General features: G+C 41.5%; 4 protein-coding genes across 4 annotated transcripts in view; 2 read left to right on the forward strand and 2 right to left on the reverse strand.

Moving 5' to 3' along the window:
• Nucleotides 1-13345: 13345 nt before the first annotated feature.
• LOC121450009 (40S ribosomal protein SA-like) lies at nucleotides 13346-14098 on the forward strand. Its single transcript, XM_041654670.1, has one exon. It carries the CDS (start codon nucleotides 13346-13348, stop codon nucleotides 14096-14098), a length of 753 nt encoding a protein of 250 aa, XP_041510604.1.
• Nucleotides 14099-20925: 6827 nt separating this feature from the next.
• LOC121449916 (pregnancy-specific glycoprotein 22-like) lies at nucleotides 20926-28421 on the reverse strand. The gene is made up of 5 exons (XM_041654577.1): nucleotides 28361-28421; nucleotides 26575-26934; nucleotides 23745-24104; nucleotides 22206-22565; nucleotides 20926-21206 (listed from the first exon to the last, which is right to left on the reverse strand). Exons 1-5 carry the CDS (start codon nucleotides 28419-28421, stop codon nucleotides 20926-20928), a joined length of 1422 nt encoding a protein of 473 aa, XP_041510511.1.
• Nucleotides 28422-46003: 17582 nt separating this feature from the next.
• LOC121449917 (carcinoembryonic antigen-related cell adhesion molecule 5-like) lies at nucleotides 46004-50935 on the forward strand. The gene is made up of 4 exons (XM_041654578.1): nucleotides 46004-46208; nucleotides 46638-46997; nucleotides 49254-49418; nucleotides 50661-50935. The coding sequence occupies exons 1-4, from the start codon at nucleotides 46004-46006 to the stop codon at nucleotides 50933-50935; spliced, it is 1005 nt and encodes a 334-aa protein (XP_041510512.1).
• Nucleotides 50936-71438: 20503 nt separating this feature from the next.
• Nucleotides 71439-72089, reverse strand: part of LOC121449918 (pregnancy-specific glycoprotein 22-like) — a 10886-nt gene continuing 10235 nt past the window's right edge. Inside the window, exon 6 of the mRNA XM_041654580.1 lies at nucleotides 71439-71477. Coding sequence (XP_041510514.1) covers nucleotides 71439-71477 — 39 coding nt within the window. The remainder of the gene's footprint in view (nucleotides 71478-72089) is intronic.

Genomic DNA, 72089 nt, shown 5'->3' on the forward strand with positions numbered 1-72089 from the left:
ATAGGTTTGTCATTTAATATCCGGATCTTTGATTCGATTCCATTGGTCAATGTTTCTGTTTTTATGCTATTACCAGTTTTCATTACTGTAGCTCTGAAATAGAGTTTGAAGTCAGGGATGGTAACACCACCAGAAATTCCTTTATTGTATAGGATCGCTTTGGCTCTCCTGAGTTTTTTGTTTTTCCATATAAATTTGCTTATTTTTCTCACAAGGTCTGTGAAGAATTTTGTTGGGATTTTGATAGGGATGCATTGAATCTATAGATTGCCTTTGGTAGAAGTGCCATTTTTAATATGTTGATTCTACCCATCCAAGAACATGGGAGATCCTTCCATGTTCTGGTGTCTTCTTTCATTTCTTTCTTCAAAGCCTTAAAGTTCTTGTTAAATAGATCTTTCACTTCCTTGGTTATTGTAACCCCAAGATACTTTATGCTATTTGAGGCTATCGTGAAAGGTGAAGTTTCTCTGATTTCCCTTCTGCTTCTCTATCCTTTGTGTATAGGTGGGCTACTGATTTTTTGAGTTGATCTTGTATCCTGCTACATCACTGAAGGTATTTATCACCTGGAAGAGTTTTTGGGGTCACTGATGTACACAATCATGTTATCTGCAAATTACAAAAGTTTGACTTCTTCCTTTCCAATTCTAATCTCATTGATCTCCTTATGTTGTCTCCAAGGAAAAACATATAGTTATCCTCTTGGCTAAGGGAAGTAGACCAAATTGCCGGGGAGAAAATTGGGATCTTGGGGGTGGGGTGGGATGGGGGTAAGGGGAGATGGGGAGAGAAAAGGTAAAAGGGAAGGAGGGGGGACTTGGAGAAACAGGAGAATTGGGATAAAGGAAAGGTGGATAGGGGAGCACGGAACCACAATTCTTAGTTAAGGGAGCCACTTTAGGGTGGGCAAGAGACTTGACCCTAGAGGGGCTCCCAAGTGCCCAAGATGAGGTTCCCAGTTAGTTCCTTGGGCAGCTGAGGATTGGGAACCTGAAATGACCCTATCCTAGAGCAATACTGGCGAATATCTTGCATATCATCATAGAACCTTCATCTGGTGATGGATAGAGATAGAGACAGAGACCCACACAGGAGCACTGGACTGAGCTCCCAAGGTCCCAATGAGGAGCAGAAGGAGGGAGAACACGAGCAAAGAAGTTGGGACCACGAGGCGTGCACCCACCCACTGAGACAGTGGAGCTGATCTACTGGGAGCTCACCAAGGGCAGCTGGACTGTGACCGAAAAATCATGGGATAAAACGGGACTCTCTGAACATGGCGAACAATGAGGGCTGATGAGACGCCAAGGACAATGGCACGGGGTTTTTATCCTACTTAATATGCTGGCTTTGTGGGAGCTTAGCCAGTTTGGATGTTCACCTTCCTAGATATGGACGGAGGGGGGAGGACCTAGGACTTACCACAGGGCAGGGAACCCGGACTGCTCTGTGGACTGGAGAGGGAGGGGAAGAAGAATGGGGGGAGGGGGAGAAGGGTGGGAGGAGGGGGAGGGAAATGGGAGGCTGGGAGGAGGTGGAAACTTGTTTTTTGTTTATGTTTTTTTTAAAAAAATAATAATAATAAAAAAGAGTTTGGCAACGACTCTTCTGTTTCTATTATGTGAAATCCCTTTAGGAGTATAGGTATCAGTTTTTCTTGGAATTTCTGGTAAATTTCTGCATTAAAACCATCTGGTCCTGAGCTTTATAGGTTGGGAGGTTTTTTTTTTTATGACAGCTTCTATTTCCTCACGAGTTATAGGTCTATTTAAATTGTTCACCTGGTCTTGATTTAATTTTGGTAAATGGTATTTATCTCAAAACAGGTCCATTTCTTTCACATTTTCCAACTTTGTGACATATAGGCCTTTGAACAAGACATAATGATTCTCTGAATTTTCTCAGAGGCTGTTGTTATGTCCCCCTTTTCATTTTCTTATTAATTTGCACATTCTCTCTCTCTGCCTATTGATTAGTTTGGATAGGGGCTTGTCAATCTTGTTGATTTTATCAAAAAACCAGCTCTTTGTTTCATTGATTCTTTGGATTGTTTTCTGTGTTTCTATTTTGTTGATTTCAGCCCTCAGTTTGATCATTTCCAGTCTTCTACTCCTCTTGGGTGAGTCTGCTTCTTTTTTTCTAGAGCTTTCAGGTGTGCTGTTAAGTCTCTAATGTTAGCTTTCTATGTTTTTTTTTAATGTGGGTACTTACTGCTATGTACTTTCCTCTTAGCACTGCTTTCATAGTGTTCCATAGGTTTGGGTATGTTGTGTTTTCATTTTCATTGAATTCAAGGAAGACTTTAATTTCTTTATTTTTTCCCTTACCCAGGGGTGGTTCAGTAGTTGACTGTTCAGTTTCTATGGGTTTGTAGGCTTTCTGGGGGTAGTTTTGTTGTTGAATTCTAATTTTATTCCATGGTGACCCAATAAGACACAGGTGGTTACTAAAATTTTTTTGTATCTTTGGAAGTTTGCTTTGTACTGAGTATGTGATCAATTTTTTAGAAGGTTCCATGAGATGCTGAGAAAAAGGTATATTCTTTCCTATTTGAGTGGAATGTTCTATAGATGTCTTTTAAGTCCATTTGATTCATTACCTCCATTAGTTCTCTTATTTCTCTGTTAAGTTTCTTACTGCTTGACTTGTCCATTGGTGAGAGAGGAGTGTTGAAGCCTCCTACTATTAGCGTGTGGGGTTTAATGTCTGCCTTGAGTTCTAGTAATGTTTCTTTTACACATGTGGGTGCTTTTATATTAGGGGCATAGATATTCAGGATTGAGACTTCCTCCTGATGAATTGTTTCTGTTATGAGTATGAACTGTCCTTCTCCATCTCTTCTGGTTCATTTAAGTTCAAAGTCAATTTTGTTAGATATTAGTATAGCCACACCTGTTTGTTTCTAAGGTCCATTTGATTGAAAAACCTTTTCCAAATCCTTTACTCTGAGGTAGTGTCTGTCTTTGAGTTTGAGGTGTGTTTCTTGTAAGCAGCAGATTGTTGGATCCTGTTTTTGCATCCATTCTCTTAACCTGTGCCTTTTTATAGGTGATTTGAGACCATTGGTATTAAGTGATATTAATGACCAGTGGTTGTTAACTCCAGTTATTTTTGTCACTTTTGGGGTATTTATTCTTTTAGTAGGTCATTTAAAGTTTTCAACCAACATTATACAAAACGTTATTAAGCTGTAAGGATTTAGATCAGTATGTTCCTATAAAAATGTTTTCCAGAAAAGTTGATGAGGAAATATATTCCATTTGTAAGAATAGTAGCAAACTCCTGTCTACAGTAAGCACATTTTGCTAAGTCACTTTATCATTTTCATTCCAAAGTGTAGCTGGAGAAAGATTTTCATCCAATTATTGAATCTAAAACTGCCAGGGCTAAGGGAGGTGTTGCCTTGACAAAGGTTGTCTTTGAACTACTCTGTGCTTCATTGTCCTTCAACCACACTGTCAAATTTCTTCGTATTTAGAATTCACATTCTAGTGAGTAGCAGTTAAGTACACTAATTGATTACACTGTAATTTCTGGCTAGACTCATATGAATAAAGAACTATTACTGATGGCTCATTCGCAGAGTTATTCCCTTTTGTGTAGTTGGCTCAGAGATTTCCTCCAGATTTCTCGATCATCATGATCACAGCTCTCCCACTGGCTATAAAATACCGCAGCAGCTTGTAGGTAATTATCAGACAAGTGAACTGTAAAATATTCATTTTCTACTTCAATAGCTACATAAATCTCTTGGGAAGAGGATGAAAATATTGCTTATGCACATCAGGGTCAGTAGAGTAATAGCAAGTTTGCTGATAAGCAGGGGTCCACTACAGAGCTAATACTTAATTCAGTGCCTTGCCAGAGACAGAGCAAGCAGCTCTGAAGTGCCTGAAGCTACAAGTCTCTTTTTGTACTGAACCCGAGGCATCAACATCAGTGGCCCAGTCATGTTGCACAAAGGATGGAGCTTCCTCTTTATTTAATCAGGTTCATCTCAGCATAACATGCCAAATAGCCAATTAACACTTAGCTACTATAACCAACATGCTAAACACTAAATTGCTAATGAAATGAGAATGAAGGAAAGTAACTGTGCAAAGGATGCTGGGAATACAGGTTGACTGAATTTTTAATAGTGTCTGTATTTTTTTTTTGTTCCTCATTTTTGTTTCTCTGCCAACTTTCACTTGAATGCCAAACTGGTTTAATTTGAAGTTGTCAGATGTAGACTCCATTCTGAATAGATAAGCCATGGCAAAAGTAGCACATGATTTAATTTTATATGTGTGTAGTTTCTATAGCAAATAAAGGCAATTGTAAATTGCTAAAAGGCAATTTGCCCTGCTTTTGTTTCAGTTTCACTCTTTTTTGTAATATGAAGAAAGATCTTAACTTTGTACATTTCTTGACACATTTAATAATTAGAAAATCCAAACCATGACAAAACAAACAGAAATCAAATGGAGAAACTACCAGATAAGATAAGTAGGAAAGATACATGGTCAATATCAAGTAGATTGAAAGGTCTATTAATGGGTTATAAAATGACAGAAAAAAGATACATGTTAAAACAGAACCTCTAATAAAACTTGAGTGAGGAGAACAACCTTTCAGACCGGTGAGTGGGTGCCATCCAGGGTGGAGCAGAACAAACGGAGAAGGAGCACTGGCCCTTCCAGCTTTGCTGCAGGGTCTTCTTTGTTCCACACATCTCTGCCCCCAGCCCCAAGCCTGCCTAGTGTCTGTGAGGTCCTTGGCCCAGGAACAGTTCCTGTTCCTTCACTGAGGCTGCCCACCCAAAGGGGTGAGTGTGCACCCGCCCAGCCGGAGGGGAGTTCACGTAATCTCCAGCTCCTGCTGCGGGAGCTTCTTGGTTCCACACAACCCTTAAGTAATTAATATCACTTAATATCAATGGACTCAATTCACATATAAAAAGGCACAGGTTAAGAAAATACAGGATACAAAAACAGGATCCAACATTCTGCTGTTTACAAGAAACACACCTCAAACATAAAGACAGACATCTACCCAGAGTAAAGGGTTGGGAAAAGATTATTCAATCAAATGGACCTAAGAAACAAGCAGGTGTGGCTATCCTAATATCTAACAAAATTGTCTTTAAACTAAAATCAATCAGAAGGGATGGAGATGGACACTTTATACTCATAACAGGAACAATCCATCAGGATGAAGTCTTAATCCTGAATATCTATGCCCCTAATATAAAAGCACTCACTTATGTAAAAGAAACATTACTAGAACTCAAGGCAGACATCAAACCCCACACACTAATAGTAGGAGGCTTCAACACTCCTCTCTCACCAATGGACAGGTCAATCAGACAGAAACTTAACAGAGAAATTAGAGAACTAATGGAGGTAATGAATCAAATGGACTTAACAGACATCTATAGAACATTCCACTCAAATAGGAAAGAATATATCTTCTTCTCAGCATCTTACGGAACCTTCTCGAAAATTGCCCACATACTCGGTAACAAAGCAAGCTTCCACAGATACAAAAATTAGTAACCAGTATATGCTCAACTATGTTCATAGCAGCATTGTTTGTAATAGCCAGAGCCTGGAAACAACCGAGATGCCCTTCAATGGAAGAATGGATGAAGAAAGTATGGAATATATACATATTAGTGTACTAGTCAGCAGAAAAAAACAATGACTTCTTGAATTTTGCATACAAACAGACAGAAATAGAAAACACTATCCTGAGTGAGGTAACCCAGACCCAAAAAGAGGAACATGGGATGTACTCACTCATATTTGGTTTCTAGCCATAAATAAAGGACATTGAGCCTATAATTCGTGATCCTAGAGAAGCTAAATAAGAAGGTGAACCCAAAGAAAAACATATAGGCATCTCCCTGAATTTTAACCTTCATCAGGCGATGAAAGGAGACAGAGACACAGACCCACACTGGAGCACCGGACAGAAATCTTAAGGTCCAAATCAGGAGCAGAAGGAGAGAGAGCACGAGCAAGGAACTCAGGACTGCGAGGGGTGCACCCACACACTGAGACACTGGGGATATTCTATCGGGAACTCACCAAGGCCAGCTGGCCTGGCTCTGAAAAAGCATGGAATAAAACTGGACTAGCTGAACATAGTGGAAAGTGAGGACTATTGAAGTCAAGAACAATGGCAATGGGTTTTTGATCACACTGCATGTACTGGTTTTGTGGAAGCCTAGGCAGTTTGGATGCTCACCTTCCTAGACCTGGATGGAGGTGGGTGGTCCTTGGACTTCCCACAGGGCAGGGAATCCTGATTGCTCTTTGGGCTGATGAGGGAGGGGGACTTGATCGGGGGAGAGGGAGGGAAATGGGAGGCGGTGGCGTGGAGGAGGCAGCAATCTTTAATAAATAAATAAATAAAAGAAATTAATAACCAGCTGTGTCTTATAGGATCACCATGGAATAAAGTAAGAATTTAAGAATAATTCTACCCCCAGGAAGCCTAGAAATTCATCGAAGCTGAACAATCAACTACTGAACCACCCCTGGGTCAAGGTAGAAATAAAAAAAGAAATTAAAGTCATTCTTGAATTCAACAAAAATAAAGACACAACATATTCAAACCTATGGGACACTATGAAAGCAGTGCTAAGAGGAAAGTTCATAGCTCTTAGTGCCCACAAAAAAAACCAAAATAAACAGAGAAAGCTCATATTGGAAATTTGACAGCACAGCTGAAAGCTCTAGAGAAAAAAGAAGCAGACTCACCCAGGAGGAGTAGAGGACTGGAAATAATCAAACTGAGGGCTGAAATCAACAAAATAGAAACACAGAAAACAATCCAAAGAATCAATAAAACAAAGCGCTGGTTCTTTGAGAAAGTGAACAAGATTGACAAACCTTTATCCAAACTAATCAATAGGTAGAGAGAGAACATGCAAATTAACATGATCAGAAATGAAAAGGGGACATAACAAGAGACAGCGAGGAAATTCAGAGAATCATTAGTTCTTACTACTAAAGCTTATACGTCACTAAGTTGGAAAATGTAAAAGAAATGGACTTGTTTTTAGATAAATACCAGTTATTTTTATTGGTTTGCTTGTTTGTTTTGTTATTTGCTTTGTTTTGTCTGTGGATGTTGGGGATTCAAATTCAATGTCTTCATGCTTACATATTACCTACTGAAACTTCTCCGTTGCTCCCTACCTTATTTTTTGAAATACGATCTCTCACTGGAACTTGCTAGTTCAGCTCTGTTGGCTAGTCATAAACTCCTAGTGACAATCCTGCCCCTCCCCAGTGCTAGGATTATAGGAGCAAATCACTGGAACTTATTTTCTGTATACATTGTAGATCTAAACTCAGACTTCAATGCTTTAGACTAACCCATTTTCCCTGACTCTTCCCATAAATGTTTAAGGATTACTGGTTTCATAAAGGAGAATTGCATTATTTATTCATTCAGAAACCTGAGATTTTGCCTTAGGATCTGGCACCAAAATTACTGTGGAATACCTGCTTTCGAAATCCATGTATTCTAATAAAGAAAAAGCATAAGGGAGAGATGGTGTGGAAAAATCCAAAATATTATATTTTTTAGTCCAGATGAGTTTCCCGAAACGAGCCACTCAGCCATAACCTTGTCAGTGAACCCTTTCATTTAGAAATCCAGGTAGAAAATGGCCTCCATCATCGTTCTCGATACCTCCATGGGATCCTCCTTACTGAATTCCTCACATAGTATACAGATAGATAAATTCAGAGAAGTACTGGTATTTTCATTGCATGATATGAGGTTTGAGGATGTCGATTTTCCACTTACATAAAGCAGAGACATATGTATTTAAGGCAACAAAGGCAGGACACCAATGTACTGTTTACATGCCAGATTTGATTAGTTTCAGCAATTTTTCCATATTGTACAACTGAAGATAATGCAGCAAAAAATGTCAGTGAGATTGTTTTTCAACCTTTATTTTTCTTTCAGTCACTGGAATAGATAACTATCAACGTAATGGGAATCTTTAATGTTTCATACTTTTATGAATCTTTGTTTTGTAGGTACAATACTGTATTAATAGTTGAATAATATTTTTATTGGTACTTTCCTACTTTGGTAGCTTCTATATTTTATGTAATATTCATATTTTTCTCAACAAAGAGTAATAGAATTTTACCTATTTTTCTTAAAAAAAAAAAGCCCAGGACCAGATGGTTTCAATGCAGAATTCTACCAGAACTTCCAAGAAGAGCTAATACCTATACTCCTTAATGTGTTTCACAAAATGAAACAGAAGAGTTATTGCCAAACTCTTTTTATGAAGCTACAGTTACCCTGATATCAAAACAACACAAAGACTCAACCAAGAATGAGAATTACACACCAATCTCATTCATGAACATCGACGCAAAAATTCTCAATAAAATACTGGCAAACTGAATCCAAGAACACATCAAAAAATTATTCATTATGATCAAGAAGGCTTCATCCCAGAGATGCAGGGCTGGTTCAACATATGACAATCTATCAATGCAATCCATCATATAAATAAACTGAAAGAAAAAACCATATGATCATTTCATTAGATGTGGAAAAAGCATTTGACAAAATTCAATACCCCTTTATGATAAAGGTCTTGGAGAGATTAGGGATACAAGGTTCATGCCTAAATATGATAAAAGGTATATACAGCAAGCTGACAGCTAACATCAAATTAATTGGAGAGAAACTTAAAGCATTTGCATAAAATCAAAAACAAGGCAAGTCTGTCTACTCTCTCCATACCTCTTCAACATAGTTCTTGAAGTCTAGCAATAGCAATAAGACAACGTAAGTAGATCAGGGGGATTTGAATCAGAAAGGAAGACGTCAAACTCTTGTTATTTGCAGATGATATGATAGTGTACATAAGTGACCCCAAAAACTCTACCAAAGAATTCCTACAGCTGATAAACACCTTTTGTAATGTGGCAGTATACAAGATCAACTCCAAAAAATCAGTAGCCCTCCTATACACAAAGAACAAAGAAGCAGAGAGGGAAATCAGAGAAACTTCAACTTTCATGATAGCCACAAATAGCATAAAGTATTTTGGGGTAACTCTAACCAAGGAAGTGAAAGATCTATTTAACAAGAACTTTAAGTCTTTGAACAAAGAAATTGAAGAGGACACCAGAAAATGGAAGGATCTCCCATGCTCTTGGATTGGTAGGACCAATATAGTAAAAATGGCAATTGTAGCAAAAGCAATCTATAGATTCAATGCAATCCCCATCAAAATCCCAACAAAAATCTTCACAGACCCTGAGAGAACAATAATCAATTTTATACGGAAAAACAAAAAACTCAGGATAGTCCAAACAATCCTATACAATAAAAGTACTTCTGGTGGCATTACCAACCCTGACCTCAAATTCTATTATAGAGCTACAGTAATGAAAACAGCTTGGTATTGGCTTAAATATAGAGATGTTGACCAATGGAATCAAATCAATGACCTGGATATTAATCCACACACCTATGAACACCTGATTTTTGACAAAGGAGCTAAAATTATACAATGGAAGAAAGAAAGCATCTTTAACAAATGGTGCTGGCATAACTGCATGTCAACCTGTAGAAGAATGAAAATAGACCCTTATCTATCACCATGCACAAAACTCAAGTCCAAATGGATTAAAGACCTCAATATTAATCTGACCACACTGAACCTGATAGAAGAGATAGTGGGAAGTAGTCTGCAATACATGGTACACAGGAGATCAGTTCATACGTATAAACCCAGTAGCACAGATAATAAGAGCAACAATGAATAAATGGGATCTCTTAAAACTGAGAAGCTTCTGTAAAGCAAAGGACACTGTCATTAAGACAAAAAGCAACCTACTGAATGGCCTGATCTCCAAAATATATAAAGAATCAAGAAACTACACATTAAATTTCTGAATAACCCAATTAAAAATGGGGTACTGAACTGAACAGAGAATTCTCAACAGAAGTTCAAATGGCCAAAATATACTTAAGGTCATGTTCGACTTCCTTAGCGATCAGGGAAATGCAAATCAAAACAACTTTGAGATACCATTTTACACTTGTCATAATGGCTAAAATCAAAAATACCAATGGTAACCTATGCTGTAGATGATGTGGGGTAAGGGGAATACTCATCCATTGTTTGTGGGAATGCAAACTTGTGCAACCACTTTTATAAATCAGTGTGGTGTTTTCTTAGGAAACTGGGCGTTAACCTACCTCAGGATCTAGCAATACCACTCTTGGAAATATACCCAAGAGATGCGAAATCATACTACAAAAGCATTTGTTTAATTATGTTCATAGCAGCAGTATTTGTAATAGCCAAGAACCTGGAAACAACATAGGTGCCCCTCAACTGAAGAATGGATAAATAAGGTGTGGCACATATACTTATTAGAGTTCTACTCAGTGGTAAAAAAAAAAAGACATTTTGAATTTTGCATGCAAATGGATGGAAATAGAAAACACTTTACTGAGTGAGTTGACCTAGACCCAAAATGAGGAATATGGTATGTATTTACTCATTAGTAGATTCTAGCCATAAACAAAGGACATTGAGCCTATAGTTCATGAGCCTAGAGAAGCTAAATAATGAGGTGAACTGAAATAAAAGCATATATTTATTTTCTTGGATATTGGAAGTAGACAAGATCGCTGGGCAAAAGTTGGGAGCATGGGTGTGGGGGTAGGTTGGGGAGAAGGGGAGATGGGGAGAGAAAAGGGAGAAGAGGAGGATTGGGGAGAGTTTTGGGGAATGGGATGTTTGAGATGGAGGAAGGGTGGATATGGGATCAGAGAAGAAGATATCTTAATTAAGGGAGCCATTTTAGGGATGGCAAGAAACTTGACTCTAGAGGTGTCCCCAGGTGTCCAAGAAGATGTCCCCAGCTAAGTCCTTGGGCAGGTGAGTAGAGGGTGCCTGAATTGGCATTCCCCCATAGCCACACTGATGTATATCTTGCATATCACCATAGAACCTTTATCTGGTGATGGATGGAGATAGTGACAGAGACCCACATTGGAGCTCCCAAGGTCCAGATGTGAAGCAGAAGGAGGGAGAACATGAGCTAGGAAGTTAGCACTGCAAGGGGTGTGTCCACCCACTGAGACGGTGCTCCTGATCTAACGGGAGCTCACCAAGGCCAGCTGGACTGGGACTAATGAGCATGTGATCAGACTAGACTCTCTGAAATTGTCTGACAATGAGGGCTGACTGAGAAGCCAATGATAATGGCACTGGGTTTTGTTTTTTTTTTTTAAAATTTATTTATTAAAGATTTCTGCATCCTCCCCGCCACCGCCTCCCATTTCCTTCCTCCTTCCCCGATCAAGTCCCCCTCCCTCATCAGCTCGAAGAGCAATCAGGGTTCCCGTACGTGTGGGAAGTCCACGGACCACCAACCTCCATCCAGGTCTAGTAAGGTGAGCATCCAAACTGCCTAGGCTCCCCCAAAGCCAGTACGTGCAGTAGGATCAAAAACCCATTGCCATTGTTCTTGAGTTCTCAGCAGTCCTCATTGTCAGCTATGTTCAGCGAGTCTAGTTTTATCCCAGGCTTTTTCAGACCTAGGCCAACTGGCCTTGGTGAGTTCCCGATAGAATATCCCCAGTGTCTCAGTGTGTGGGTGCACCCCTCGCAGTCCTGAGTTCCTTGCTCGTGCTCTTTCTCCTTCTGCTCCTGATTTGGACCTTGAGATTTCTGTCCGTTGCTCCAATGTGGGTCTCTGTCTCTGTTTCCTTTCATCACCTGATGAAGGTTAATATTCAGGAGGATGCGTATATGTTTGTCTTTGGGTTCACCTTCTTATTTAGCTTCTCTAGGATCACGAATTATAGGCTCAATGTCCTTTATTTATGGCTAGAAACCAAATACGAGTGAGTACATCCCATGTTCCTCTTTTTGGGTCTGGCTTACCTCACTCAGGATAGTGTTTTCTATTTCCATCCATTTGTATGCAAAATTCAAGAAGTCCTTGTTTTTTACTGCTGAGTAGTACTCTAATATGTATATATTCCATACTTTCTTCATCCATTCTTCCATTGAAGGGCATCTCGGTTGTTTCCAGGTTCTGGCTATTACAAACAATGGCACTGGGTTTTGATTCTACTGCATGGACTGGCTTTTTGGGAGCCTAGTCTGTTTGGATGCATACCTTCCTAGGCCTGGATGGAGCGGGGAGGACCTTTGACTTCCCACAACTCAGGGCACCCTGACTTCTTTTAGGACTGGAGACTGAGGTGGGAGCAGGAGGGGTAAGTAGGAGGGAAATGGGAGGAGGGTAGGAAGTGGATATTTTTACTAAATAAATAAAAAATACTAAAAAAGATGAGGTATTGTTTGATTCTGCTTTGTATGTTGTGAATACAATTGGTTAATGGGTAAATAATCTGCCTTGGCCTGTGATAGAATAGACTATAGCTCGATGGGAAAAACTAAACTGAATGCTGGGAGATAGAAGGCAGAGTCAGTATAAGCCATGTAGCCCCACAGGAGACAGATACCAGATGGAGCTTTTCTCAGTAAGCCACAGCCTTGTGGCAATACACAGATTAGTATAATTGGGCTATATTAATATGTAAGAGTTAGCCAATAAGAAGTTAGAACTAATAGCCCAAACATTGATTTAAATAATATAATTTCTGTGTGATTGTTTTGGCAATCTGTTTGGCTAGGAAATGGAAAAGCAGTCTCTGTTACAACAAATCAACTTATATCATCCTGTAGAAAATGCAAATTCACATGGATCAAAGACCTCAACATAAATTCAGATAAATTGAATCTGACAGAAGAGAAAATGTGAATTAGTCTTGCAGGCATTGGAAAAGGAAACTACATAATGAATGTAACACCAGTAGCAGAGACACTGAGATCAAAAATCAATAAATGGGACTGTTTGAAACTGAACACCTTCTTTAAGGCTGTTAATATGGCAAAACAGCATCATACATAATGGTATATCATCACCAAATCCACATTTTACAGAGGACTGATCTCCAAAATATTTAAATATCTCAAGAAGGTAGACATCAAACTACCAAATTATCCAATTAATAATGTTGTACAGATTTAAAAAGAATTCTCAACAGAAGAATCTGAAATGAGTGAGATACACTTAAAGAGTTATCCAATATCCTTAGCTATCAGGAAAATACAAATCAAAATGACTCTGAGGTAGGCTCTTACACCTTCCAGAATGGCTAAGGTAAAAAACGCTAATGAGCTTTCCGCGCTGCCCCGGGACGGGTCCATATGGCGTTGTTCTTGGTTCCCGACGTAACTTAAAGGGAAACTTACACAATATCCGGAGCCCTTGATGTCCTGCAGATGAAGGAGGAGGATGTCCTCAAATTCCTCGCTGCAGGCACCTACTTAGGTGGCACCAACCTCGACTTTCAGATGGAGCAGTACATCTACAAAAGAAAAAGTGATGGCATCTACATCATCAATCTGAAGAGGACCTGGGAGAAGCTGCTGCTTGCAGCTCGGGCTATTGCTGCCATTGAGAACCCTGCTGATGTCAGCGACATCTCCTCCAGGAACACTGGGCAGCGAGCTGTGCTGAAATTTGCTGCCGCCACTGGAGCCACTCCGATTGCTGGCCGTTTCACCCCAGGGACCTTCACCAACCAGATCCAGGAAGCCTTCAGGGAGCCATGGCTTCTAGTGGTGACCGATCCCAGGGCTGACCACCAGACCCTCACTGAGGCGTCCTACCTGAACCTGCCCACCATTGCCCTGTGTAACACAGACTCACCTCTGCGCTATGTGGACATCGCCATCCCGTGCAACAACAAGGGAGCTCACTCAGTGGGCCTGATGTGGTGGATGCTGGCCCGGGAAGTACTCAGCATGCGTGGCACTATCTTCCGTGAGCACCCATGGGAAGTTATGCCTGATCTTTACTTCTACAGAGACCCAGAGGAGATTGAGAAGGAAGAACAGGCTGCTGCTGAGAAGGCGGTGACCAAGGAGGAGTTTCAGGGCGAATGGATTGCACCAGCTCCTGAGTTCACTGCTGCTCAGCCAGAGGTGGCTGACTGGTCTGAGGGGGTGCAGGTGCCCTCGGTGCCCATTTAGCAGTTCCCTACTGAAGACTGGAGTACCCAGCCAACCACTGAGGATTTGGTCAGCAGCTCCCACAGCGCAGGCCACCGAGTGGGTTGGAGCCACCACTGAGTGGTCCTGAGCTCCTCTGCAGTCACCTGAGCAAAGGGAAAAAAGGTGGAAGGAAAATAAAGTTCCTACAAGCTGTCAAAAAAAAAAAAGCGCTAACGACAGCTCATGTTGGAGAGGATTTGGAGTAAGGGGAACACTCCTCCACTGGTGGTACGAGTGCAATTTTTTTTAAAATTTATTTTTCCATTAAAAACTTTACACTTCCTCCCCTCCTCCCATCCCCTCCGGTTCCCCGACTCACCCTCCTTTCTCCTCCTCCTTCCTTAAGAGAGGGCAGGGAACCCTGCCCTGTGGGAAGTCCAAGGCCCTCCCCTCTACATTCAGGCCTAGGAAGCTTTGCATCCAAATAAACCGGGGTCCCAAAAAGCCAGTACATGCAGTAGAAAGAAGTCCCAGTGCGTTTATCAGTGGCTTCTCAGTCAGCCCCCATTGTCAGCCACATTCAGAGAGTTCTGTTTGATTGCTTGCTCATTCAGTCCTGGTCCAGCTGGATTTGGTGAGCTCCCATTAGATCAGGCACACTGTGTCGGTGGGTTGACCAACCCCTCTCGGTCCAGACTTCCTTGTTCATCTTCTCCCTTCTTCTGCTCTTCAACTGGACCTTGGGAGCTCAGTCTGTTGCTCTGATGAGAGTCTCTGTCTCTATCTCTTTGTCACCGGATGAAGATTCTATGGTGATATTTGAGATCAGTGTGATAGTGGGGCAAAACCAGTTCAGTCACCCTCTCCTATGCCGCCTAAGGACCTAGCTGTGGACATCCTTGTGGACATCTGTGATCCCCTCAGAGCCAAGTCTCTTGCCAACCCTAAAATGGCTCCCTTAATGTAGATATCTTCTTTCCTGCTCCTATATCTGCCCTTTCTCCATCTCTACCCTCCCATTCCCCCAAGCTCTCTCCAGTCTTGCTTTCTCCCTTCCCTCTCCCCCTCCTTCCTTCTCCCACCCCACACCCACCCCTACATTGTGGTAAATGTGGTACATTTACACTATAGAGCATTACTCAGTGATAAATAACAATGACATGAACTTTGAAGATAAATGGATGGAGCTGAAAGAAAAAAAATTCCCGAGTGAGGCCCAGAAAGACAAGAACAGTATGTACCCAATCATAAGTGGATATTAGATGCAAAGCAAAGGATAACTAAGCTATAATTCCCATCCCCAGAGAAACTAGATATCAGGAAGGACCACAAAAGGGACACACTTATTGCCCTGGGAGGGGAGATACATGAGATCTTCTGGGTAAACTGGGCATAGGCAATGGAGAGGAGGAGATGAGGAATGTGAACATGAAGGATCACGATGGTCGATTTGGGGGAAGGAGGACAAGGGAGAGCAATGAAAGTGATATCTTGATAGAGGGGACCATTATGGTGTTAGGGAGAAACCTGGTACAATAGAACCTCCCAGGAATCAAGGATGATCTCAGTAAAGGCTCCTAACAATAGTGGAGGGAGTACCTGAACTGAACTTCTATAATCAGATTGGTACCTACCCTAATTGTCATCATAGACACTTCATTCAGTAACTTACAGAAGCATAAGCAGAGATCCACAGGCAAGCCCTGGACTGAGCTCTGGGAGTCCAATTGAAGAATGGGAGAAGGGATTATATTGGCAAAGGGAGTCAAGATCATGATGGGAAAACCCAGAGAGACAGCTGACCTGAGCTTATGGCAGCTCATGGTCTAGACAAACAGCTAAGGGGCCTGCATGGGACAGACTGAGACCTTATGCATATGAATGACAGCTGTGTATTTGGTTCTATTGTGGGGTCCCTATATGTCACACCAGAACCTATCTATCCCTGTTGCATGGGCTGGCATGTTAGAATATTTCCTATGGTGGGATGTCACACTCTGCCTTAATGTAGGAGGGAGGAGCTTGGTCCTGCCTCATCTTGATATGCCTTGCTTTGTAGATTCCCATAGGAGGTCTTACCCTTTCTTAATGGAGATGAAAGTGGAGTACATGGGGGTAGACGGGGGGGGGGGGGGAGGGAAGGAATAGGAGTAGAGTAGGAAGGAGAAACTGTGGTTGGTGTATAAAATAAGTTTACAAATTTATTAAAAACATTTTTATGTGTATTATATTTTTGCTTTTAATCCAAACATTCAGGAGTCAGAGGCAGGTGGATCTTTATGAGTTTGAGGCCAGCCTCTTCAATCGAGCGATGCCCAGACTCCCAAAAAAATCACTCAGAAACTATATTGTTTAAATCACTGCTTGGCCAATAACTTAAGAATATTGCTAGCTAGCTGTTACATCTAGAATTAACCAATTCTTATTATTTTATATTGTACTACTTGGCTTGTGGCCTACAGGCAAGGTTCCAACCGGCAACTTGCATATTTTCACTCTGGCGGCTATGTGGTGTCTCTCTGACTCCGCCTGCTTTCTCTCTATATCTTTTCCAGCCTGGCTGTATTCTCTTAAACCATTGGCCGAAAACAGCTTCTTTCTTAACCAATAAAATCAACGCATATACAGAAGGCCTTAGCACATCACAAGGCTGCACAGAGAAACTGTGTCTTGAAAAACTAACAGAAAAAAGAACTAATAGAATATTCTCACCTTCAATTGTGTGTGCAACAGTGATTGTATAGTACGTTCAGCAGTATGCAGAGGGTACCAGAAGGTTAGGAAAAGAATTTCCAATCAAATGGACATTAGAAATAAGCTGGTGTAGCTATTCTAATAGCTGCCAAAATAGACTTCAAACTAAAATTAATCAAAAGAGATGAAGAAGCACATTTTATATGAGTCCATGAAGAAAACATCCATTAAGATGAAGTCTCAATTCTAAACATCTATGTCCCAAATACAAGGTTATGCACATTTGTAAAATAAACATTACTAAAGCTTAAATCACACATAAAAACCCCGCAGAAGTAGAATGGTGGGGCATTTTGGGAGTGATTTGGAAGTGTACTACAGTCAGATCTCTCTGGAATCTACAAGAGTCACCCTAAGAATCCTAGTAGTGAGGCATAAGTAAAACTGAACCAGCAATCTTCAACAACTACAGAAAACCTGTAGCAGTAAGACTGGGGCAACAATCCAGCCACGAAATAGCTGACCTACAATCTATTCTTCCTGAAATGTGTACTGGGGCAATGGGGGAACAGATTTTGTGTGATTGGTCTACAAATAACTGGTCCAAATTAAAGTTTATGCTTTGAGATCAAGTCCTGACTTGATACTGCCTTGGATGACTAGGAACCAGAGGCTGAACAGACAAGAAATTCAGGATAGAATCAAATATGACTCGGAAAACATTTCAATAAAATGATTACTAATGAAATTCTGTTATACTACTAGATCAGTGTTCAGCCTAAAATTCATCAGTGAGGCATCATCCAGCAACATATGGGAACAAATGCATAGACTTACTGCCAAACACTTGGCAGCGCCTGGGGAATCCGTAGAATAGAGGAAGGAAGAATTGAAGGAATCAGATGAATCAAGGACACCATGAAAATATGGAACAAAAAAACAATTGAGCAATGCTTATAAAGAATCACAGAGACCGAGGTGATAATCATTGATCTTACATGTTTTGAGCTAGGACCTTAGCATGTAAGTTATGGTAATGCAGATGGCTATTCTTCTGGAACTCTTTTTTTTTTTAATTGAGAAAAGGAAAAAAAAAAGTTTCCGCCTCCCCCCAGCCTCCCATTTCCCTTCCCCTCCTCACACCCTTCTCCCCCTCCCCCCACTTCTCTCCCTCTCCCTCTCCAGTCCAACGAGCAGTCAGGGTTCCCTGCCCTGTGGAAAGTCCAAGGTCCTCCCCGCTCTGTCCATGTCTAGGAAGGTGAACATCCAAACTGGCTAGGCTCCCACAAAGCCAGAACATGTAGTAGGATCAAAACCCGGTGCCATTATCCTTGGCTTCTCATCAGCCCTCATTGTTCGCCATGTTCAGAGATTCCAGTTTTAACCCATGCTTTTTCAGTCACAGTCCTGCTGGCCTTGGTGAGCTTCCAATAGATCAGCCCCACTGTCTCAGTGGGTGGGTGCGCCCCTCATGGTCTTGACTTCCTTGCTCATGTTCTCCCTCCTTCCACTCCTCATTGGGACCTTGGGAGCTCAGTCCAGTGCTCCAGTGTGGGTCTCTGTCTCTATCTCCATCCATCACCAGATGAAGGGTCTATGGTGATATGCAAGATATTCGTCAGTATTGCTATAGGATAGGGTCATTTCAGGTTCCCTATCCTCAGCTGCCCAAGGAACTAACTGGGGACATCGCCTTGGGCTCCTGGGAGCCACTCTAGGTTCAAGTCTCTTGCCAACCCTAAGGTGGCTCCCTTAACTAAGAATTGTGCTTCCCTGCTCTCCTATCCAACCTTCCTTTATCCCAATCATCCTGTTTCCCTAAGTTCCCCCCATCCTCCCCTTCTCAGTTTTCTCTCCCCATCTACTCTAACCCCCATCCCACACCACCCCCAAGATCTCAATTTTCTTCCCAGCAATTTTGTCTACTTCCCATAGCCAAGAGGATAACTATATGTTTTTCCTTGGGTTCACTTTCTTTTTTATTTAAACATATTTATTGATTTATTATGTATACAATATTCTGTCTGTGTGTATGTCTGCAGGCCAGAAGAGGGCACCAGACCTCATTACAGATGGTTGTGAGCCACCATGTGGTTGCCGGGAATTGAACTCAGGACCTTTGGAAGAGCAGGCAATGCTCTTAACCACTGAGCCATCTCTCCAGCCCAGGGTTCACTTTCTTATTTAACTTCTTTAGGTTCAGCAATTGTAGATTTCGTGACCCTTATTTATGGCTAGAAACCAATTATGAGTGAGTACATCCCATGCTCATGTTTTTGGGTCTGGGTTACCTCACTCAGGATAGTGTTTTCTATTTCCATCCATTTGCATGCAAAATTCAAGAAGTCATTGTTTTTTTTACCACAGCATAGTACTCTAATGTGTATATATTCCACACTTTCTTCATCCATTCTTCCATTGAAGGGCATCTAGGTTGTTTCCAGGTTCTGGCTATTACAAATAATACTGCTATGAACATAGTTGAACAAATGCTTTTGTCATATGATAGGGCATCTCTTGGGTATATTCCGAAGAGTGGTATTGCTGGGTCTATTGTGTTAGGAGCGGCAGGCTACTTTCCCGGCAGCCGGCCGCCCACATGGCTAGCTCTAGCTTATGCCCCGAAATAATTACACGGAAACTGTATTCTTTTAAACAGTGCCTGACCCATTAGTTTCAGTTTCTTATTGGATAGCTCTTACATATTGATCTAACCCATTTCTATTAATCTGTGTATCCCACGAGCTGGCTTACCAGGAAAGATCTTAACCTGCCTCTGTCTGGAGTGGGAGAACCATGCCGACTCCCTGACTCAGCTTCTTTCTCCCAGCATTCCGTTCTGTTTACTCCGCCTACCTAAGGGTTGGCCTATCAAATGGGTTTAGGCAGTTTCTTTATTAATAAGAAATCACTCCCACATCATGGGTCCAGGGGTAGGTTGATCCCGAATTTCCTGAGAAACCGAAACACTGATTTCCAAAGTGGTTGCACAAGATTGCATTCACACCAGCAATGGATGAGGGTACCCCTTCCTCCACAGCCTCTCCAGCAAAGCCTATCATTGGTGTTTTTGATTTTAGCCATTCTGACAGGTGTAAGATGATTTCTCAAAGTTGTTTTGATTTGCATTTCCCTGATTGCTAAGGAAGTTGAGCATGACCTTAAGTGTCTTTTGGGCATTTGAACTTCTTCTGTTGAGAATTCTCTGTTCAGATCAGTGCCCCATTTTTTAATTGGGTTAATTAGCATTTTAAAGTATAGTTTCTTGAGTTCTCTTAAAGGTAGAATAGGAAGACACCATTGACTCTTTTGCATGCCCTTGGACCCCTATCTTCCTACAGGATTGCCATTCCCAGCTCTGATATGAGGGATGGTGGCAAGTTTAGTATAACTTGATATGCAATGTTCTGTGGATATCTCTGGAAGCCTGCTCGTTATTTAAAGGCAAAGATGAGTGGCTCCGAGGTAGAGGTGAAATGAGGTCTAGGGAGAGGTGCAGAGAAGGGAACTGTGTTGGTGATGTAATATGAGAGAATAAAAAAGGAAAGAAATACATATCAACAAGAAAGAAGACTCAGGTGCAAGTTCCCACTCTGAATGCCACTTTCAGGGTGAAAACAGTGTGATCTGCCCTTAGGTGAAGCATGCTACATCTGTGCATTTAGAAACCAGCGATGTCCACAGTAAATCATGGACAGTCCATTCTCCTGTCTTTACTCTTTCTCACTTCACATGGATAAATGGTGTGCAGGCAGCACTGGATTTAGGTGAGTTAAAAAAAATGTATGTGAGCATACAAGAAGGTGTTTTTCTCAATGAAAACAATGCACCAATTTCTAAGCAGACTCCAAGCATCCAAAGTTTGAGGGCTCCTGAAATTAGTTTCCATGAGTTCTGAGGGATCACAATATATTTGACCCGTAACAAAAGTTCTTAAAGTCTTTGGATTTTTGTTTATCATATTGCTGTCTTTATTTTCCTTTTAAGACAACATCAATTTATTCCTGGTCTTTCCTTATACCCATGTATATCCCAGTATTATAGGTATGAGTCAGCATACTGGCTGTATCTGAGTAGTAACTAATCATTTTCAACACCTAGTATGTCTCCATTTTGTACCCCATTGATAAAGAAATATCTATACTCTGGTATGGGATGAGAGCAGCGGTCACTCACTTATGATGACCCCAGGAAACTGGGAGACTGGTCTTTGAACTGACTTGGTTGGAGACCTCACACTTGTATTCTCCAGCATCCTCACTCCTGACAGGATCTATTTTGAGTCCACACTTTGTAGGAGACAGAGTCATCCTCTCTGTGAGCTGAAGATTCTTCTCATTGAAGATCCAACGGATGGAGACATCAGTGTCAGGTGAAATGCAGGTGAAGATCACAGATGTACCTCCAGAGACTGTGGTGTCAGTGATTCGCACAAAGGGCTGTGTCACATTCTCTGTGAAGAAACAGAGGAGAATACCAAATGACAGTAGTCCACAGAGTAAACCAGACCCTCTTTAGTTCACACTTTCTAAAACATCCAGCGGGGAGAATTTGGAGCTGTGACTATAGACATAACTTGTGGTTTGGATTTGCCACTCAGGAACTGTTTTTCCCAGATTTAGGCACTGTTTTCTGTGTCTCAGTTTCCCTGTAATAGAACACATAGTGGCTGGTCATTGCTGTGTTCATGAGTTGAACTTAGTTATGAGCAATGATCTGAACTTGGGGTCGGGGGGCTGCTCACATTAGCAGCATCTGCTACTGTTTTCTTGCAGAAGAGAAGTCCCTAGGTTGGATCCCTCAGGGTGAGGGATCTGGAGCAGCTGCCTCCTCAGTTTCTTCCCTTTGTGCCTTGACCTTCCTGTGAAGTCTCATCAGCCCACCAGAGTAATAGGCTAATGGCCCAGACACCTTCCCACTGAATCTCAGAAGGAGTTGCACAGGTGACCTACCCAACTGCAGCTCTCATGGCAGTAAACAGCTGATTCTACACTCTATGGGACAGTCAGTAAAGCCTTGTTCCTGTTGATTGTAACAGGAAATCTAACCAAAACAGTGACATAAACTTTCCACTGTCACCTACTGTTCAGCCAGAGGCAAAGTTTTGGAGTCCAGGCTGACAGCCTCTGTGAGGACCCCATGGTTTAACTATTCAGGAACTGCCTGACCCCCTCTTTCTGAGGACATGTGCATGGTAAGAGCTGCAGTTGACATCCTGGGACTGAGTTTACATAGCACAGTTCCTCCTTTCTGTATGGAAAAGCAAGTGTGGGTTCTGATCTATTACAGTTTTTTTACCCAGTGTGTGTCCTGCAGTAGAGACCCAAACCCCACTCGGCGTGGGGACACAATGCAATGCAGGAGAGTGCAGTAACAGCCCAATCCTGACAGGTTAGTGTATGAAGTGGGATCAGACACTTTAAGCTCTTGGAGACCATAGAGAGTCACTTACTCTTTATAAAAAATTCCCCGTATTGTCTTGTAATTTTGAAATCTTTGCCCAAAACTATTAGTGTGTAGATTCCTGCATCTTTCTCAGTGAGATCCCGGAGTATCAGAGATCCATTACTGTATAAGGTTTTTCTGATTCTGTGTTCAGGCCCCCAGGAGATGGAATTTGTGGCTCTGTTGTATTTTACAATATGAAGGGTTGGAGCTCTATACGTTGCTCTGTGCCAGGAAAAGGCTTTCATTTCTTCTGGAAGATTATAAACATGGAGAACTACATCTTCCCCTTCAGCTGCATCGCGAGGCACCGGTTGGATCATGAGTTGGGAAGCAGTGAAAGGGTTGCAGAACTGAGAATGGGGAGCTGGGAGGGAAAAGAGAAAAAAGCCATCACATGGGGATCATTGTGCTTTGTGAAAAGATGGTGAACTCCATCCTGAGCAGATGGATTCATCACTTACCCTAGAGTTCCAGGTATGTGTGTTTCTCTTCCTCTTAAGGAAGGGCTGAATCATGACCTCCTTCTTTCCAACAGTGCCCCTGCATGTGTCATGTCCTCTGTGGAACAGTCTCTTTGGGTGTCTACATGGCTGCTCCCTCACTGCCCTTAGTCAGATACTGTACAGACTCATGAACACTGACATTTAAGATGATGCTTCCCCAGAACTCAACAAGCCTGGATCTTTCGCTTTCTAGGTGATTTCTTCTGTTTCTTTGAAGCAACACTCAACCCCTGACATCACCTTATAGAAGCAATTCCTGTTGTGCCATATAGCCCTTAGGTCTGGGACTATATGGGGGCTTGCAGCAGTCTGATCTTCAAGGCAGGCTACATTCTTTAAAGGCTTGACCACTAGGCTGATTTTTTTATATCAGCTTGACACCAGCTACAGTCATTTTTCAAGAAAAGAACTCAGTTGAAAATGCCACCACCAAATTGGCCTTCGGGCATAACTTTAGTACTGTTTTTAAACTTGGGCTGATGTAAGAATTTAGACCAATTCAGTCAGTTTAAGCCCTGGGCTGGGACTCCTGGGTGACATAAGAGAGCTGATTGAGCAAGCAAGAAGGGCAAGCCAATAGACAGCACTCCACTGTGGTCTCTGTACCAGGTCCTGGATTTTAGTTATGACAATCTCAGTTGTAAGCTAATAAATACCACAGCTTGACATGGGATTCTAACACCATTGTTCCCTATCAGTTTTGAAAGAATTAAGAGAAGAACAATAGAAAAATGTTCTCCTGGGTGAGTTCGCTCCAGTGTTGAAAAGATGACAGTACTCAGGGCTCCCTAGTCTAGAGCTCCAAGAGAGTGGGCTGAGGCTGACATCTTAGGCTGAGTTACTTTCCATCAAGGTCTTCCTTGATGCAGGTGGAGTCAGATGACGGAAGCTGATCTATGGCCATTTGGCTCTACCAGTGTGTCCTTCACTAAGTGCTCAAACCTCAACATGGGGACCTAGAAGAGATGCTAGGCCAGCCATGACAGTCGTGTGTGTCTAAGCCCCAGCTAAGCACCGAACAATCACAGGGAATCACTTACTGTCCACCTGGAGTTGCACTTGTGTGTATTCACTTCCCGCATCTGTTCTCAAGATTCGTAGCGTGTACAATCCAGAGTCTTTCTGAGTGACACGATTAAGCAGCAGGGATCCATCACTGTGCAATGTCTCTCTGCCACTGTATGCAGGTCCCCACACAGTTGCTTTCATATCTTGTATTAACCGGGTGGCCACAATATTCTTGAAGTTAGCACTTCCCTTGAACCAGACAAAGCCTAAAATATTCTCTGGTGGATTGTGAACGAGTAGAACAACATTTCCCCCTTCAGCCACGCATCGTGGCACTGATTCAATGGTGGGCTGGTCAGAGGTAGCAAGGCGTCCGCACTTCCAAAGGAAAGCTAGCAGGAAGATAGAGATCCATTGAAACTGGAAGTTTTGTATTTGACTACGATATGGCATTCTGTATTGAGCAGCTGTGTCCCTTGCTCAGCCTAGGTTTCTAGGTGAGTTTCTCTCTTTCCTACCCAGCTGACTGTTCACACTTACAGTGTTAGGGCGATGCATGCCCAACCTCTTCCATAGACCCGGTGTCTTCACTCTCTGGCTTTATTGCTGCTCTGTTCCTCTTGGGCCTATAGCCAACACCTGAGTTATGAATTCATTTTCCAGCTTTTTTTTAACTTCAAGTTAACTCAAACTGGGACATCATCATAAGAAGCACAAGTCGTCTTGGCTTTCTTCTGTTCATTTGTCTGAGTTTGTCAGACAATGAAGCAAATGCCTGTTTATATTGGATCATGTTAGTGACCAACACCAGCTTGAATTTTTATTCATACCATCATGCTGAGAACATCAGTACTCAGAATATTGTGGTCATGAATATGAACTTGATGGAAGAATAATGTCTCCCCCACTCTTACTGTTTAATATTCTATGAGGATATCTTAATGCTCAGCCTCTCCCCCACTCTGCATCTTCTGCCCTACAAATACCGAGGCTCCTCTCATGTCCTTGTGCCACTCAGGAGACTCCACAGTATGTCAGTCCCTCCTCGCACACACTGGTCTCATCTGTGAGAAGAAGCCCTGGCATGTGGTGACCTTTTTCAGAGGAGTACAGAGAGGACCACCATTGTCTCAGTCATCTATCTGTCTCTATGAGGAACTTCTGCTCCACCACAGCTCCCAAGCTCTGCTGTTCTTCCCCCTTCTCAGCTGAGTCTCTTCCAGAAAGGAGCTCCTCCCAGAGTCTTATGGGCTGAGGGTGGATGATGTGTTTTCAAGCACTGCCCTTGTGGTTTCAGTGCTGCCCCACGTTCCTTTCCCATTCTCTCCTCTAGAACAGAGTGAGAGTCAAGGCTACTGACCATCCCTGTGAGGAGAGATAATAGCAGCTGACTCAGGAACTGCACTCTGCTGTGTGCTGGTCTAGGCTCTGGCAGCTTGAAAAATGGAAAAATCTGCATAACTGTGTGACAAAGAAACCCAGCTGGGCATCCAATCTGCCTCGTTTTCAATTCTCTGGAAACCTGGAATTTCCTCTCGGCAGGAAGGTGATAAAACTACCCTTGAGGTACAAAGGGACCAGGTGTGTGTTGTGTGCAGAAAAAATGAATCTATTCTCCCTAGACTGACTATCACACTAGGTTCTGACCGAGGTCAAAGGTATAGGATGTGTCATTTGTAATGAGTCTCACATCTTTGGTGTGTGGGAAGAGGTGATTCTGGGAAAAATGCTGCTAGATCCTTCAACCTGTGGATGATTTTCGACATGATTCTCCCACTTCCTCTGATTGCTGAACTGTATAATGGGTTTGCCCATGTGATCGATGGTCTTTCTGAGAGACCTTGAACCTCTGTCTAGTTTCTTCCCGATGGATACCATGGGATTCCCACAGGGAACACATGAAGTGGGAAGAGAGAACATGGTCTCCTAGTAGTGTAGCAGACACATTAAATAACCAGTAGCTCTGAGAATGTTGAGACAATGATTTTCTGGTCTATAAAGATGTGTGGAACCAGGTTACTAGGGTAGTTCCTGGTTCAGGCAAATATTTTTCTGTCAGTTCATTGTGTACCCTGATGATCACCAGGGGAACTACAGCTCATGTCTGCAAAGCTGTCAGATCAGCGTAGCCTGTAGCCATTTGCCTGAAGGAGAGAATTCCCCTAGTTGAACCTAGAGGACAGGCCCTTGTAAGAAGAATCTGTGTCCTGAGTCACTCCTCTTGGGGACCACAACCTTCATGTGAAATCTCACATGCCCAACGGGACAGTTAGCCAATGGCCTGAACACCTGTTGAGCTATGTTTACCCACTGACTCTCTGAAGAAGATGGCCAAGGGATGAAACCCAGCCAAGGCTCTCAGGACAATGCACTCTCTAATCCCTCACTTCACAAGACATCGACTACCACGGAACACTTTTCCCTGCCATCTAAAAGCCAAAATCCTACACTTAGAAAATGCTCAAGGACACCTGGAGTTGAGTCTTGGACAGAGATCTTGAGCCAGGGCGTCCTGGTGCTCACATTTCTGAGGATTCTATGTTTTCCTCCACCAGGTACAATGCTAATTCCCTCAAAGTCTTTCTCAAGGAAACAAACCTGTGAGAATCCCTAGACTCTAGACAGAGGCTGTATCTTTGGCTGAGTTACCTACTATACATCCACCTGTGTCAAGTGAAGTCAAATGAAGGATCCTGATCTCTTGTCATTATTCTCCACCATTTGTTTCCCCACATTAAATGTTCAAACCCAACCATGGGGATACAATGCACAGGGAAGGCAGGTAAGCAGAGACCACTCTCCTGTATGTGTCCAGTGAAATGAACCTCACCTAGCTCACAAAGTTCTCAATGAATAACTTACCTTGCACGTAGAGGTACATGGTTATTGTTGATACAAATTTTCCACCTCTATCATAGGTTCGTAGGGTATAGAATCCTGCATCCTTCTGGGTGACCTTTTCAAGAAGCAGGGATCCATTGTGATATATTGTCTCTCTCCCGCTGTGCATAGGACCTGGCTTACTTAATTTTTCGTTCAGTACATACACTGCAATTTGTTGTTTCTTATTTCCCAGCCCTTTGAACCAGGCTACAGCTTTTATTTCCTCTGGCATATTTTGGACGAGGAAAAGGACATTATCTCCTTCAGCCACTGGAGTTGGCAGTAATTCAATGGTCACATTGGCAGTGGAAGACAGGTGCCAGGAGGTTAAAAGGGAGGCTAGAAGGGAATTGAGAGAAACCACCAATATTAAAGAAGTATGATCATTTCTCTGTTTGGTGAGTAAGTAGGACTGTGCCCACCCTATTTAGTAGACAGGAACAACATGACTTCCATTGACTCAGAGTATCTCAGTGTGCCATTAACTCTTTCAGGTATTCTCTGCTCAGGTGTCTTTTTAGTTCCCCCTCAGTGTCCATCATCTCTCTTCACGTACCGTATATTTTTTCCATTCAAAAATTTACACTTCCTTCTCTCATTCCATTCCCTTCCTGCTCCCCCACTTAACCGTCCTCCTTTCTCTTCCCTCCTTAAGAGAAGGCAGGGAACCCTGACCTGCAGGAAGTCCAAGCCCCACCGACATGCCATAGAGTATTTGTTGCGAGGAGCAATGCCTCTCTGAACTCCTCCTCTGAAGACTCCACACTTTCTGATTTTTTCTCTGATCCCTTTGTGACTCTCGTCAACCCACGGTTTCCCATTGGATATACTGACATCAGGTTTGAGAACCAGGACATTTTTATTTTTTATTTTTGTTTTATGAGACAGGTTTTATCTGTGTAGCTTTGACTGTCCTGGATCTGGCTATATAGACCAGGCTGGCTTTGAACTCACAGAGATCACCTGCTTCTGCCACCCGAGTGCTTGGATTAAGGGCTGAAGCAGAACTGCCAGTTCAGAACCAGGGACTTATAAAGACAATATTATTCTGAATTTTTTGGAAGGTTCAGTTCCTAGAAAATAATCAGAAATAAATAAAGAAAAAAATGGAAGGAAGGAAAGAGGAATGTGTCTCCATGAATTTCTCTTTATAGTTCCTATGTTTGGGACTTATGACAGTACTTATATTTCAGTGTGAAATAAATGATTTTAGATTTACTAATTTAAATATATGTGTGCATTTGTGCAGGCTGGTGTCTTCTTGTGTACATATGAAGATGTATGCCAAAAATCTGTGTGAGGCCACATGTTCCAGGGTGTATATATGTGAGTTCTAACCAGAGCTCGAGCCTATGTGGATGGAAGATAGAGCCTGCAGGAACCTGTTCTCTCTGTCTACTGTGTGGGAGCAGAGGATTAGTTTCAGGTTACCGTATCTCCACACACTGAACCATTTCACTAGCCCTCCCCTGTTTGATTTCTTTTTGGAGGGCCATACTGTCACAGTGGGAACATCTGTCTTCAGAACATTACAGCCAATGAAATTCACTGTGAATATGAAGTGCTTCAGGCTTTTCTCTTGTCATCATCACCTCCTATCCTCTGAGAGCTTCTGGATGGTGAGCCTCTGCCCCTCACTGTACCTTCTGCTCCATGAGTGCACACAGATACCTTGAGTCTCCTCTCAACATCTTGGACTCTTTAGGAGGCTCCATCCTGCTTCTAAGTTCCCCTTCCAACAGAGTCAGAGAGTAGATACCATTACCTGTGAGCAGAAGCCTCTCCCAGAGGGTACACCTCTTGTAGAGAAGCACAGAGAACTCCATCAGTCTTCTCACTCGTTGTTCTCCCTCTGAGAAAAATCTCAGCTCCAACACAGAACTCAGGCTGTGCTGTTCTTCCTCCTTCTGCTCTGAGATTCTTCTCAGACAGGAGACTGTTACAGGATCCAATGGGATATGAGTGGTGGGGTTCGAGTCCAAATCAATGCTCAATCCCGTCCACTCTCAGTGTTGCCCTGCATCTCACTCAACTTCCCTTTATGCTTCTTCTCCAAGCAACATATTGAGCAACAAGGCTGATAAGCATCCCTACGCCCTCAGGAACAATGACTCATCCCAGGGCTGATACATGCTGTGTCCTTGCCTTGGGTCTGTCAGCACCAAAGAGGGAGCTTCCATCTTGTCTATGTGTCCATATGATACAGAGACCAAGCTGAGCACCCAGCCTACCCTGTGTTCTCAATGCTCTGGGAAGATGGTATTTACTTAATTCTTGCAAGTAGTTGACAGAAATGTCTCTGAGGGCTGGAAAGAGGCAGGCTGAGTGATGACTAGGGATGAAGATCAATCCTTTATCACTAATGTCACCAATCACATTAATGATCTAGAAGAGAGGCCCAGGGACAGTTGTGTGAGGAATTTCATGTGCTCAGTGTTGGGGATGAGGTGACCTGTGTGTCTTTGAAGGGACTATGGGATCCTTCATTCTATGTTTCAGGACAACATTTTTCCATTATGTGTCGGATTTGCACGCGTCCTCTCTGATTTTCCTGGGTCACCTTTGCTCTTTCCTAGATGACCCCTTGGTTGTAATCAAGTCTTCCTCTATGAGAGAGGACAGGAGGGAGGAGACATTCACAGTACCCATGCATAAAGGTGTTGTCAGACAAAGGAAGGATACAGTAGGTCAGAAAATGGTCTAGGGAGGGAGTTCAAGGTTAGCAGGGACAGAGATGGAAGTCAGTCTGCTCAGGGAAAAAATTCTCAGAGCGTTGAGAATATGCCCTTCTAACATCCCCTGAAGATCACTGGAAGAACTGTAATTTCATGTCTAGACCTACAGCAAGCAAGGTCAAAGAACCAAGAACAAAGAACTTCCCTGATACGTTCAGCATAGGTAGTGTGCAGGGAACATCACTCTAATCTTTGTCCTGTTCAGGACTTCTAATTTCTTCTTCTGTAGGATGGGTATAGACAGGGTTTCAGATTTGTCCTGGTAAGACCAGGACTAACATTGGAAGTAGTGTGAATCCAGAGGATGGGCATTCTCAGGAGGAGCCTTGTGCTCAGGAAATTTTGAAGGAAAGTCCTAGGATACTTCTTTTGAGGTTAGAAGGACAGGACACAGTTGTGCAGTACAGTGAATGCCTTTAATCCCATCATCACTCAGGAAGTAGAAGCAGGAGAATCTCTTCCAGCTAGCCTGGTTATGGAACAAGTTCCAAAACATTTGGTGTTACACAGAGAATTCCCATCTGGTTAAAAAAAAGGAGAGGACACTTTTGTAGGGGGCTGCACCTGCGCTTTCTGGCCAATCAATGTTGTCTAAATCCTACCATCTCTTTCTAAATTTACCTTCTTGCCTAGAGGGTGCCGAGGGGGTTTGCTCTTGAGTACAAATCACTTTGATTCAAATAGTCGTTTCTTCCCTATACACTGTTCTATGGTTCTTTCTCTTGGGGTGATAAAAACACCCGGAAAAAAGCATTTTAGGAGAGAGAAAATTCCATTTCCCTGTTGGAGTTGTTTTATATTTTAACACTAAAGGAAGTCAAGGTAGAAAACATGTTGCTTGCTGGCTCATTCACTGGCTCACACTCTGGATCATGCTTAGCTCATTTCTTTTACAACCAAGGACCATCTGCCTAAGAATGATGTTGTTTCAGTGGTTTGTGCCTCCTATATCAATTAGGACAATCACTCACAGAAATATACAGCCTGACCTGATTTGGTTGAGACTGTTATTTGTTATTTGTTTGTTTTTGCATCCTGACCACAGTTTCCCCTCCTTCCTCTCCTCCCTGAAGCATGATTAATAAAATCTCAGAGACAGAAACTATGGTTCAACATGAATGTCAGAAAAGCAAAGTACCCAGCCACTGGCTCTTACCTCTATCTCAGTCCCAAACGGCAATCTTGCCCTCAGGAATCTCAGAATAAGACCGAGCCTAAGAGCTGTCTCTCACATTTTATAATCCTCTCTAGTTCTGGGATTAAGAGTATGCAGCACTACTGCCTGGTTTCTATGGCAAGCTATTGTGGCCACTGGGATTAAAGATTTTTGTCATTGCTGCTTTGTCTGTAATGCTGCCCAGTGTGGATCCTTGGGCAAGCTTTACTTATTAAAACATGAATGAAATGCCACTACATTTTCCCTTTCTGTCTAAAACAAAAAAGAGTGCTATAACCAATATAAGAAAATCTATATACAATAAGCACAATGACTACATGCATTATCTACAGGAAATAAATATGTCAACAATATCTAGTCCATTTGCACTTGACAAATTCAGAGAAATACTCCATATCTATATGATTTTGTTGAGTCCAAAGTCTTGTACCTAATTCACTTTCTATCATAACTTGGTTTCTGTGCCAGGTAAACAAGAAGAACTATAATTATATAATCTTCAAATCCCTCAGAGACCCAAGAAGGAAACAATATTATGTGCATAAATAAGAAGTGCATTGTAAGCAACTTTCAAAGTTCTAGAAAAACCAGAGCTATCTTGCTGCCTGGACAGTCACCCAAAGTTTTGTGTAATGTTGGGGCATCCATCTTCAGTCTATAGGCCCATAATATCCGGGAGACTTTTCAGAGAAGCAGGAAATTTGAAGTTCTGTTCTTCCTTGTACTGACAAAGTTCATCCGCTGCTTTCATCCTGCAGAATGTCTGGCATTTTTTTTTTTCTGTGAATCACGAACCCTGAGGGACCGTTTTGTCTTTTGGAAAGTATAGCAGTCACTTTTCTGTAGGTCTTACAAATCCAGTTCATAGATTATACCATTAAGCAATCAAGGCAAGAGCAATTTCTTTGCCCAAATTGCTATCCTAGTCACAAGTTTCTTCAATGCCCATCAAATTCTCTGAAATAATTGTTGCTGCCAAAAGGAGACTTGTCTCATTGTCATAAAAATGAAACAATGCGTTATTAAAACATTTTAAATGCCATATTCTGTATATATCTGAAGTGTTTGAAGATGATATATCTATCTAAAATATATCTTTGTTTGACCTTGAAAACATACCTAATGTGACAATTTTGATTATACTAGGTGATTAACTACTAACCCACATCTCCTTATTATCCTAACCAGTTGGTAATAATAAGTTTCAAGGACTAGAAATTTGTGTTACATTATTAATTGAGTTGTATAGGTATTATACCTTGAACAAGATTAGAAATGTATGTGTTACCTATACCCTGAGATCTCAGAGAAACTTTGGAGCACAGGCTGCAACTACACACAATGGTCCAAGAGCTGAGTGATCAGTTAGTCAGCTCGGTACCCCATTCTATAAACCCTCGGTTGCTGAACACAACCCCAGGACCATTCCCTACCTGCATCAGCTTCATTACGCAGCCAGCAGGCAAGCTTCCTGCAGTAGGTCTCTGTTTCTGTCTCCATCAGTTGCTGGATGAAGACTCTATGGTGACATTTAAGATAGTCATTGATCTGACTACAGAGCAAGACCAGTGAACTCATCCTCTCCATTATTACTTAAGGTCTTACCTCCCCTCAGGTTTCAGAACAGGATACTTACACCAAGCAAAACTGGCTAGAAGGGGTCTGAGGTTGAACAAATCAGCTCAAACATGTTTCCTCCTCATATCTGTTTATTCTTCAATAAAGAGTTCCCATTCCCCTCAAGGTTTTCAGTTTATATACATGGACAGACACAATTAGCAATCATTTAGTCAATAGCAATGATACCAATCATGGATTTCACATTCCAGGAAGACAGATAAATCTGACAAAGTGGGTGCCTGTTAGCTTACTATGTCTCAGAGGAGGCATGACTGAAGCTCCCCTGTAGTTACTGCGAGAATTAATTAAGGATTGGGACTTTAAATCAGTCAAGAATTCTACGAAGAGGAAAAATGAGGGATTTCATTTACTAACTACGTTTCCTAAGTGTAACTAGTTAAGCTAGAAGTTTGTAATTAATAAATGCAGTAAAACGAGAGATGAATACTTGGCAGTGCCATTGCACTTTCTGAGTTCTTCTGCTTCCTTCTGCTGCAGCTCAGGAAACAACTTTATGGTAACTATGGCAACCAACATGAATCATGGGAATAAAGCTATGATGCTTGATTTGCATTGGAATTTTTGCTAGCTGAATTAAAGGGAATTTCTTTGCGCTAGGTCAAGGTGAAAGCTGAAGCTATTTAGAATCCAGAGACTGACTTTTCCAGACCCTGGTTAAGTGGCAAGGTGCCTGTTGGTTGCCATGTGAAAAGGAATTTCTTTTTCTGGAGCTGGCTTAGTGATCCAAGCTTTTCTCCTATATTTCTAGGGGTAAAGGCACAAACAGTTAATTTCTTAGATTAATATCTTGTGTCAAATGAAACTGAGGTAAAAATCAGTACAGAATATTAATAGCTTATAGGGTAGAACAAAGGTCAATAGGTTAATTCTCCTGAGTCAGCTGCTAGAGAATTCAGGGCTGCCCAGGCCTGCTTATCAATAAGGGCAGCCATGCTGTCTTCTAATCAGTGCCTGTCTTTTGAGGTTCTCATGTGGTCTATTTGCAAAACTCCTCTCCTTGTCAGATGTCCTGCAATAAAGGATAATTGTGGGTAACTATTTTTATATAGATTTGACTATGAGAACAAAGGTTTCTTTGATTGGGTGAATACTTTTACTTCAAGGCTCTACAGTGCGAGAAAAGTTCATCCAGCTACCAGTACATAAAAAGTTATGCTCAATGAATGATTAATTACATTGCTGAGGATTTTTTGGAATGAAGCCCTCTATGGAAAGGGAGGTACACTATGATTTAACAAGGGTAATTTCATAAATGACAGTGACAGGTATTCAAAAGTCAGGTATTCCTGAAGCTCTACAAATGGGTTTCCTTACTGGATTCCTTCCATGAGTTAGTCTAGAGATTTTTAAGCTGTACTTTCACTATAAAGTCCTGTGGGCTTATAGCAGAGAGTCGTACATATTCTAGGCAACAGGAAATGGTCTGTATGTCATAAAAGCAAAGATTTAGCACAAAATACCTCAATACCCACTCCTACAGTGATACACTTCTTCCAACAGGGCCACACCTCCTAAGAGTATCACTCCTCTTGGATGCCATTTTATTTCAAACTACCATACTTGGTTAGAGGCACACTATGATATTTTCTATTTTTTGTGGATACTGTGAAGGGGGTTTTAGCCCTGATTTTTCCTTAGTCCATTATCATTTGTGTGAAGGAGGGCTACAGATTTTTTAGTTACTTTTGTAATCATCCACTTCCCTGTAGGTGTATATCAGCTCTAGGGGTGCCCTGGTAGAATCTTGGGCCTTGGTTATGTAAACAATAATATCATCTGCCAATAGGATACTTTGAGTTCTTCTTTTCTGGTTTATCCCCTTGATATCTTTCAATTGTCTTGTTGCTCAATCTAAAACTTCAAGTACTTTCTTAGAAAGATACAGAGAGAGTTGACAGCCTTGTCTTGTTCATGATTTTATTGGAAGTGTTTATAGGTTCTCTTCATTTAATTTGATGTTGGCTATTAGCTTGCTGTATACTGCCTTTATTATATTTAGGTATGTCCCTTATATACATATTCTCTCCAAGACATTTATCATGAAGGATTGTTATATTTGCAAAGGCCTTTCAGCATCAAATGAGATTATCATAGGGAGTTACATACTTTTAGTTTCATTATATGGTGGGTTAAATTGACAGATTTTCGTATGTTGAACCATTTTAGATGCTCTGGAATTAATCCCACTAGATCATATAGGATCATCTTTTGATGTGTATTTGGATTCTGTTTGTGAGTTTTTATTGGTTACTTTTACATATGTGTTTCTGAAGGAAACAGATCTGTAATTCTTTCTTTGTTGAGACTGTGTGGTTTGTTCTTTGATGAATATGAAATGTCTTTTTCCATGTCTTTGGTTTAATTTTATTTAAGTCTATTTTGTTACATATTAGAATAGATATACCAGCTTGTTCCTTAGGTATGTTTTTTTTAATTGGTTAAAAATTTAATTTAATTTTTTTTTATTTTTTATAGTTTTTTTTATTGAGAAAAGGAGAAAAAAAACAAGTTTCCACCTCCTCCCAGCCTCCCATTTCCCTCCCCCTCCTCCCACCCTTCTCCTCCTCCTCTCACCCTTCTCCCCCTCTCCCCACTCCTGTCCCCCTCCCTCTCCAGTCCAACGAGCAGTCAGGGTTCCCTGCCTTGTGGTAAGTCCTAGGTCCTCCCCCCTCCGTCTATATCTAGGAAGGTGAACATCCAAACTGGCTAGGCTCCCACAAAGCCAGCACATTACGTAGGATCAAAACCCCGTGCCATTGTCCTTGGCTTCTCATCAGCCCTCATTGTTCGCCATGTTCAGAGAGTCCAGTTAATTCCATGCTTTTGTGCATGGTGATAGATATGGGTCTATTTTCATTCTTCTACAGGTTGACATCCAGTTGTGCCAGCACCATTTGTTGAAGATGCTTTCTTTCTTCCATTGTATACTTTTAGCTCCTTTATCGAAAATGAGCTGTTCATAGGTTTGTAGGTTAAAATCCGGGTCTTCTATATGATTCCATTGGTCGACTTCTCTGTTTTTATGCCAGTACCACACTGTTTTCAGCACTGTAGCTCTGTAATAGAGTTTGAAGTCAGGGATGGTAATGCCTCCAGAAGATCCTTTATTGTATAGGATTGTTTTGGCTATCCTGGGTGTTTTGTTTTTCCATATAAAGTTTGTTTTTTTACTATAATCTTTTTTTTATTGAGAAAAAAAATTTCCGCCTCCTCCCAGCCTCCCACTCCTCCCCCCTCCCCACACTCCTCTCCCCGTCCCCCCACTCCTCCCCCCTTCCCCAACTCCTCTCCCCTTCCCTCTCCAGTCTGAAGAGCAGTCAGGGTTCCCTGCCCTGTGGAAAGTCCAAAGTCCTCCCCCCTCTGTTCTGGTCTAGGAAGGTGAACATCCAAACTGGCTAGGCTCCCACAAAGCCAGAACATAAGGTAGGATCAAAACCCCGAGCCATTGTCCTTGTCTTCTCAGCAGCCCTCACTGTCTGCCATATTCAGAGAGTCCGGTTTTATCCCCTGCTTTTTCAGTCACAGTCCAGCTGGCCTTGGTGAGCTCCCAATAGATCAGCCCAACTGTCTCCGTCGGTGGGGGCACCCCTCTTGGTCCTGACTTCCTTGCTCATCTTCTCCCTCCTTCTGTTCCTCATTGGGACTTTGGGAGCTCAGTCCAGTGCTCCAGTGTGGGTCTCTGTCTCTATCTCCATCCATCGCCAGATGAAGGTTCTATGGTGATATGCAAAATATTCATCAGTATGGCTATAGGATAGGATCATTTCAGGTTCCGTATCTTCAGCTGCCCCAGGAACTAACTGGGGACCTCACCTTGGGCACCTGGAAGCCCCTCTAGGTCCAAGTCTCTTCTTAACCCTAAGATGGCTCCCTTAATTAAGATATGTGCTTCCCTGCTCCCCTATCCAACCTTCCTTTATCCCAATCATCCCATTGCCCCAAGTTCTCCCCATCCTACCCTCCTCACTTTTCTCTCCCCATCTCCCCTTACCCCCCTCCCACCCCACCCTTAAGATCCCGATATTTTGCCTGGCAATCTTGTCTACTTCCCCTACCCAGGAGGATAGCTATATGTTTTTCTTTGGGTTCACCTTCTTATTTAGCTTCTTTAGGATATCAAATTATAGACTCACTGACCTTTATTTATGGCTAGAAATCAATTATGAGTGAGTACATCCCATGTTCATCTTTTTGGATCTGGGTTACCTCACTCAAGATAGTATTTTCTATTTCCATCCATTTGCATGCAAAATTTGAGAAGTCATTGTTTTTTACCGCTGAGTAGTACTCTAATGTGTATATATTCCATACTTTCTTCATCCATTCTTCCATTGAAGGACATCTAGGTTGTTTCCAGGTTCTGGCTATTACAAATAATGCTGCTATGAACATAGTTGAACAAATGCCCTTGTCATATGATCCGGCATCACTTGGGTATATTCCCAGGAGTGGTATTGCTGGGTCCAGGGGTAGGTTGATCCCGAATTTCCTGAGGAACCGAAACACTGCTATCCAAAGTGGCTAAACAAGTTTGCATTCACACCAGGAATGGATGAGGGTACCCCTTCCTCCACAACCTCTCCAGCAGAGGCTATCATTGGTCTTTTTTATTTTAGCCAATCTGACAGGTGTAAGATGATATCTCAAAGTTGTTTTGATTTGCATTTTCCTCATCACTAAGGAGGTTGAGCATGACCTTAAGTGTCTTTTGGCCATTTGAACTTCTTCTGTTGAGAATTCTCTGTTCAGATCAGTGCCCCATTTTTTAATTGGGTTAATTAGCATTTTAAAGTCTAGTTTCTTGAGTTCTTTATATATTTTGGAGATCAGACCTTTGTCTGTTGCGGGGTTGGTGACGATCTTCTCCCAGTCATTGGGTTGCTTTTTTGTCTTAGTGACAGTGTCCTTTGCTTTACAGGAGATTCTCAGTTTTAGTAGGTCCCATTTATTCAATGTTGCCCTTAATGTCTGTGCTGCTGGGGTTATACCTAGGAAGAGAACGCCTGTGCCCATATGTTGTAGGGTACCTCCCAATTTCTCTTCTATCATATTCAGTGTGCTAGGACTGATATTGTGGTCTTTGATCCATTTGGACTTGAGTTTTGTGCATGGTGATAGATATGGGTCTATTTTTTTTAACTTTTTTTAATTGAGAAAAGAAAAAAAAACAAATTTCCTCCTCCTCCCAGCCTCCCATTTCCCTCCCCCTCCTCCCACCCTTCTCCCCCTCCCCCCACTCCTCTCCCCCTCCCTCTCCAGCCCAAAGAGCAGTCAGATTTCCCTGCCCTGTGGTAAGTCCTAGGTCCTCCCCCCTCCGTGCATTTCTAGGAAGGTGAACATCCAAACTGGCTAGGCTCCCACAAAGCCAGCACATTACGTAGGTTCAAAACCCCGTGCCATTGTCTTTGGGTTCTCATCAGCCCTCATTGTTCGCCATGCTCAGAGAGTCCAGTTTTATCCCATGCTTTTTCAGTCACAGTTCAGCTGGCCTTGGTGAGCTCCCAATAGATCAGCTCCACTTTCTCAGTGGGTGGGTGCTCCCCTCATGGTCCCGACTTCTTTGCTCATGTTCTCCCTCCTTCTGCTCCTCATCGCGACCTTGGGAGCTCAGTCCAGTGCTCCAGTGTGGGTCTCTGTCTCTGTCTCCATCCATCACCAGATGAAGGTTCTATGATGATATGCAAGATATTCGTCAGTATTGCTCTAGGATATGGTCATTTCAGGTTCCCCATCCTCAGCTGCCCAAGGAACTAACTGGGGACCTCGGCTTGGGTATCTGGGAGCCACTCTAGGTTCAAGTCTCTTGCCAACCCTAAGGTGGCTCCCTTAACTAAGAACCGTGCTTCCGTGCTCCCCCATCCAACCTTCCTTCATCCCAATCCTCCCCCTTCCCCAAGCTCCCCCCATTTTTCCCCTCTCCCCCCTCTCTCCCCATCTCCCCTTACCCCCATCCCACTCCACCCCCAAGATCTCAATTTTCTCCCCGGCAATTTTGTCTACTTCCCATAGCCAAGAGGACAACTATATGCTTTTCCTTTGGTTCACCTTCTTACTTAGCTTCTTTGGGATCCCCAAGTGTAGACTCCGTGACCCTTGTTTATGGCTAGAAACCAATTATGAGTGAGTACATCCCATGTTCATCTTTTTGGGTCTGGGTTACCTCACTCAGGATAGTGTTTTCTATTTCTATCCATTTGCATGCAAAATTTGAGAAGTCATTTTTTTTTTTTTAAAATTTATTTATTTATTAAGGATTTCTGCCTCGTCCCCACAACCGCTTCCCATTTCCCTCCCCCTCCCCTGATCAATTCCCCCTCCCTCATCTGCTCGAAGAGCAATCAGGGTTCCCTGACCTGTGGGAAGCCCAAGGACTGCCCACCTCTATCCAGGTCTCGTAAGGTGAGCATCCAAACTGCCTAGGCTCCCACAAAGCCAGTACGTGCAGTAGGATCAGAAACCCACTGCAATTGTTCTTGAATTCTCAGTATTCCTCATTGTCCGCTATGTTCAGCTAGTCCGGATTTATCCCATGTTTTTTCAGACCTAGGCCAGCTGGCCTTGGTGAGATCCCAATAGAACATCCCCATTGTCTTAGTGTGTGGGTGCACCCCTCGTGGTCCTGAGTTCCTTGCTCGTGCTCCGTCTCCTTCTGCTCCTGATTTGGACCTTGAGATTTCTGTCCGGTGCTCCCGTGTGGGTCTCTGTCTCTGTCTCCTTTCATCGCCTGATGAAGGTTAATATTCCTGAGGATGCCTATGTGTTTGTCTTTGGATTCACCTTCTTATTTAGCTTCTCTAGGAACATGAATTATAAGCTCAATGTCCTTTATTTATGGCTAGAAACCAAATATCAGTGAGTACATCCCATGTTCCTCTTTTTGGGTCTGGCTTACCTCACTCAGGATAGTGTTTTCTATTTCCATCCATTTGTATGCAAAATTCAAGAAGTCCTTGTTTTTTACTGCTGAGTAATACTCTAATATGTATATATTCCATACTTTCTTCATCCATTCTTCCGTTGAAGGGCATCTAGGTTGTTTCCAGGTTCTGGCTATTACAAACAATGCTGCCATGAACACACTGAACCTGATAGAAGAGAAAGTGGGAAGTACTCTACAGCACATGGGCACAGGAGACCACTTCCTATGTATAACCCCAGCAGCACAGACACTAAGGGCATCATTGAATAAATGGGACTCCCTGAGGCTGAGAAGCTTCTGTAAAGCAAAGGACACTGTCACTAAGACAAAAAGACAACCCACTGACTGGGAGAAGATCTTCACCAACCCTGCTACTGACAAAGGTTTGATCTCCAAAATATATAAAGAACTCAAGAAACTAGACCGTAAAAGGCTAATCAACCCAATTATAAAGTGGGGCACTGATCTGAACAGAGAATTCTCAACAGAAGAACTTCAAATGGCCAAAAGACACTTAAGGTCATGCTCAACTTCCTTAGCGATCAGGGAAATGCAAATCAAGACCACTTTAAGATACCACCTTACACCTGTCAGAATGGCGAAAATAAAAAACACCAATGATAGCCTTTGCTGGAGAGGTTGTGGAGAAAGGGGTACACTCACCCATTGCTGGTGGGAATGCAAACTTGTGCAACCACTCTGGAAAGCAGTGTTTCGGTTTCTCAGGAAATTCGGGATCAACCTACCCCTGGATCCAGCAATACCACTCTTGGGAATATACCCAAGAGAGGCCCTATCATACAACAAAAGTATATGCTCAACGAGAAGTCATTTTTTTTTAACGCAGCATAGTACTCTAATGTGTATATATTCCACACTTTCTTCATCCATTCTTCCATTGAAGGACATCTAGGTTGTTTCCAGGTTCTGGCTATTACAAATAATACTGCTATGAACATAGTTGAACAAATGCTCTTGTCATGTGATAGGGCATCTCTTGGGTATATTCCCAGGAGTGGTATTGCTGGGTCCAGGGGTAAGTTGATCCCGAATTTCCTGAGAAACCGAAACACCGATTTCCAAAGTGGTTGCACAAGATTGCATTCCCACCAGCAATGGATGAGTGTTCCCCTTCCTCCACAGCCTCTCCAGCAAAGGCTATCATTGGAGTTTTTTATTTTAGCCATTCTGACAGGTGTAAGATGATATCTCAAAGTTGTTTTCATTTGCATTTCCCTGATTGCTAAGGAGGTTGAGCATGACCTTAAGTGTCTTTTGGCCATTTGAACTTCCTCTGCTGAGAATTCTCTCTTCAGTTCAGTGCCCCATTTTTTTATTGGGTTAATTAGCATTTTAAAGTCTAGTTTCTTGAGTTCTCTATATATTTTGGAGATCAGACCTTTGTCTGTTGCGGGGTTGGTGAAGATCTTCTCCCAGTCAGTAGGTTGCCTATTTGTCTTGGTGACAGTGTCCTTTGCTTTACAGAAGCTTCTCAGTTTTAGTAGGTCCCATTTATTCAATGTTGCCCTTAAAGTCTGTGCTGTTGGGGTTACACATAGGAAGCGATCTCCTGTGCCCATCTCCTGTAGGGTACTTCTATACGATTCCATTTGTCAACTTCTCTGTTTTTATACCAATACCAAGCTGTTTTCAATACTGTAGCTCTGTAATAGAGGGATGGATATTATTATTTTCTCCATTTCATTGTAAATGGAGAAAATAATATTTTCCAGGATAAAAACAAATTTAAACAATACGTAGCCACAAATCCAGCCTTACAGAAAGTATTAGAAGGAAAATCACTAACCAAGGAGTCTGACAATGACCACAATAACTCAGACATCTAGAGACCCTTCACCAACACAACTCAAAAAAGGGAGACACACAAACTCTACGACTAAAAAAGTGACCGGAGTTAAAAACTACTGGTCATTAATATCACTTAATGTCAATGGACTCAACTCAACTAAAAAAAGGCACAGGCAAAGAGATTGGATACGAAAACAGGATCCAACATTCTGCTGTTTACAAGAAACACACCTCAACCACAAAGACAGGCACCTACTCAGAGTAAAGGGATGGGAAAAGTCTTATCAAGCAAATGAAACAAGCAGGTGTGGCCATACTAATTTCTAACAAATTTGACTTTAAACTTAAATCATTCAGAAGAGATAGAGAGGGGCATTTTATACTCATAAAAGAAACAGTTCATCAGATGAAGTCTCAATCCTGAACATCTATGCCCCTAATATAAAAGCACCCACGTACATAAAAGAAACATTGCTAAAACTCAAGGCAGACATCAAACCGCACACACTAATAGTAGGAGACTTCAACACTCCTCTCTCACCAATGGACAGGTCAATCAGACAGAAACCAAACAGAGAAAAGAGAATTAATGGAGGTAATGAAGCAAATGGACTTAACAGACATCTATAGAACATTCCACCCAAATAGCAAAGAATATACCTTCTTCTCTGCAGCTCATGGAACCTTCTCGAAAATCGACCACATAGTCAGAAACAAAGCAAACATCCACAGTTACAAAAAAAATATATTAGTAACCACCTGTGTCTTATCAGATCACCATGGATTAAAGTTAGAATTCAACAACAATGCTACCCCCAGAAAGCCTACAAATTCATGGAAACTGAACAGTCAACTACTGAACTTTACCTGGATTAAGGAAGAAATAAAGAAAGAAATTAAAGTCTTCCTGGAATTCAATGAAAATAAAGAAACAACATACTCAAACTTATGGGACACTATGAAAGCAGTCCTAAGAGGAAAGTTCATAGCACTAAGTGCCCACTTAAAGAAAACAGAGAAAGCTCACATTGGAGACTGAACAGCCCACCTGAAAGCTCTAGAACAAAAAGAAGCAGACTCACCTAGGAGAAGTAGAAGACTGGAAATAATCAAACTGAGGGCTGAAATCAACAAAATAGAAACACAGAAAACAATCCAAAGAATCAATGAAACAAAAAGCTGGTTCCTGGAGAAAATCAACAAGATTGATAAACCCCTATCCAAACTAATCAAACGCAGAGAGAGAATACGCAAATTAATAAGATCAGAAATGAAAAGGGGGACATAACCACAGACACAGACGAAATTCAGAGAATCATTAGACCTGACTACAAAAGCCTATATGCCACAAAACTGAAAATGTAAAGGAAATGGACACTTTTTTAGATAAATACCATATACCAAAGTTAAACCAGGATCAGATGAACAATCTAAATAGACCTGTTAGTCTCGAAGAATTAGAAGCTGTTATCAAAAACCTCCCTACCAAAAAAAGCCCAGGACCAGATGGTTTCAATGCGGAATTCTACCAGATCTTCCAAGAAGACCTAATACCTATACTCCTTAATGTATTTCACAATATAGAAACAGAAGAGTCATTGCCAAATTCCTTTAATGAAGCTACACTTACTCTGATACCAAAACCGCACAAAGACTCAACCAAGACAGAGAATTAGAGGCCAATCTCACTCCTCAACATCGACGCAAAAATCCTCAACAAAATACTGGCAAACCGAATCCAAGAACACATTAAAAAAATTATCCATTATGATCAAGTGTGCTTCATCCCAGAGATGCAGGGCTGGTTCAAAATATGAAAATCTATCAATGTAATCCATCATATAAATAAACTGAAAGAAAAAAACCATATGATCATTTCATTAGACGCTGAAAAAGCATTTGACAAAATTCAATATCCATTTATGATAAAATCTTGGAGAGATTAGGGATACAAGGGTCATACCTAAATATAATAAAAGCTATATACAGCAAGCTGACAGCTAACATCAAATTAAATGGAGAGAAACTTAAAGCCATCCCGCTTAACTCAGGAACAGGGCAAGGCTGTCCACTCTCACCATACCTCTTCAATATAGTGCTTGAAGTTCTAGCAATAGCAATAAGACAACATAATGGGATCAAGGGGATTCGAATTGGAAAGGAAGAAATGAAACTTTCGTTATTTGCAGATGATATGATAGTGTACATAAGCGACCCCCAAAACTCCACCAAAGAACTTTTACAGCTGATAAACAGCTTTAGTAATGTGGCAGGATAAAAGATCAACTCCAAAAAATCAGTCGCCCTCTTATACACAAAGGATATGGAAGCAGAGAGGGAAATCAGACAAGCTTCACCATTCTCGATAGCCACAAACAGCATACAATATCGTGGGGTAAATCTAATCAAGGAAGTGAAAGATCTATTTGACAAGAACTTTAAGGCATTGAAGATAGACATTGAAGAGGATACAGAAAATGGATGGACCTCCCGTGCTCTTGGATTGGGAGGATCAACATAGTAAAAATGGCAATTCTACCAAAGGCAATTTATAGATTCAATGCAATCCCCATCAAGGTACCATCAAAATTCTTCACAGATCTGGAGAGGACAATAATCAACTTTATATGAAAAAACAAAAAACCCAGGATAGCCAAAACAATCCTATACAATAAAGGATCTTCTGGAGGCATTACCATCCCTGACTTCAAACTCTATTACAGAGCTACAGTAATAAAAACTGTGTGGTACTGGCATAAAACAGAGAAGTCGACCAATGGAATCATATAGAAGACCCAGATTCAAACAAACACACCTATGAACAACTCATTTTTGATAAAGGAGCTAAAAGTATACAATGGAAGAAAGAAAGCATCTTCAACAAATGGTGCTGGCACAACTGGATGTCAACCTGTAGAAGAATGAAAATAGACCCATATCTATCACCATGCACAAACTCAGGTCCAAATGGATTAAAGACCTCACTATCAGTCAGAACACATTGAACCTGATAGAAGAGAAATTGGGAAGTACCCTACAACATATGGGCACAGGAGATCGCTTCCTAGGTATAACCCTAGCAGCACAGACTTTAAGGGCAACATTGAATAAATGGGACCTACAAAAACTGAGAAGCTCCTGTAAAGCAAAGGACACTGTCACTAAGACAAAAAGGTAACCTTCTGACTGGGAGAAGATCTTCACCAACCCCGCAACAGACAAGGTCTGATCTCCAAAATATATAGAGAACTCAAGAAACTAGACTTTAAAATGCTAATTAACCCAATTAAAAAATGGGGCACTGAACTGAACAGAGAATTCTCAACAGAAGAAGTTCAAATGGCCAAATGACACTTAAGGTCATGCTCAACTTCCTTAGCAATCAGGGAAATGCAAATCAAAACAACTTTGAGATATCATCTTACACCTGTCAGAATGGCTAAAGTCAAAAACACCAATGATAGCCAGTGCTGGAGAGGCTGTGGAGGAAGGGGTACCCTCATCCATTGCTGGTGGGAATGCAATCTTGTGCAACCACTTTAAAATCAGCGTTTCGGTTTCTCAGGAAATTCGGGATCAACCTACCCCTGGACCCAAGAATACCACTCTTGGGATTATACCCAAGTGATGCCCGATCATATGACAAGGGCATTTGTTCAACTATGTTCATAGCAGCATTATTTGTAATAGCCAGAACCTGGAAACAACCTAGATGCCCTTCAATGGAAGAATGGATGAAGAAAGTATGGAATATATACACATTAGAGTACTATGCTGTGGTAAAAAACAATGACTTCTCAAATTTTGCATGTAAATGGATGGAAATAGAAAACACTATCCTGAGTGAGGTATCCCAGACCCAAAAAGATGAACATGGGATGTACTCACTCATAATTGGTTTCTAGCCATAAATAAGAGTCACGGAGACTACAATTGGTGAACCGAAAGAAACTAAATAAGAAGGTGAACCCAAGGAAAAACATATCGTTATCCTCTTGGCTCTGGGAAGTAGACAAAATTGCCGGGGAGAAAATTGGGATTTTGGGGGTGGGGTGGGAATGGGGTAAGGGGAGATGGGGAGAGAAAAGTGAGAAGGGAAGGAGGGGGGGGAACTTGGGGAAACAGAAGGATTGGGATAAAGGAAGGTTGGACAGGGGAGCACAGAAGCACAATTCTTAGTTAAGGGAGACACTTAGGGTTCGCAAAAGACTTGACCCTAGAGTGGCTCCCAGGAGCCCATGGTGATGTCCTCAGTTCGTCCCTTGGGTAGCTGAGGATAGGGACCCTGAAATGACCCTATCCTATAGCAATACTGATGAATATCTTGCATACCACATTGAACCTTCATCTGGTGATGGATGGAGAATGAGACAGAGACCCACACTGGAGCACTGTTCTGAGCTCCAAGGGACCCAAGGAGAAGCGGAAGGAGGGAGAAGATGAGCAAGGAAGTCGGGACCACAAAGGGTGCACCCACCCACTGAGACAATGGGGCTGATCTAGTGGGAGCTCACCAAGGCCAGCTGGACTGTGACTGAAAAAGCATGGGATAAAACTGGACTCTCTGATCATGGCAAACAATGAGGGCTGATGAGAAGCCAAGGACAATGGCTCGGGGTTTTGACCCTACTTCATGTTCTGGCTTTGTGGGAGCCTAGCCAGTTTGGATGTTCACCTTCCTAGACATATACAGAGGGGGGCGGACCTTGGACTTACCACAGAGCCGGGAACCCTGACTGCTCTATGGACTGGAGGGGGGTGGTGTATTTGCGGGAGGGGGAAAAGGGTGGGAGGATGGGGAGCGAAATGGGAGGCTGGGTGGAGGCAGATACTTTTTTTTCCTTTTCTCAATAAAAAAAAATTAAAAAAAATATAAGAAAAAAAGAAAGATGGACACATTTCTTTCCCCTTATCTAAGCTGAGTGATTGTCAAATAAACTCAAATTGATGGTTTTTCTCTGTTCCCTTCCAGCCTTCCTTTTAACATGCTGGCACCTGCCCACAGCCATCAAAGTCAGAACTGAATCTGTCCCACCCCAAATGGTTGAAGGAGAAAATGTCCTTCTTCTTGTCAATGTTTTACCAAAGAGTTCTAATGCTTTAGTCTGGTCCAAAAGTGTGGAAAATATGGACCATGGAATTGGAACGTATTTCCTGGACAAAAATTTAAGTGTACCCAGGCCCTTTCACAGTGGTAGAGAGACAGTATACAGCAATGGATCCCTGCTGCTGAGAAACGTCACCAAGAAGGATGCAGGATTCTATACCCTACTAATCTTAAATAGACATGTATTTATTGTGTCAACAGCCACCATGTACCTTCACGTGCACAGTAAGTGATTTTGTGAATTCTGGGTTCTGGGTGGATTTTATTTCACAGGACACTCACAGTAGAGTGGCCTGTGCCTCCCTCCCCTGTGCACTGTAACCATATTTTGTGCTTTGAGTATTCAGTGTAGGATATGCACAGTGTAGAGTAATGACAATAGATTACAGTCCTTCATTTGTCTTCTCTTTACAGGCAGGTGGACAGATGGTGGGTAACTCAGTCTAGGATAACAATAATAGGCTATGTCTAGACTCCCGGGGTTCTCAAAAGAGTGTGTCCTTGAGAAAGACCCCAAAGGAATCAACATTGGGTGCTTACCTCCACCAAGGACAGGGAGTAACTCACGTACCTAGGTTGAGCAGTGGACACGGGGCCTCATCTTAGTCAGATTCAAAAGTTCAAATTTGGTTGGATCTCTCTCTTCCCTTCTAGCCATCTTTTGGACTTGTGGCTGCCATGTCACCTCTGCCCAACCCACTATTGAATCAGTGCCACCTTGCATTACTGAAGGGGGAAGTGTTCTTCTACTCGTTCACAATCCACCAGAGAATATTAAAGCCCTTGCCTGGTTCAAATGGATGACTGCGTCCAAGAAACTTGAGGTTGCCCGATATATACCAGGCAGGAAAGCAACTGTGTGGGGGCCTGCATACAGTGGCAGAGAGACGTTGCACAGTGATGGATCCCTGCTGCTTCATGGTGTCACTCAGAAAGACCCTGGACTGTACACTCTAGCTATTCTGAGAACAGATTTGAGAAGTGAAGAAGCACAGATACAACTCCAGGTCCACAGTAAGTGATTCTCTGTGATTGTTGAGTACCTGGTAGGCCTTAGACATACAGGACTGCCATGGCTGGCCTAGCTGCCCTTCTCCTCTATATTGTGTTCCCAGGGGGAGATTTGTGCACTTAATGTAGGTCACACCGGTAGAGACAAATGGCCACAGCTCACCTTCCATCTTCTGAGTCCATCTGCATCAAGGAAGACATTGATGGAAAACAACTCTGTCTAGGATGTCAGAGTCAGACCAGTCTCTTGTGAATGTAGATCAGGGAACCCTGAATTCTGTCATCTTTCCAAGATTGGACTAAAGTGACACCGGGGAGCATTTTCTAGTGCTCTACACTTACATCCTTTCAAGGCTGATAGGGAAAATGGTTTTGGATCATCCATGTCAAGCTAGGGTATTTATTAGCTCCAAATGGAGAGTGTCACGAATAAAATCCAGGTACAGAGACCATGGCAGAGTGCTTCCATTTGGCTTGCTCTTCATGCTTGCTCCAACAACTCTCTTATATCACCCAAGATTCCTTGCCCAATGCTTGAACTGCCTGTATTGGTCTGAATTCTTTTGCATCAATTCCAAATTTAAAAATATGTCCTGTAGCTTAGCCCACCAGCCAATCTGGTGGTGGAGTTTTCAACTGAGACTTTTTCTTGCCAAATGACTGTAGCTGTGTCAAGTTGACATAAAACCATTCAGCCTATTACTCAAGCATTTTATTTTATTTATTTAATTATTTTTATTGAGAAAAGGAAAAGGAAGATCACTTCCCCAACCTGAAGAAAGATGTACCCATGAAGGTTCAAGAAGCATACAGAACACCAAATAGGCTGGATCAAAAAAAAAAAAAACAAAAAAACAAAAAACAAAACATCCCCTCACCATATAATAAACGAAACACAAAGCATACAGAATAAAGAAAGAATATTAAGAGCTGCAAAGGAAAAAGGCCAAGTTACTTATAAAGGTAAACCTATCAGACTTACACCTGACTTCTCTATGGAAACCATGAAAGCCAGAATGTCCTGGATAGATGTACTGCAAAAACTAAGAGACCATGGATGCAAGCCCAGACTACTGTACCCAGCCAAGCTTTCGTTCACTATAAATGGAGAAAACAAAATTTTCCAGGATAAAAACAAATTTAAACAATACGTAGCCTCAAATCCTGCCTTACAGAAAATAATAGAAGGAAAATCACTAACCAAGGAGTCCAAAAATGACAACAATAACTCAGACATCTAGAGACCCTTCACCAACACAACTCAAAGAAGGGAAACAAACAAACCCTGCGACTAAAAAAGTGACCGGAGTTAACAACCACTGGTCATTAATATCACTTAATGTCAATGGGCTCAACTCAACTATAAAAAGGCACTGGCTAAGAGATTGGATAAGAAAACAGGATCCAACATTCTGCTGTTTACAAGAAACACACCTCAACCACAAAGACAGGCACCTACTCAGAGTAAAGGGATGGGAAAAGGCTTATCAAGCAAATGGACCTAAGAAACAAGCAGGTGTGGCCATACTAATTTCTAACAAAGTTGACTTCAAACTTAAATCAATCAGAAGCGATGGAGAGGGACATTTTATACTCATAACAGGAACAATTCATCAGGATGAATTCTCAATCCTGAATATCTACTCCCCTAATATAAAAGCACCCACGTACGTAAAAGAAACATTACTAAAACTCAAGGCAGCCATCAAACCGCACACACTAATAGTAGGAGACTTCAACACTCCCTACTCAAGCATTTTAAAGAAATGAACCTGCCTTGATGATCAGACTGCTCCCCAGGTTCCACATAGCCCCAAACTTAATGGATACTTGACAGAGCAAGCACATCTAGTATTGAAGTCATGGATTGAGTGTTGCTTCAAAGTAAAAAAAAAAGAAAAATCCTACAACGTGAAATTCCAGGCATGTTGAGTTCAGAGGAGTCATCATCTTGTACCCAAGTGTTCATGTGTGTGTGCAGTGTCTGAGGGCAGTGAGGGAGCAGCCATATACACACCCCAGGAGCAGTTCCATGCATAGGACACGACGGTATCAGGGGCACTGTTGGAAAGGAGGAGGTCATGTATCTACTCTCTATTAAGTTGGATAGGTACACCCACCCACCCACCCACCCACCCACCCACACACACACCTGCAACTCTAGGTTGAGTGATGAATCCATCTGATCAGAATGGAGTTTAACATCTTTTCACCAAGAACAATGATCCTCATGTGATGGCCTTTTTTTTTCCCTCCAAGCTTCTCATTCTCAGTTCTGCAACCCTTTCACTTCTTCCCAACTCAGGATCCAACCAGTGCCTCGCTATGCAGCTGAAGGGGAAGGCGTAGTTCTCCAAGTTCATAATCTTTCAGAAAATCTGAAAGCCTTTTCCTGGCATAAATCAAAGTATAGGAACCCGTTACGTAAAGCTGTAGAATATAGGAGAGCCACGAATTCCATCATCTGGGGGCCTGAAGCCAGAAGAAGAGATATAGTGTACAATAATGGATCCCTGATGCTCCTGGATCTCACTGAGAAAGATGCAGGAATCTACACACTAGCAGTTTTAAAAAAGATTCCAAAATTGAAAAAGCATACGTGGAATTTTATGTAAAGAGTAAGTGACTCTCTATGGTCTCCAACTGCTTGAAGTGTCTGATCCCACTTCATACACTAACCTGTCAGGACTGGTCTGTTTTTGCACTCTTCTCCACTGCATTGTGTCCCCGCACTGGGGTTAGGGTCTCTACTGCAGGACACACATGGGGTAGACAAACTGTAATAGATCAGAACCCCACAATTGTCTTTTCTTACAGAAAGGAGGAACTTTCATACAGAAAGGTGTCAACTCAGCCCCAGGATATCAGTTTCAGTCCAGACACCTGGAGCTCTCACCATGCACATGTCCCCAGAAAGATTCTGTTGGAGTCAGGCAGTCCCTGAATAGTTAAATCTTAGTGTCCCCACACCGAGAACCAGAAAGCCCCAACTCCACAACTTTGCCCCAGGCTGGACTCAAGGTGATGCTGGGGAGATTTTTGCAGCTGTTTGTCTAGATTTTCATCAGAGTCACAGGGAACAAGGCTTTACTGACTGTCCAAGTCATGGGACCTACGATCCTAAAGTGTAACACCAGCTGTTTACTGCCATGACAGCTGCAGTTTGGTCGGTCACCTGTGTGTCTCCTTTTCATATGACTCAGTGGACAGGTGTCTGGGCCATTAGCCTAATGTTCTGAAGGGTTTATGAGACCTCACTGGAAGTTCAAGGCACCAATGGAAGAAATCAAAGAGGTAGTTACTCCCGATTTCTCCTTCACCTCAGGAATCCAGACTAGGGAATTGTTTTTCAGCTAAATAGTAACAGATGCTGTTGATGTCACCAGCTTCCCCATCCAAGCTCAGACCATTGCGCATAACTAAGCTTAACTCATGGACATGGCAAAGATCATGCATTGTGTGTCCTATCCCAGTGAAACGGAGACACAGGAAACAGTGCCTGAATCAGGGTCCTACAGTCCCTGGGTGGCAGATCCAATCCTCAAGCTATGTGTCTAACCACAGCTCCAAATTCTTCCCCCTGGAAAATTTATAAAGTCTGAATTAAAGAGAGCCTGGTTGGACTCTCTGGATGACTGCCATTTGATATTCTCTGTTGCTTCACAGAGTCTGTGACACAGCACTTTGTGCATATCAGTGACAGCACAGTCACAGGAGGTACATCTGTGATCTTCACTTGCATTTCACCCGACACTGATGTCTCCATCCGTTCGATCTTCAATAACAAGAGTATGCCTCACCTAGGAAGGATGACTCTGTCCCCAACAAAGTGTGGACTCAGAATAGATCCTGTCAGGAGAGAGGATGCTGGAGAATACAAGTGTGAAGTCTCCAACCAAGTCAGTATGAAGACCAGTCTCCCAGTCTCTTGGCCGAGATGAGTGAGTGACCTCTCCTCCCATTCCAGGGTAGAATGCTGACATTTATTTAATCAATGTGTACAAATGTAGAAAAATTATGTGGTGAAAATGATTAGGTACTGCTCAGGTTTAGCCAGCATGGTGTCTCACGCCTATAGTCCTGGGATACATGTGTGTACAAGGGAAGGCCAGGAATTCTAGTGATGTTGTCTTATATAGAAATAAAGATATCAACATGGTAAACAAAAATCTAACACTTCAAAAGCTAAGATTATGTTTCAAATATATAACAATCTCTCAGAATTCATGTAAACTAATTTCAGGAGCTCTAAAGCTTTTGGATGCTCTAAGTCTGCTCTGAATGTGATGTTTTCTTTGAGAAAAACATCCTCTCACATGATCAAGCACATTCCTCATTTCACTAGTCCACCTAAACCCAATGTGCCTGCACACCAGCCAGCTATGTGAAGTGAGGAAGAGTGGCAGGAGAAGGGTCTGTCTATTTTCACTGTGGTCATCGCTGGTTTCTAAACAGCTTTGATCCATTTTGTTTGATACACAGAAGTAACATCCTTCACATAAGGGCAGATCACACTGTTTTCATCCTGAAAGTGGCCTTCACAGTGGGATTTTGAACATAAGTGTTTTTCTGTTAATATGTATTTCTTTCCTTTTTCTTTTCCTCTCATATATTACATATTGACCACAGTTACCTCCTCCACCCACTCCTTTTTAAATTCCACTTTCCCTATACCCCAGATCCACTCCTCTTCTCTTTCCCTTCAAAAATGATAGGGATATCTACAGAACATGGCATATCAAGTTATGTTAGACTTGCCACCATCCCTCGTATCAGAGCTTAGAGAGGCAACCCAGTAGGAAGAAAAGGGTCCAAAGGCCGGCAAAATGTCAGAGATGTCCCCTGTTTCCACCTTTAGGAGTTCCCGAAGAATCTGCATCACCATAACTTATACTCTAAGGCCCTAGCTCAAACCCATACCGGGTCTGTGATTATCACTTCGGTCTCTGTGATCCTCTATAAGCCCTGCTCAGTTGTTTCTGTGGTCCATGTGTTCATGGCATCCTTGACCTCTCTGGTTCCTACGATCCATCCTTCCACTATTCTTTGAGGTTCCCCAGGTTCTGCCAAATGTTTGTCTGAATATCTCTGCATCTGTTTCATATTTGTCTGGATGATGGTTCTCTGATAACCATTAGGCTGGACACTGATCTACTAGTAGAACAAAAGTTCATTAGTAAGCATTTCATTGAAATATTTTTCTAGTCATGTTTGTTTCTCTCCTCAATTTCTGGGCTGTCCAGCTTCTGTCTGGTTTCTAGCCATCCAGTCAAGGTCAGGTCTGGTCTCCCTCTTATGGCATGGACTTTAATTTTGATCAGTTATTAGTTGGCCAATTCAACAAGTTCTTTTCAAATGTCCTGTATATATTTCAGGAAGGACCGATTGTAGGTCAATGTTTTGTGGCTGTATTGGTGTCCCAGTCCCTTTGTTAGAGTATTCTGTGGTTACAGTAGATGACTGGTTCTCGTTACCTATGCCTCAGTACCCAGAGTCTTTATAGGGTTACTCTTGTATCTTCCAGTGGGATTCCACCAGCTCCTATCCCAACGTGCCCACCTATAACCACAAATCTTTTATATTTCTTCTTCTGTGGGAGGACAACTGTCCTAAATTGAGTCTTCCTCGTCACTTAGCTTCTCTATGCATGTGACCAAACAGGGAATCTATTGGTTTTTGTGCAATATTAGTTTACAGTAGTAGAACTCAGATGGGTGTGTTTGTTCACCAGTTCCAGAAACTACTGTATAATCTTTAGGATTAAAAAATATGCTCATGTTATCTGCTGATCTATTATACACACAATTATTTGTCCAAATTTCATTTATTTGTGCTGTGTAATTGTTTTGTCTAGGACATCTAAGAGAATACTGAAGAAAAGTGGCCGCCATGGCATCCTTTTGTTGATTCTCTTTTTAGAATGAAAGTTATCTGTGTCCCCAGTGAGTACCGAGCTGGCAGTGGTTTTTCACATGTGCCTCCAATGCACTGGCCTCTCCTATACCCTTCATTTATCTGCTTTCATCATTAAAAATTTTCACTTTTGTAAAACTTCTTTATTGATTCAGTCTTAAGAGTTATTCATGTCATCTGTATTGTGTTTCATCATGTATCCATCTCTGTAGGTTATGGGCTTCCGGGTATTTGTCTGTTTCATGTAAGTCACTATTACCCCTATCACTGTTGAGTAGTCATGAAAATTTTAGTAATCTGAAAAATTGACAGCAAATTCTCAAATTTTATTACCAGTGTTAATAGTGTTACTACTTTAAATAAACCTTTATCCAATTAATGTTTGAAATGCCATTAATTACTTTGAAGAATGAACATTTTTTCCTTTAAAAAAAGAAAATATATTATTATTATTTTTTATATTTTTTTATATTTACTTAGAAATAAAATTTCCACCTTGTTCCCTCTTCTTATTTCCCCCCTCTCCCATCCCCATCCCCCCTCCCCTTCCTCCCCTTCCCCAGTCCAAAGAGCAGTCAGGGTTCCTTGCCCTGTGGAAGTCCAAGGTTCTCCCCTCTCCATCCAGGTCTAGAAAGGTGAGCATTCAAACAACTAGGCTCCCACAAAGCCAGTTCATGCAGTAGAATCAAAACAAGTGCCATTGTCCTTGGCTTCTCAGTCAGCCCTCCTTGTCTGCTATGTTCAGAGAGTCCGATTTGATCATATGCTCTATCAGTCCCAGTCCAGCTTGCTGTGGTGAGCTCCTATTGGATAAGCTCCACCGTCTCAGTTTGTGGGTGCACCCCTTGCGGTCCTGACTTACTTGCTCATGTTCTCCCTCCTTCTGCTGCTCATTTGGGCCTTGGGAGCTCAGTCCAGTGCTCCAATGTGGGTCTCTGTCTCTAGCTTCATCCGTCGCCAGATGAAGGTTCTATGGTGATATGCATGATATTCATTAGTATGGCTTAAGGATAGGGCCATTTCAGGATCCCTTTCCTCAGCTATCCAAGAATCTAGCTTGAGTTCGAGACCAGCCTGGTCTACAGAGCTAGTTCCAGGACAGGCTCCAAAGCCACAGAGAAACCCTGTCTCGAAAAACCAAAAAAAAAAAAAGAATCTAGCTTGGGATATGTCCATGGAAACCTGGGTACACCCCTAGAGTCCAGTCTCTTGCCAACCCTAAAATTGCTCCCTTAATTAAGATATATACTTCTCTGCTCCCATATCCACCCTTCTCCATCCCAACTGTCCCATTTCCCCAAGCTCTCTCGATCTCCCCTTCTCACTTTTTTATCCCCATTTCCTCACCCCCACCCCACCTCGAAGTTTCCATTTTTTTTTGAGAAACTAGCATTTTTTTTTTGAGAAAAGGAAAAAAAAGTATCCGCCTCCTCACAGACTCCCATTTCCCTCCCCCTCCTCCCACCCTTCTCCCCCTCCCCCAAACTCCTCTCCCCCTCCCTCACCAGTCCAAAGGGCAGTCAGGGTTCACTGCCCTGTGGAAAGTCTAAGGACCTCCTCCCCTCCGTCCATGTCTAGGAAGGTGAACATCCAAACTGGCTAGGCTCCCACAAAGCCAGAACATGAAGTAGGGTCAAAACCCCCTGCCATTGTCCTTGGCTTCTCATCAGTCCTCATTGTTCACCATGTTCAGAGAGTCCGGTTTTATCCCATACTTTTTCAGTCACAGTCCAGCTGGACTTGGTGAGCTCCCAATAGATCAGCCCCATTGTCTCAGTGGGTGGGTGCACCCTCGTGGTCCTGACTTCGTTGCTCATCTTCTCCCTCCTTCTGCTCCTCATTGGGACTTTGGGAGCTCAGACCAGTGCTCCAGTGTGGATCTCTGTCTCTACCTCCATCCATCACCAGATGAAGGTTTTATGTTGATATGCAAGATATTCGTCAGTATTGCTATAGGATAGGGTCATTTCAGGTTCCCTATCCTCAGCTGCCCAAGGGACTAACTGGGGACATCACCTTGGGCTCCTGGGAGCCACTCTAGGGTCAAGTCTCTTGCTAACCCTAAGGTGGATCCCTTAACTAAGAAATGTGCTTCCATGCTCCCCTGTCCAACCTTCCTTTATCCCAATCATCCTGTTTCCCCAAGTTCCCCCCTCCTTCCCTTATCACTTTTCTCTCCCCACCTCCCCTTACCCCCATCCCACCCCACCCACAAGATCCCAATTTTCTCCCCGTCAATTTTGTCTACTTCCCATAGGCAAGAGGATAACGATATGTTTTTTTTTGGGGTTCACCTTCTTATTTAGCTTCCTTAGGTTCAGCAATTGTAGACTCCATGACCCTTATTTTTGGCTAGAAACCAATTATGAGTGGGTATATCCCATGTTCATCTTTTTGGGTCTGGGATACCTCACTCAGGATAGTGTTTTCTGTTTCCATCCATTTGCATGCAAAATTTAAGAAGTCATTGTTTTTTACCGCAGCGTAGTACTCTAATGTGTATATATTCCATACTTTCTTCATCCATTCTTCCATTGATGGGCATCTAGGTTGTTTCCAGGTTCTGGCTATTACAAATAATGCTGCTATGAACATAGTTGAACAAATGCTTTTTTAGTATGATAGAGCATCTCTTGGGTATATTTCCAAGAGTGGTATTGCTGGATCCTGGGGTAGGTTGATTCCGAATTTCCTAAGAAACCGCTACACTGCTTTCCAAAGTGGTTGCACAAGTTTACATTCCCACCCGCAATTGATGAGTGTTCCCCTTACTCCATATCCTCTCCAGCAGAGGCTATCATTGGTGTTTTTTATTTTAGCCATTCTGAGAGGTGTAAGATGGTATCTCAAAGTTGTTTTGATTTGCATTGAAAATATATTATTTTATATTCGGTTTTATTGAGTTTTACATTTTTCTCTGCTCCTCTCCCCACTTCTACCCTCCCTGATTCAACCCTACCCAAGGTCCCCATGCTTCCAATTTATGCAGGAGATCTTGTCTTCTCATGTAGATTAGATCTATAAGTCTCTCTTAGTGTCCTCATTGTTGTCTAAGTTCTCTGGGATTGTGGTTAGTAGGCTGGCTTTCTTTGCTTTATTTTTAAACCACCTATGAGTGAGTACATGTGATAATTGTCTTTCTGTGTCTGGGTTACCTCACTCAAATAATGTTTTCTAGTTCCACCCATTTTCCTACAAAATTCAAGATGTCATTATTTTTTTCTTCTGTGTAGTACTCCACTCTGGATATGTACGACATCTTCCTTATCATTTCTTCAGTCTAGGGGCATTTAGGTTGTTTCCAGGTTCTGGATATGGCAAACAATGCTGCTATGAACATAGTTGAGCACATGTCCTTGTGGCATGATTGAGCATCATTTGTATATACACTGAAAAGTGGTATTAATTGGGTCATGAGGAAGGTTGTTTCCTAATTTTTTGTGAAATCACCACACTGACATCTGAAGGTGTTGCATCAGTTTGCATTCCCACCAGCAATGCAGAATTGTTTCCTTTCCCCCACAACCTCTCCATCATAAGTTGTCATCAGTGTTTTTGATCTTGGCCATTCTTCCAGGTGTAAGATGGAATCTCAGAGTTGTTTTTATTTGCATTTCTCTGATGACCAAGGATGTTCAACATTTCATCAAGTGTCTTTAAGCCATTTTAGATTTCTCTGTTTAGGTCTGTACTCAATTTTTTATTGAATTATTTGTTCTTTTGACGACCAGTTTCTAGAGTTCTTTGTATATTTTGGAGATTAGACCTCTGTCGATGTGGGGTTAGTGAAGATCTTTTCCCATTCTCTAGGCTGTCGTTTTGTCTTGTTGACTGTGTCCTTTGCTTTAAGAAGCTTTCAGTTTCAGGAGGTCCCATTTATTAATTGTTTCTCTCAGTGTCTGTGCTGCTGGGGTTATACTTAGGAAGTGATCTCTGTAGAATGAACAGCAGACTGTGATCCTGCCTACTGGCTCTTGGCCACTGGCTAGCTTTACCCAAAATAATTACACGGAAACTGTATTCTTTTAAACACTGCCTGGCCCATTAATTTCAGCCTCTTATTGGCTATTTCTCACATCTTGATTAACCCATTTCTATTAATGAGTGTAGCACCACGAGGTGGTGGCTTACCAGGAAGGATCTTAACCTGCATCCATCTTGGAGATGAGATCTATAGCATCTGCCTCACTTCCCTTCTTCCCAGCATTCTGTTCTGTCTACTCCACCTATCTAAGCTGCTGTCCTATCAAAGGCCAAGCAGTTTTTTTATTAACTAACCATTGAAAGCAACAGATAGACAGATGACCCACCTACATCATTTCCCCTTTTTCTGTTTAAAAGAGAAAAGCTTTCACTTTAACATAGTAAGATTACACATAGCAAAACAGTTATAAAGCAAGATTTACAGTCACATTATTTATATCTATTTTATCTTTTATCATAACTAAGGAAAACTATAACTAACCATTCTTCAACTCCATCAAAAACTCCAGAAGGATATAATATTACCTAAGCAAACAAGAAATAAGCAACTTCCAAACTCTAGAAATGACAGAGGCAACTCGGTGCCTGGACAGTTACCCAAAGTTCCTCTGTACCTTTGGGGCATTCATCTTCAGCCTTCGGGCCCATAGTATCCAGCAGATTTTTCCATGAAGCAGGACATTTCAAAGACAGTTCAGTCACTTTCTGCTGTGTCCTACAGAATGTCTCGCAGACTCTTTCATGAATCAGGAACCCCAAAAGAACGTAGCCTGCAGCTCCTTCTACAGAGCGCCTGTGCCAATGTGTTCAAGTGTACTTTCCACTTTCTCTTCTATCTTTTTTTTTGTTTTTTGTTTTTTGTTTTTTTTTTGTTTTTTCAAGACAGCGTTTCTCTGTGGCTTTGGAGCCTGTCCTGGCACTAGCTCTTGTAGACCAGGCTGGTCTCGAACTCACAGAGATTCGCCTGCCTCTGCCTCCCAAGTGCTGGGATTAAAGGCGTGCACCACCACCGCCCGGCTAACTTTCTCTTCTATAAGGTTCAGTGTGGCTGCCTTTATGTTGAGGTCTTTGATCCATTTGGACTTGAGTTTTGTGCATGGTGATAGATATGGGTCTATTTTCATTCTTCTACATGTTGATATCTAGTTATGCCAGTACCATTTTTAAATATGCTTTCCTTTTTCCACTTGATATTTTTTGCTTCTTTATAAAAAATCAGGTGTTCGAAGGAGTGTGACTTAATATCTGGGTCTTCTATTTGTGTCAGTTGGTCTTCCTGTCTGTTTTTATGCCAATATCAGGCTGTTTTCAGTACTGTAGCTCTGTAGTAGAGTTTGACGTCAGAGATTGTGATGCCTCCAGAAGTTCTTTTATTGTACAGGTTTTTTTTTGGCTATCTTGGGTTTTTTCTTTTCAATATGAAATTGAGTACCGTTCTTTTGAGGTCTGTGGAGAATTTTGCTGGGACTTTGTTGGGCATTGCTTTGAATCTGTAGATTGCTTTTGTTAAGATTGCCATTTTTACTGTGTTAATTTTGCCTACCCAAGAGCATGGGAGATCTTTCCACTTACTTGTGTCTTCTTCAATTTCTTTCTTCAGAGATTTAAAATTCTTGTCATACAAGTCTTCCATTTGTTTGGTTAGAGTTACTCCAAGATATTTGTGGCTATTGTAAAGTGTGTTGTTTCTCTGATTTCTTTCCCAGCCCCTTTATTATCTGTGTACAGGAGGGATACTGATTTTTTCAATTAATCTTGTATCCGGCTACATTACTGAAAGTGTTTTTGAGTTGTAGAAGGTCCTTGGTAGAATTTTTGGGATTGCTTATGTAAACTATCATATCATCAGCAAACAGTGTGAGACTGACATCTTCTTTTTTGATTTGTATCCTCTTGATCTTCATTTGGTGTCTTATTGCTCTATCTAGGACCTCAAGAACTATATTGAATAGATATGAAGAGAGTGGACAACTTTGTCTTGCTCCTGATTTCAGTGGAATCACTGGGAGTTTCTCTCCATTTAGTTTGATGTTGGCTGTTGTCTTGCTGTGTATTGTGTTTATTATGTTTAGGTATGTTCCTTGTATCCCTGCTCTCTCGAAGACCTTTGTTGTGAAGGGATGTTGTATTTTGTCAAAAGCTTTTTTTAGCATCCAATGAGATAATCATGTCGTTTTTATTTTTCAGTTTATTTATATGGTGGATTACTTTGGCAGATTTTCATATATTGAACCATCCCTGCATCCCTGGGATGAAGCTGACTTGATCATGTTGATTGGTGGTTCTTGATTCTATTTTCCAGTATTTTATTGAGTATTTTTGCATCAATGTTCTTGAGTGAGATTGGTCTGCAATTCTCGTTCTTAATAATGTCTTTCTGTGGTTTGGATACCAAGGTAATTGTAGCCTCATAAAAAGAATTTGGCAATGTTCTTTCTGTTTCTATTTTGTGGAATAATTTGAGGAGTATTGGTATAAGTTCTTCTTTGAAAGTCTTGTAGAATTCTAAGCTGAAACCATCTGGTCCTGGGCTTCTTTTTGTTGGGAGACTTTTGATGACTGTTTATATTTTTTTCATTATTTATAGGTCTGTTTAATTTGTTTATCTGGTCTTGATTTAATTTTGGTAAGTGATATTTATTCAGAAAGTTACCCATTTCCTTTAAGTTTCCAATTTTGTGGAGTACAGGTTTTTGAAATATGACCTCGTGATCCTCTGTATTTCCTTGTGTCTGTTGTTATATCCCATTTTTCATTTCTGATTTTGTTAATTTGGATATTCTCTCTCTGCCTTTTTGTTAGCTTAAATAAAGGTTTGCCTATTTTGTTGATTTCCTCAAAGAACCAGCTCTTTGTCTCATTGATTTTGTGTATTGTTTTCTTTGTTTCTATTTGTTGATTTCAGTTCTCAATTTGATATTTCCTGCCATCCAGTTCTTTTAGGTGAGTTTGTTTCTTTTTGTTCTAAAGTTTTCAAATATTCTGGTAATTCACTAATTTGGGAATTTTCCATCTTCTTCATGTAGGCATTTATTGCTCTGAACTTTCCTCTTAACACTGCTTTCATTGTGTCCCATAACTTTGGATATGTTGTGTGGTCATTTTCATTGAATTTAGGAAGTCTTTAATTTCCTCCTTTATTTCTTTCTTGACCCATTGATGATTCAGGTGAGTGTTGTTTAATTTTCATGTGTTTGTAGGCTTTCTGGAATTAGTATTACTCTTGACTTCTATTTATAAAGCATGGTGATCTGATAAGATACATGGGGCTATTGTAATTTTTTTTTGTATTTTTCTAAGGATTTTTTTTTTTGTTACCGAGTATGTGGTCATTTTTGGGAAGGTTCCATGAGATTCTGAGAAGGGCTATCCTTTTATGTTTTATTTTATAGTTGTTTGTTAAGTCCATTTGAGTCATAACACCTGGTAGTTCCCTTATTTCTCTGTTAATTTATTGTCTGACTGCCCTGTCCAATGGTGAGAGTGGAGTGTTGAAGTCTCCCACTCTTAGTGTGTGGGGTTTAATGTATGGTTTAAGCTTTAGAAGAAGGGTTTCTTTTACATATGAGGGTGCCCTTGTATTTGGGGCATAGATGCTCAGTATTGAGATTTCCTTCCTGTGACTAACATGAAATGACCTTTTTGGGTCATTTGACAGTTTTTAGCTTGAAGTCTATTTTATTAGATATTACGATAGCTACACCCACTTGTTTCTTAGGTCCGTTTGATTGGTATATTTTTTTCCAACCCTTTAGTGTGAGACAATGTCTGTCTTTGAGGTTGAGGTGTGTTTCTTGTATGCAGAAGAAGGATGGATTCTGTTTTTGTTTTCAGTCTGTTAGCATGTGCCTTATCGGTGAGTTGAGTCCATTTACATTAAGGGATATTAATGAGTAGTGATTGCTATCTCCTGTTAACTTAGTTTTTATTGTTGGTGATGTTAATTTGTGCATTTTCCCCTTCTTTGGGATTTGCTGCTAGGAGACCATCAATTGTCTGTGTTTTTCATTGGTGTAGCAAACTTCCTTGGGTTGGAGTTTTCCTTCTAGTATTTTGTATAGGGCTGGGTTTGTGGCTAGGTATTGGTGAAATCTAGTTTTGTCATGGAATATCTTGTTTTGTCATTCTATGGTGATTGAACGTTTTGCTGGTTATAGTAGTCTGGGCTGACATTCGTGGTCTCTTAATGTCTCCATAACACTTGACCACGACCTTCTGGCTTTCATTGTCTCCAATAAGAAGTCAGGTGTAATTCTGATAGTTCTACATTTATATGATACTTGGCCTTTTTCCTTTGCAGCTCTTAATATTCTTATTTACTGTGTATGTTTAGTGTTTTGATTATTATGTGGTGAGTGGACTTTTTTTGATCCAGTCTATTTGGTGTTCTGTAAGCTTATTGTATCTTCATAGGCATATCTTTCTTTAGTTTGGGAAAGTTTTTTTCTATGATTTTGTTAAATATATTTTCTGTGCTTTTGAGTTGAACTTCTCCTTCTTCTATGCCTATTATTCTTAGATTTGGCCTTTTCATGGTGTCCTATAATTTCTGGATATTTTGGGGTAAGCTTTTGTTAGATTTAATGTTTTCTTTAACTATTGAGTCTATTTCCTTTATTGTGTCTTCAGCGCTTGTGATTCTCTCTTCCATCTCTTGTACTCTGCTGTTCATGATTGCGTTAGTGGTTCGTGATCTTTTTTTCATGATTTCTGTTTCTATAATTTTCTCAGCTTGTGTTTTCTTTATTGTCTCTATTTCAGTTTCAAGTTCTGAATAGTTTTTTTCATATGTTTGATTTCTTTTTCTTGTTTTTTTAAAAACAAATTAAAAAATTTGGTAATGTCTTCTAATTTTTTGTTTGTCTTTTCCTCCATTTCTTTAAGGGAATTTCTCATTTCCTCTGTAAAAGTTTCAAAATTTTTTGAAGCTATTTTTTAAGATCATTTTCTTCTGCACCATCTATATTTGGTTGTTCAGGTATTGCTGTTGTAGGATCTTTATGTTTTACTGGTATTGTGTTGCTATTTGTAGTGTTGCATATATTCTTACCTTTTCTAATCATCTTTTCCTCTAATAGGTGTGGTTGGGGCTGCCTGAGATTCTGTTTAATAATCTTCTAGGTGACAGTGAATCCAAAGCTCATGGAACAGTATGTGACACAGTACTACTTATCTCATTAGGTACTCTGTGTTCCTGAAAATAGTTCAGCTCTCTGTTCTTTGATCTGCTCTCTTTGGGTTTGCTTCCCAGGCTTACTTTGGCCTAGGTTACCAGCTTTGACCTTTTTCTATAAATCCGGTGCTGGATTCTTCCCTGCAGAAGTCCTTGACATGGAGTTGGTCCTGTAGATGTTTCTGCCTCTGGTCTACTGGCTCAGCATTCCCTGGCTTGGAGGTACCCAGAATTACAGAAGACATGGCTCAGGCTTATTCTTTCAGAGGTCCCAGACTCATGCTCAGAACCAGAGAGGTTCCAGTTTCCTGCCTAATCCCTTTGATGTCCCAGACCAATTCCTGGACCCACAGAGGTCGTGGCTCAGGCCTACTCCCTCTGAGGTCCCAGACTCCTCCTCCCCCTTGTTCTCCAATCCTAAGCGAAGTCAGGGTGCCCTGTCCTGTGGGAAGTTCAAGGCCCTCCCCTTCTATCCAGGTCAAGGAAGGTGTGCATTTAAACAGACTAGGCTCCCAAAAAGCTAGTACATGCAGTAGACTCAAAACCCAGTGGCATTGTTATTGACTTCTCAGTCAGCCCTCATTGTCAGCCACATTTAGAGAGTCTGCTTTGATCACATGCTCATTCAGTCCCAGTCCAACTGGCCTTGGTGAGCTCCCATTTGATCAGTCCTACTGTGTCTGTGGGTGGACACACCCCTCGTGATCCTGACTTTCTTGTTCATGTTCTCCCTCCCTCTGCTCTTCATCTGGACCTTGGGAGCTCAGTCCAGTGCTCCATTGTGGGTCTCTGTCTCTATCCATTCATTGCTAGATAAAGGTTCTATGATGATATGCAAGATATTCATCACTGTGGCTATGGTAGATAGGGAGTCTTCAAATTTCTTAAAGACCTTCTGAATATGGCATTTAAAATGCTTTAAGGACTTAGACTTTTTATAACAATGAGACACATCTGTTTCTGGCAGTACCAATATCTTCAAGAGGAAGATGGGCACCAAAGAAGCTCCTTAGGGAGTTTCCTAGCTATTTGGGCAAGAATCTGCTCTTGCCTGGACTGCCTGATGCTATGCTGTATGAACTGGACATGCAGGACCCCAGGAAGAATGACTGCTGAACTTGCCTAAAGGTGAGATGTTTCTTTGGGGTTCCTGTTTCATGAAAGCATCTGTTAGACATTCTGCAGGACACAGAAAAAATTGACTGTCAAACTTTTGATATTGGCAGAACTGTATTTGAAATTTCCTGCTTTATGGAAAAGTCTGCTAGATACTATGGGCCTAAAGGCTGAAGATGAATGTTCCAGTGGTACAGAAGTACAGACTGTCAAGGAAGCAAGATTGTCTGTGTGAATTCTGGAGTTTTGGAAGTTGATTACAATGTAATTCCTCTTTACTTAGGTTATGTTTATATCATTCTGGGGTCTTTGATGGAGTTGAAGAATAGATAGTTATAGTTTTCCTTAGTGATGATAAAAATAAAGTAGATATAAATATTGCAACTATAACTCTTGCTTGATACTTTTCTTGTTATATGTAATATTACTATGTTAAAATTAAAACCTTCCTTTTTATTTAAACAGAAAAGAGGAGGGGATGTGGGATTCCCCTTTGTATGTTGTGAATACAATTGGTTAGTGAATAGAGAATCTGCCTTGGCCTGTGATAGGATAGACAATAGCTAGGTGGTAAAACTAAACTGAATGCTGGGAGAAAGACGGCAGAATCAGGATAAGCCATGTAGCCCCACAGGAGACAGATACCAGATGGAGCTGTTCTCAGTAAGCCACAGCCATGTGGCAATACACAGATTAGTTGAGTTGGGTTAAATGAATAGTTAAGAGCTAGCCAATAAGAAGTTAGAGCCAATAGGATAAGCATTGATTTAAATAATATAGTTTCTGTGTGATTGCTTGGGGAATCTTGGTGGCTGAGAAATGGATAAGCATTTTCCTACAACAAATCTGCTTATATCACCCTGCAGAAAATACAAATTCACATCCTGACAGAAGAGAAAACGTGAATTAGCTTTTCATGCATTTGAATAGGAAACTACATCCTGAATAAAACACCAGTAGCATAGACACTTGAGATCAAAAATCAATAAATGGGACCTTATGAAACTGAAAAGCTTCTTTAAGGCAAAGGACTCTGTTAATATGACAAAACAGCATCAAACATAATGGTATAATACCATCACCAAATGATGGAGGAGGGTCATGTATCTATGTGTTACTTCATTGATTAATAAAGAAACTGCCTTGGCCCTTTCTTGGACAGAAAATTAGGTAGGCAGTGTAAATGGAACAGAATGCTGGGAAGAAGGGAAGTGAGGCAGATGCTATAGCTCTCCTTTCCAAGATGGATGCAGGTTAAGATCCTTCCAGGTAAGCCACCATCTCGTGGTGCTACACTCATTAATAGAAATGGTTTAATCAAGATGTGAGAATTAGCCAGAAAGAGGCTACAGCTAATGGGCCAATCAGTGTTTAAAAGAATACAATTTGTGTGTTGTTATTTCAGGTATAAAGCTAGCCGTGTGGGAGCCGTGTGGGAATGCAGCCTGCCGCTCCTTCTACAACCAAATCAGCATCTTACAGAGGGCTGATCTCTAAATATTTAAAGATCTCCAGAAGGTAGACATCAAACTACCAAATTATCCAATTAAAAATGTTGTACAGATTTAAACAGAATTCTCAATAGAAGAATCTGAAATGAGTGAGATGCACTTAATTAATTATTCAGTATCCCTAGCTATCAGGGAAATACAAATCAAAATGACTCTGAGATAGGCTCTTACATCTGTCAGAATGGCTAAGATCAAAAACGCTAATGACAGCTCATGTTGGAGAGGATATGGAGTAAGGGGAACACTCCTCCACTGGTAGTAAGAGTGAAAATTCATATAGTCACTTTGGAAATCAATGTGGCAGTTTTTCAGAAAATTATGAATCAATATACCTCAGGACACACCTATACCAATCTCAGGCATGTACTCAAAGGATGTGCAATGCTACCGCACGGACACTTGCTCAACTATGTTCACAGAAGCAGTATTCATAATAGCAAGAAACTAACAACAACCTAGATGCCCATTAATTAAGAATGAGTAAAGATAATGTGGTAAATGTGGTATATTTACACAATGGACCATTACTCAGCAGTAAGTAACAATGACATCATGAACTTTGAAGACAAATGGATGGAAGTAGAACAAAACATCCTGAGTGAGGTCCAGAAAGACAAAAACACTATGTACCCATTCAAAAGTAGATATTAGATGCAAAGGAAAGCATAACCAGGCTACAATTCCCAGCCCCAGAGAAACTAGATTTCAGCAAGGACCATAAAAGGGACACATGTATTGCCCTGGGAGGGGAGATATGAGATCTGCTGGGCAAAGTGGGCACAGGCAATAGAGAGGAGGAGATGAGGAATGTGAACATGAAGGATCACGATAGTCTATTTGGGGGAAGGAGGCCGAGGGAGAGCAACGAAAGCAATATCTTGATAGAGAGGACCATTATGGTGTTAGGAAGAAACCTGGTACCATCAAACCTCCCAGGAATCCATGACGATATCAGTAAAGGCTCCTAACGATAGTGGAGGGAGTATCTGAATTGAACTTCTTTTTTTTCTTTTTAAAAATATTTTATTTATTTATTATGTATAAAATATTTTGTCTGCATGTATGCTTGCAGGCCAGAAGAGGGCACCAGACCTCATTACAAATGGTTGTGAGCCACCATGTGGTTGCTGGGAATTGAACTCAGGACCTTTGGAAGAGTAGGCAATGCCCTTAACCGCTGAGCCATCTCTCCAGCCCCACTTTATTATTCTTGAAAAATATTAAATTATCTAATTCATTATACTTGAAATATTTTACAAGTACTTGAACCTTTATTGTCTGTACTTAAAGAAGAGCAAGAAAACACAAAACAGGTAAAATCCTGGGGCATGAGGACAATTCATTTCAAAAGCTTTGTCTGCTTCTTGCTTGTTGCTTTAAAAACAAAGTGTGGTGTAGCCTTGATGGGCAATCTTCAGGATGAAACAAAATCAAAAACAAAAAATGAAAACTAAAACAACGAAAAGCAAGTAGAACAATATCTTTTGTTCATCTTTCTTGATTCAGCTTGAAACTATGTGTAAAAATGATCTTTCTCTTTCCTCCCATCACCCTTCAGTCAGGTAACCTAATTTAGGACAAGGCAGAAGTCTCCTTTCTTTTTAGTTGTTGAAAAAAAATTTCCGCCTCCTCCCCATTTCCCATTTCCCTCCCCCTCTTCCCACACAACTCCTCTCCCCTTCCCCTCCCCCTCTCCTCCCCTCCCCCCTCCCCCAACTCCATTCTCCCTCCCTCTCGAGAATGAAGAGCAGTCCAGATTCCCTGCCCTGTGGGAAGTCCAAGGTCCTCCCACTTCTATCCAGGTCCAGGAAGATGAGCATCCAAACAGGCTAGGCTCCCACAAAGCCAGTTCATGTATTAGGATCGAAACCTAGTGCCATTGTCCTTGGCTTCTCATCAGCCTTCATTGTTTGCCATGTTCAGAAAGTGAACCGAACTTCTATAATCAGATTGGTACCTACCCTAATTGTTACCATATAGCCTTCATTGAATAGCTTACGGAAGCATAAGCAGAGATCTACAGGCAAGCACTGGACTGAGCTCTGGGAGTCCAGTTGAAGAATGGGAGAAGGGATTATATTGGCAAAGGGAGTCAAGATCATGATGGGAAAACCCAGAGAGACAGCTGACCTGAGCTCATGGCAGCTTATGGTCTAGACAAACAGCTAAGGGGCCTGCATGGGACAGACCTAGACTTTATGCATATGAATGGCAGCTGTGTATGTGGTTCTGTTGTGGGGCCCCTAGATGTGACACCAGGTCCTATCCCTGGTGTATGAGCTGGCATGTTAGAATATTTACTATGGTCGGATGCAAAACTCAGCCTTGATGTAGGAGGGAGGATCTTGGTCCTGCCTCATCTTGCCTTGCTTTGTTGCCTTACATAGGAGGCCTTACCCTTTCTAAATGGAGATGAAAGAGGAGCATATGGGGATAGAAGGGGGTGGTGGGAGGGAGTAGGAGTAGAGAAGGGAGGGGAAATGGTGGTTGGTATGTAAAATAAGTTTAAAAATTTAATAAAATATTTTATGTGTATTCCATTTTTGGCTTCATGTATATCTGTAATCACAAGCATGGCTGGTGCTCATAGATGCCAGAAGAGGACATTGGATCCCCTGGAAGTGGAGTTATATACGTTTATGAGCTTCCATGTGTGTGCCATTTGTTGTACTTTGCTCCTCTATGATGGCAATCATTGGTTTTAACCATTGAGACATAACTCCAGCCATCCTAGGTGGATGTTTTCAGAGGCAGATCTGACTGGTAGAAGGTAGAGAGCTAGAACTTGCTGGAACCCTAGCTGAAAGGGACAGTTTTGTTTGTCAGATCATGCCTACAGATTTGGGATGCTTACTTATTCCATATGAGACCATTGTTACTAAATCCTGTGATCTAAAGCCAGTCACTGCAAGGGTTATTTCTACAAAGAGCACAATAGGGTAAGATGAGAGGCAGATGCTAAAGTGGTTTTAAATATGAGACTTCTTCAACAGAAAGTCCCTGTGCTAGATACAGTATCTACTTGAAGGGACAAATAAAGATATGTGTTTTACCTACAATATTAGCCATTATGACACGCAAGAAAACACATAATGACCTACCCAGAGGGGTGAGTGTGTGCCTGCATGGCCAGAAGTTTCCCGGAAGGGAGTGCAGGGCACTTCCAGCTTCTGCTACAGGAGCTTCTTTGTTACACATCAACCTGCCCCCCACTCCAAATTAGCCCTTTTGTCTATGGGGTCCTTGGACTTCCAGGAGTCCCTGTTCTTGTGCTGAGGAGTTCCATCCAGATGGGTGAGTGTGTGCCATCCCTGGGCGTACTCCTCTCCAGTTCTTGCTGCAGGAACTTCTTTGTTCCACATGACCCTGTTTCCCTCAATCATGCCCTATTATCTAGGAAGTCTTTGGCCCAGGAACAGTTCCTGCTCCTGCACTGAGGCTTTCTACCCAGAGGGGTGAGTGTCTGCCTGCAGGCCAGAAGGTTCCCAGAAGGGAGAGCAGGGTACCTCCAGCTTCTGCTGCAGGGGCTTCTTTGTTCCACATGACCCAGCCCCCCTCCAATTTTGCCCTTTTGTCTGCGGGGGTCCTTGGACTTCCAGGAGTCCCGGTTTCTGTGCTGAGGAGATCTATCCAGACTGGTGAGTGTGTGCCATCCCAGGGCAGACGGTCAGGGAAGGGAGCACCTTGCCCCTCCAGATACTGCTGCAGGGGCTTCTTTCTTCCACATGATCCTGCCTCCCCAAAGACTGCTCTATTGTCTGTAAGGTCCTCGGCCCAGGAATAGTTCCTGCTCCTGCACTGAGGAGATCCACCCAGAGAGTCAGTCACAGCAAAAATTGGACGGAGATGCCGAGACTCCTCTGGCTATATCTGAAGGAAGAGATGGGCAGGCGTCAATGCAAGAATTCCCCCCAAAACTTGAAAGGCAACATGACAACACCAGAATCCAGGAATCACGCAAAAAGAAGACTTGAACACCCTATTCCAGAAGAAGTAGAAGAAATTGACTTTAAACATAACATTATAAAAATAATAGAGGACCTTAAACAGGATGTGAAAAACTGCTTTAAAGAAACGGAGAAGACAAACAAAAAAGTAGAAGAAATGAACAAATCTCTCAAAGATACCTAAGAAAACCAAGAAAAAGCAATCAAAAAGGTAATGGAAACAGTTCAAGACTTGAAAAATGAAATGGAGATAATGAAGAAAACACAAATCGTGGGAACACTGAATATGGAGAATCTGGGTAAACAAACAGGGACTACAGAGACAAGTTTTAGCAACAGAATACAAGAGATAGAAGAAAGAATCTCAGACGCTGAAGATACTATAGAGGATATAAACTCATTGATTAAAGAAAATAACAAATCCAATAAATTCTTAACACAAAACATCCAGGAAATCAGGGACACCATGAAAAGACCAAAAGTAAGAATAACAGGGGTAGAAGAAGGAGAAGAATTACACCTCAAAGGCCCAGAAAATATATTCAACAAAATTATAGAAGAAAACTTTCCCAACCTAAAGAAGGATATTCCTATGAAGGTACAAGAAGCGTAGAGAGCACCAAATAGACTGGATCAAAGAAAAACATGCCCTCACCATACAATAATCAAAACACAAAACATACTGAATAAAGAACAGATATTAAGAGCTGCAAAGGAAATAAGGTCAAGTAACATATAAAGGGAAACCTATGAGAATTACACCTGACTTCTCAATGGAAACCATGAAAGCCAGAAGGTCTTGGATAGATGTGCTGTAGACACGAAGAGAACATGGATGCAAGCCCAGACTACTATACCCAGCAAAGCTTGAATATACCATTGATGGAGAAAGTAAGATATTCCAGGACAAAAATATATTTAAACAATACATAGCCACAAACCCAGCCTTAAAGAAAATACTAGAAAGAAAACCACAAACTAAGGAAACCCAAAACACTCATAATAACACAGACATCTGACAATCCTCCACCAGCACAACTCAAAGAAGGGAAACAGACAAATATCTCCACCAAAAAAAGATAACCGGAGTTAACAACCACTGGTCATTAATATCACTTAATATCAATGGACTCAATTCACCTATAAAAAGGCACAGATTAAGAGAATGGATATGAAAACAGGATCTGATATTCTGCTGTTTACAAGAAACACACCTCAAACTCAAAGACAGACACTACCTCAGAGTAAAGGGTTGCGAAAAGGTTTTCCAATCAATTGGACCAAAGAAACAAGCGGGTGTGGCTATACTAATATCTAACAAGACGATTTCAAACTAAAATCAATCAGAAGAGCTAGAGCAGGACACTTTATTCTCATAACAGGAACAATTGATCAGGAGGAAGTCTCAGTCCTGAATATCTATACCCCTAATATAAAAGCACCTACATATGTCAGAAAACATTAATAGAACTCAAAGCTTACATCAAACACCACACTCTAATAGTAGGAGATTTCAACAATCCTCTCTCACCAATGGAAAGGTGAACCAGACAGAAACTCAACAGAGAAATAGGAAAACAAAGAGATGTAATGAACCAAAAGAACTTAACAAACATCTATAGAACATTCCACCCAAACAAAAAAGAATATACCTCTTCTGAGCATCTCAGGGAACCTTCTCAAAAATTGATCACATATTTGGCAACAAAGCAAACATCCATAGATACAAAGAAATTGTAGAAACCACCTGTGTACTATCGGATCACCATGGAACCAAGTTAGAATTCAACAACAATTCTAACCCCAGAAAGCCTACAAACTCATGGAAACTGAACAGTCAACTACTGAACCACCCCTGGGTTAAGGAAGAAATTAAGAAAGAAATTAAAGTCTTCCTTGAATTTAATTAAAATAAAGAACAACACACCCAAACCTATGGGACACTATGAAAGCAGTGCTAAGAGGAAAGAAAGTACATAGTACTAAGTGCCCACATAAAGAAAACAAAGGAAGCTCACATTAGAGACTTAACAGCACACCAGAAGGTCTCTAGCAATAGCAATAAGACAACATAAGGGGATCAAAGGGATTCGAATTGGAAAGGAAGAAGTTAAACTTTCGTTATTTGCAGATGATATGATAGTGTACATAAGCGACCCCCAAAACTCCACCAAAGAACTTTTACAGCTGATAAACAGCTTTAGTAATGTGGCAGGATACAAGATCAACTCCAAAAAATCAGTCGCCCTCTTATACACAAAGGATATGGAAGCAGAGAGGGAAATCAGAGAAGCTTCACCTTTCACAATAGCCACAAACAGCATAAAATATCTTGGGGTAACTCTAACCAAGGAAGTGAAAGATCTATTTGACAAGAACTTTAAGGCATTGAAGAAAGAAATTGAGGAGTATACCAGAAAATGGAAGGACCTTCCTTGCTCTTGGATTGGGAGGATCAACATAGTAAAAATGGCAATTCTACCAAAGGCAATTTATAGATTCAATGCAATCCCCATCAGGGTCCTATCAAAATTCTTCACAGATCTTGAGAGGACAATAATCAACTTTATATGGAAAAACAAAAAACCCAGGATAGCCAAAACAATCCTATACAATAAAGGATTGTCTGGAGGCATTACCATCCCTGGCTTCAAACTCTATTACAGAGCTACAGTGATGAAAACAGTGTGGTACTGGCATAAAAACAGAGAAGTTGACCAATGGAATCGTATAGAAGACCCGAATTTTAACCCACAAACCTATGAACACCTCAACCAAGAAAGAGAATTACAGGTCAGTCTCACTCATCAACATCGATGCGAAAATTCTCAATAAAATACTGGCAAACAGAATCCAAGAACACAACAAAAAATTATCCGTTATGATCAAGTAGGCTTCATCCCAGAGATGCAGGGCTGGTTCAACATATGACAATCTATCAATGTAATCCATCATATAAATAAACTGAACGAAAAAAACCCCTCATGATCATTTCATTAGATGCTGAGAAAGCATTTGACAAAATTCAAACACCCTTTTAGGATAAAGGTCTGGGAGAGATCAGGGATACAAGGTTCATACCTAAATATAATAAAAGCAATATACAGCAAGCCGACAGCTAACATCAAATTAAATGGAGAGAAACTCATAGCCATTCCAGTTAAATCAGGAACAAGGCAAGGCTGTCCACTCTCTCCATATCTCTTCAACATAGTGCTTGAAGTTCTAGCAATAGCAATAACACAACATAAGAGGATCAAGTGGGTTTGAATTGGAAAGAAAGAAGTCAAACTTTTGTTATTTGCAGATGATATGATAGTGTACATAGTGTACATCAACTGGGTGTGTTCTGAATTGACTGTTCAAACCCTTATGTGGGCAAGAAATAAAATAAAATGAAATAAAACATTTTAAAATCATGTATCTATCTGGATGTTGTTCAAAATAGCAA

This window comes from Microtus oregoni, unplaced genomic scaffold (genome assembly GCF_018167655.1).
Source record: "Microtus oregoni isolate MIOR12 unplaced genomic scaffold, Mior012 000006F_ref0000085, whole genome shotgun sequence".
Classification (NCBI taxonomy): domain Eukaryota; kingdom Metazoa; phylum Chordata; class Mammalia; order Rodentia; family Cricetidae; genus Microtus; species Microtus oregoni.

Coding starts and splice junctions, on each gene's coding strand:
- LOC121450009 (XM_041654670.1), top strand. CDS start 13,346: ATGAAGGAGGAGGATGTCCTCAAATTCCTCGCTGCAGGCACCTACTTA.
- LOC121449916 (XM_041654577.1), bottom strand. CDS start 28,421: ATGGAGTTCTCTGTGCTTCTCTACAAGAGGTGTACCCTCTGGGAGAGG. Junction 26,935..28,360: donor GGAGAGGCTTCTGCTCACAG/GTAATGGTATCT, acceptor ATTCCCTTCTAG/CCTCCCTTTTAACCTCCTGG. Junction 21,207..22,205: donor CGGGGAATTTTTTATAAAGA/GTAAGTGACTCT, acceptor GTTTCTTCACAG/AGAATGTGACACAGCCCTTT.
- LOC121449917 (XM_041654578.1), top strand. CDS start 46,004: ATGGACCATGGAATTGGAACGTATTTCCTGGACAAAAATTTAAGTGTA. Junction 46,998..49,253: donor GATACAACTCCAGGTCCACA/GTAAGTGATTCT, acceptor TTTCCCTCCAAG/CTTCTCATTCTCAGTTCTGC. Junction 49,419..50,660: donor AAAGTATAGGAACCCGTTAC/GTAAAGCTGTAG, acceptor GTTGCTTCACAG/AGTCTGTGACACAGCACTTT.